Below are 72,089 nucleotides of genomic sequence, written 5' to 3' on the forward strand. Positions count from 1 at the left end.
AATTGCAAAGTACCAAGGAGCAACACCTGCAATAGACCAGCGCCCACGAAATTACCAACACACGTCATCTCGTTTCAGGCCTGGTGATCACTACCCCATACAACTGCCTCCTACTACTGCCAAGAAAAATGCTCAGAAGAGGTGTTATGTATGTACACATAACACAAAACGCCCACAAACACGCAGAGACACTCGTTTTATGTGTGAGGAGTGTGAAGTGCCCCTCTGCATATACCCATGTTTCAAAGAGTTCCACAAGCTGCAGCAGTTCTAGGAATGTGTTTAGTGACTGTACATATGTATATATATTATGGAACAATAGTAATAAACATTGTTTTGTATTGTTTGTTTGTGTAAACAAAGTGTATACACAAACTAATAGTGATAAAGTTTGTTCTGTTATTGTGTTGTAAACAATGAGTGTATATTTGAACAATGCACCTTACATTGGTCTCACAGGCCACATAAGTTACCTGGAACAGAAAAATATTGAAAAATGCAAGAAACCTTTGAATTAGAGTAAATAAAAGAATACCGGATATGCGGCAGTCGCCGCTGTTGCCGTACGCACATCACTTTCTGCAAACTTTGCGGCTCTATATCTCGGTAAGTAATGATGGCAAAAAATTTTTTTTAGGCTTAAAACACTCAGAAAAATATTCCTAACATTTTCATAAGAAAAAATATTTTTTTTTTTTCGAATATTTGGCGACATAGAATGACAGTTTCAGAGAGGGGCCTGAAACAGTCAAAGGGTTAAATGTCTTATTTTATGGTAATATAGACATTTTCATTAATCCATCTGTGATATTTTCTTCAAAATTATATATAAAACACATTACATAGCATATAAACATGCCTTTGTTACTCGTTCACTAAGAGTGTCTCTCTAGTCTTAATGCCATAGTAATAATATTAATACATAATAATAATCACTCTTGGGCACATTAAATGTCTTATTTTATGTTAATATAGACATTTTTATTAATTCATCTATGGTATTTTCTTCAAAATTATATAAGAAACGTGTTACATAGCTTGTAAACATGCAATGTTTATATGCTATGTATGTTTAATAATAATCACTCTTGGGCACATTAACCCTTTCAGGGTCCGTCCCGTAGATCTACGACTTTACGTTCAGGGTCCAAACCGTAGATCTACGCCATGAGCTCAGCTCACTCTGATAAACTGTGAGTGGTACATTTGGGCCTAGATATGAGAGAATACATCTATGTGGTATGTGTGCACCACATAAAACAGATCCTGCAGCACACTGTGTATAATGAGAGAAAAAAAATGAAATCACGATTTTTCGATTAAAACAGCAACTTTGCAGTGTTTTTTCGTATGTTTTTTATAGTTGTATTTGCGATTTCTTGGTCTCATTTGATAGAATGGAAGACATATTACAGAAATAGAGATGATTTTGATTGGTTTTAGCACTGGAAATGGCTTGAAACTGAGCTCAAAATAGCGGAAATGTTAAATTTTTGCCGATATTCAAGAGTAAACAAACGACTTCACACATCTAATACACGTCAGCTGGTGGATCTAATATACATTCACAAATATGGTGATGATATTTATACAATTATTACAGTATTGCATAACAGTAAATCTTCTAGTTTTTGGTGTGAATAAAAATTCATTATGTGAATAAAAAATCAAAATGGAATTTATTTGTAAAGCCTCAAAACATAACTAATGAACAGAGGAAATGTTAGTTTAGTGCCAGGAATGCCTACATTGTTCATTCTGGACCCTATTTTGAAATTGGAATATTTTGAACTTTGTGTTAAATTGGCCAAATTAACAATTTCCGATCACTTTATTTTGTAGTTGAAACAGTTGACTTGGCGATTTCTTGTGCTCAATCGATAGAATAGAAGTAATACTAGTGAAATAGCTAAGAATTTGGTTGATTGGAATAATGTAATTGGCCTAAAATGGGAGTCAAAGTCGGCAAAATCGCTGACACATCAAAATTCGCGAGAGCATAATTTCGTCAATTTTCCACCAAATTTCATACTTTTTGTTTTATTACCTTCACAAAAAGATTCTCTACGATTTCATAAGAAAAAATAACAAATTTTTTTTTTTAAAATTCTTGGACACTGGTGCGTGACTCCAGATTTGGGCCTTGGACCCTGAAAGGGTTAAATGTCTTATTTTTCATTAATATAGACATTTTCATTAATCCATTTATAATATTTTCTTCAAAATTATATAAGAAACATGTTACACAGCTTGTAAACATGCAATGTTTATATGCTATGGAAGAGTGGTAGTCAGTGGAGGGAAAACATTATGTTTTCTCTGGTCCAGCATTAGAGATAGCGTGTATGACTCTGCGTTGGCCCAGTCACCACCCTTAATACATAAAGCTTTTGTTTACAATTTTCAACCTAACGGCTACCTACACTGACTTCCTACTCACCTCTCACCCTACATTAACCCCTTCAGGGTCCAAGGCCAAAATCTGAAGTGGTGCTCCAGTGTCCAAGAAATTTTGAAAAAAAAAAAAAAAAAAAAAAAAAAAAAAAAAAAAAAAAAAATTATTTTTTCTTACATTATTATTATTATAATCAAGGGGGAAGCGCTAAACCCGGAGGATTATACAGCGCCTGGGGGGGATGTGGAAGGCATTCAGGCTTAATTCGGGGAACTGGAGCACAGATCCAATTCCCTAAATCAAGAGCCCCTCACCAACATCAAGGAACCTTCGTTGAGGGGTATTTTTTCTTACAGAATTAAAGAGCATATTTTTGTGAAGGTAATAAGACAAAAAAAAAATTCTGATCAGTACTTACCGAGATACAGTGCCGAGAAGTTTGTCCAAAATGACCTGGTGGCAGCAACATCGACGATTTCCACATACGCACATTACTTTATTTAGCAGTTTTTGTAGTTTTTTCTTTTCTTTTCCAATTTTTTCTTTTCCTACTAACATTTGGGGCCTGAGAGACCAATACTGTATATAATGTATATATACAAATTCACTGTATTGAGCACAATAACCACACTAAAGTTATTATCATATTATTGTTTACCACTGTTGTTTATTACAATAAACATGCACAAATCTTGTATAATACTAATGTTCTATCATATATTTACATATTTACAATCACTGGACATGGTTTTAGAACTGCTGGAGCTTGTGGAACTCCTTGAAACAAGGCACCATGCACAAAGGCACCTTACATTCCTCACACATAAACAAAGTGTCTTTGCGTCTTTGTTGCCGTCGTTTTGTTTGTGCACAGACGATGCATCTCTTCTGAGTAAATTTCTTCTGAGTTGAAGGAAGCTGTATTATGAAATGATCACCTTCCCTCCTCAAACGCTTGGGTATATCCTGAGGAGTTCGAGGACCTTGTTGTATAGCAGGTGTTGTTACCTGGTATTTCATTATGAGTTGTCTGACAACAGACAAACAAAATTCACCATACGGTGGTCTGTTGCCAGTCTTCATTTGGTACTTATTATATGCATTGATCATTGAAATGTCCATGAGATGGAAGAAAAGTTTCATGTACCACTTGTAACTTTTACGAACACAATCAACAAAGCCAATCTGCATGTCACATTTGTCAACCAAGCACATGTTTTGTGTATAATCAATCACTGTCACTGGTTTTCGAATACGTTCATTAGTCACTCGATCAACTTTGCCACTGTCTTGCATTTCATTATGGTGAATGGTTGTCAACAATGTGACATCTCGTTTATCATGCCACCGTAATGCCATGATGTCATTGGCAGTAAACACCTGCACGTCATCACCACGAGCACCTGCGTTGAGCCTGGGCATATGTTTACGATTAGAACGCACTGTGCCACACACATCTGTTTTGTTCACTCACAAGAAATCACTGAGTAATGGGTTTGTGTACCAGTTATCGGTATACTATAATGTATGCCCCTTACCAAGATAAGGTGCCATCATGCTTCTCACTACGTCACCTGACGTACCCAATAGCATCTTGGTATCTTTCAATGTTTTACTTCCCGTGTATACAACAATATCTAATACCAGGCCACTGTCACAGTCACAGAGTACAAACAGTTTTATACCAAAGCGTTTTCTCTTGCTCGGTATATACTGCTTGAATGACAGCCTACCTTTGAACAAAATCAAAGACTCGTCAATTACAAGATTCTTGAATGGATAAAAGTATATGCTGAACTTTTGTTTGAGATACATAAAAACATTTCTAATCTTGTATAACCTGTCACTTCTGTCAGGCCTGGTTTTGTCAGAGAAGTGCAACATACGTAACAGTAAGATAAACCTGTTCACTGGGATGATTTCACTGAAGACCGGGGTAGAAATTAGCCGATCTGTGGACCAGTATGCTTTTATATTATGCTTATAGACATGAGGCATAAGCATTATTGTTGCAAAAAGCAAATACATTTCTGCAACAGTCGTCTCTTTCCACCGGTGTAGTCTTGACTGTGGTGATATCATCGTATTTGCCATGGTGTACTCAAAATACTTATTACTTTCCCTGACAATAGTTTCCATCAATGGCTGGTCAAAGAATAATTCAAAGAATTCCAGTTCATTTGCAGTGCTTCCAAGGGGACAAGTTGGTAGAATTCCACTTTCAGAGTCATCAAAGTGGTGGGGCTTAGGAACAAAATTGGGATTTTGCTGCCAATCCCAGATACGGTTTGCTGGTGGATAATGATAATGGACATCATAGGCTGGTTGTGCGGGTAGTTGTGGTTGTGGTGGGCTGGTGGCTGACGCTCCGCTTTGTCCTTGAACTGCGGAGTCAGCAGCGTGGGTCCCACCTGGGCTGGTGAGTCACGCATGGCCGTGGCACTACCATCACCACTACCACCATCTAGTGATGCCTGTGGTCTATCCATGCCAAGTGTAGCCACATCATCCTCACTATCACTATCTATACCTGGTGTAGGGCCACGGGATGTACTCCGGGATGTACTCCGTCCCCTGGGCATGGCATAGGGTACACTACCCGAGCGCATGCGGCGGCGTACATACCGATGCTTCACTGGTGAATATGATTACTCACTATCACTACTCGAACGATCGTCAAGAGCAATAAAATCACAATCCACATCACTATCATCATTACTGAAGTCAGAGGCCTGGCCACGCGAAAATAATAGTTTTCTCTTGCGTTGAGGTACTACCAACCGTGACTGACGAGTGCCCACACCAGAGGTAGAAGGTTGAGGATCGTCAGGGTTTTCTGCACTATTATCGATATCCTGGTCATTCCTTTCGGTCATTAACTGATCAAAGCCAAAGAATTCATCTTCATTTCCACTTCCATCACTGTCAGAACTATCAGATAGGAACAGGAGAGTCCCAATTTTCCTTGGAGTGAGAGCTGCCTTGCGACGAGGCATGGTGAACAAGGGTAACTGAGCAGGCGTTCCCACAATGCTATGCAGGAGCCTAGATTTTTTGTTTATGGCACACACCCACCACGCAGACCCGTTCTCTCACATGTAGGCCTATGAGCGTTTTCGCGCTAAATTTGACAGTGCTAGAATTTTGGCGTAGATCTACGGTTTGGACATTCAACGTGAAGCCGTAGATCTACGGGACAGACCCTGAAAGGGTTAAGACTACAAATATTTTAAGGTAAGTAATGAATGTACTGTGTATATATTTTACTTTTTATTGTGTTTTTTAATGTCTAGTTCTATTACTAACTTAATATAAGTTAGTGTAAACTTGACAACCCTATGCCTGTTGTGGAATCTATTGTGGCTTTGGGGAAGTCCATGGGGTTGGATGTGAGTGGCCAGGATGTAGAAGAGTTGGTGGATGACCACAAGGAAGAGCTAACCACTGAAGAGCTGCAACACTATAGTTATTCTCTATAAAATGTATTTTTTGTTAATATTTTTGGGAGTCTGAAACGGATTAACTGCATTTAAATTATTTCTAATGGAAAATATTACTTTGATTTTCGTCCATTAAGGATTTTGACCGACCTTCTGGAATGGATTAAGGACGAAAACCGGGGGTCCACTGTATTAACTAGGTTCTAAGGAAAATCCACGAATTACTGAAGCCACGAATTCGGAACTGCAAATTCTCAGGGGTCCACTGTATACCTATTTATCCTCTTTTTCTTAAAATATGTTCAGAAAAGTGGGTGCAGGAGGAAAAAAAGAGTGATTGGTGGAATGATGTAAAGAGAGTAGTAAGAGAGAAAAAGTTAGCATATGAGAGGTTTTTACAAAGTAGAAGTGATGCAAGGAGGGAGGAGTATGTGGAGAGAAAACGAGAGGTTAAGAGAGTAGTGAAGCATTATAACAAGAGAGCAAATGATAGTGGGTGAGATGTTATCAACAAATTTTGTTGAAAATAAGAAAAAGTTTTGGAGTGAGATTAATAAGTTGAGAAAGCCAAGGGAACGAATGCATTTGTTAGTTAAAAATAGGAGAGGAAAGTTATTAAACAGAGAGTTAGAGGTATCGGGAAGGTAGAGGGAATATTTTGAGGAATTGTTAAATGTTAATGAAGATAGGGAAACTGTGATTTGTACTTCATGTTGTAATTTGTTTACTGTAATTTTTACCAGTGAATATGTCATTGCTAAGTTAATCTTAAGTTAATTTTAAGCCTGCCCATAATGCTCTGCATACAAGTGGCATTTGGCATGTACACAAAATCACTATATTTCTTTGTACACCTATGTATCATGTCCAAATAAAAAATAAATAAATAAATAAATAAATATAGGACAAGTAGGAATAACATCTTATAGGAGTGAGGAAGAACCAGTTGTGAGTGTGGGGGAAGTGCATAAGAACATAAGAAAGAATGAACACTGCAGCAGGCCTACTGACCCATGTGAAGCAGGTCCATGTCATCCCCTGGCTTAGACCAATGACTCACCCAGTCAGGTCAATTCCACTTAAGGAACAAGCATGGCACCAGACCTAGTAGCACAAGCTAGTCAGGTCCAACTCACACCCACCCACACCCACTCATGTATTTATCTAACCTATTTTTAAAACTAAACAATGTTTACATTTCTATGAAGGTACTCGGGAGTTTGTTCCACTCATGCACAACTCTATTACCAAACCAGTGCTTTCTTATATACTTCCTGAATCTGAATTTTTCCAACTTGAAACCATTGCTGTGAGTCCTGTCTTGGCTGGATATTTTCAGCACTCTATTTACATCCCCTTTATTTATTCCTATTTTCCATTTACACACGTCAATCATATCCCCCTAATTCTATGCCTTTCTAGAGAGTGCAGATTCTATCCTCAGAGAAGATTTCTGATACATGGGATCAATTCTGTCATCCTCCTTTGTACATTTTCCAGTGCATTTATATCCATTCTGTAATACCGTGACCAGAACTGTGCATCACAATGTAAATGAGGCCTAACCAAGGATATACAGAGTTGAAGAACAACCTGAGGACTTCTATTATTTATACTTCTTGATATGAAGCCAAGAATTCTGTTAGCTTTATTGCAAATACTAATGCACTATTGTCTTGGTTTTAGATTACTGCTAACCAGAACTCCTAAATCCTTTTCGCAATCAGTAATATTAAGATCTACATTATTTAGTTTATATGTGGCATGGTTATTTTCCTGTCCAACATTTAGAACTTTGCATTTGTCTATATGTACTAAACTGCATCTGCCACTTCTCTGGCCATTGCATCAGTCTATTCAAATCATCCCGGAGTGCTCTCATGTCCTCATTAGAATGGACGGCCTATTTTGGTGTCATCAGCAAATTTGCTTATGTAGCTATTTATTCCCTCATCTATGTCGTTTACGTAAACTGTGAACAACAATGGGCCCAACACTGACCCTTGCGGAACACCGCTTGTGACATGCCTCCATTCTGATTTCTCCCCATTTATGCAAACTCTCTGCTGCCTATTTGTCAACCATGCCTCTACCCAGGAAAAAATTTCTCCTATACCATGTGCCTTAAATTTCCTCAATAGTCTCTGATATGGAACTTTATCGAAAGCCTTACTGAAGTCCATATACACAATACAGTGGTACTCTGAGTTTCGTACAGCTCCCAACTCAAACAATTATGTAAGTGCATTATTGTAAGTGCTTGTGTAAATGTATTTTTGGGGGTTTGAAATGGACTAATCTAATTTACATTATTCCTTATGGGAACAAGTTCATTCAGTAATGGCACTCCAACAACCTTCTGGAAAGAATTATGGCTGAAACTCGGGGTACAACTGTATCATATTCATTACCATGATCTACCTCCTCAAATACCTTAGTGAGAAAAGTTAGTAAATTCGTAAGACAGGAACGCCCCTTTGTAAAACCGTGTTGAGATTCATTAATCAATTTATGCCTTTCAAGATGGCTATGAGTTGTTTCGGCAATTACTGATTCCATAAATTTTCCCACTATGAAGGTAAGGTTTATTGGTCTATAGTTCGAAGCTAAGGACCTGTCACCTGCCTTGTAAATAGGTATTACATTAGCCATTTTCCACTTATCAGTCTCTATGCCAGTTTGTAGTGATATGTTGAAGAGATTAGCCAAAGGTTTCCTAAGTTCCTCTTTACATTCCTTTAAAACTCTTGCAAACAATTCATCAGGGCCTGGGTAATTCCATGATATATTGAAAATAAGTGATTTGTGATCACTTTCCCCATGCTCATCATTAACCTCAAGATTATTAATTAGTGATTCTTTGTTTCCTCTAGTTAGTTCTGTCACAAACTGTTTTAAAAAGCAATCCTGAACTGTATCAAGAAAGTCACTAGACTCAAGATTTCCTGTCACACTGTTCCAATCAATCTGTCTAAAGTTAAAATCTCCCGTTAACACAACATTTTCATATCAAGACGCCTTATGAATTTTGTCCCATAACAGCTTACTGCACTCCCTATCAAGGTTTGGAGGCCTATAAATCATACCCAAAATTAATTTGTCACCACCTTCGAGAAACTGTAGCCAATTTCTAATCTTAAATCAATTTAAATTATCTCTGACATACATCGCCACTCCACCACCCTTCCTGTTGACCCTATCAGTGTGGAATAGTCTATGTTGCATTCAGAAGGTATTGCTCTATCTTTCAGGTTGAACCAGGTCTCTGTTATAGCAATAATATCTATATTACCTGCACTTGCAAGTAATCTTAGCTCATCTATCTTATTTCTTAGACTCCTACTATTTGTACAGTAAACCTTAAGGGAGCTAGTCACTCATTGCCCTCTACTATCTCTCTGTTTGTTGATCAATTGCTTTACCTTTACTAGCAACTTTATTTTGAGTACTGTCTTTTAACCCTTAAATGGTCCAAATGTATATATACGTTCACGTGCGTAGCGCCCCAAACGTATATATATGTTTTCTTTGTCATTCATTCAACATTGCCACGATAAGCCTGAGTCATCTAGACATGAGAGAATGGGTGTGCGCACTCACTGTGCGCCATATTAAAATAATTGGGGACGCTCTTTTTTCCTATTAAAATGGACAATTTTTTTCTCTCAAAAAATTTGGAGCGCTACGCAAGTGAACGTATATATACGTTTGGACCGTTTAAGGGTTAAACATATCCCTGGGGTACCTGGTAACATCTGCTGTTTTCAACCCTAATACTGCAGCCTGATTGTTTCCAACAAACACCCATACCTCTATAATCTATCAGTTTAAAGTCCTAGACAAGTCATCAATTACCCCCTCAATCAAATTGGCTAATGCAACCACTCCAGCCCCAGAGAGATGAACCCCATCCCTTGCATACATATCATGCTTGCCATAGAATTTGTCCCAGTTATCAATGAATGGGATTGCAAGTTCCTTGCAGTACCTGTCTAGCCAGTAATTTATACCAATTGCCCTAGACATCCATTCACTGCCCATTCCCTTTCTAGGCAAGATGCAACATATGATTGGGATCCCTCCCTTAGACCTGACTACTTCTATGGCTGACTGGCCTGTACTTATCCAGTAGCTCCTGTCTCCTGCCCTTCCCAATGTCATTACCACCAGCACTAAGACAGAAAATGGGCTTGTTCCCATTACCTGACATATTGTTATCCAACCTGCTATATCACCAACACCAGCTCCTGGGAGGCCCACCCTCTGTCTGACCTTCCTATCTCTGTTACTTAAAGCACGATCCATATATCTTACCTGAGAGTCTCCCACAATCAGAATATTCTTACCTTGATTAGCAGAAGAGTCAGTGGTACCTTTAACCTCACTAACCACTGAAGTACACTCATCCTGGAGAACAGAGAATCGATTTCCTACCTTCTTTATCTTCCTTCTTCCTGAATTGTGAACCACTTGCCACTTAAAGTGGCTGCCACTCTCATTGCTAGTGACCATTTCCTCCTTACCAGCTCCATCTATCTCAAACTCATTCCCCAACCCATCTAGGCAAAGCTTCAGCCTCCTATTTTCCTCCTGAAGTGGAACCTCCTTCTTCAACACCTTAACCTGAGATTCTAAAGCACCACAACAAGCCATGGTGCTCAGTAACACCCCACGCTAACTCTCAGACAGCATAGGAGAGGTATGACCTCACATGACCACTGAATGAAAGGGAGTAAAGCAGCTGGGATTGATGGGATAAAGAGAGAAATGTTAAAAGCAGGTGGGGATATAGTTTTAGAGTGGTTAATGTTTTTATTTAATAAATGTAAGGAAGAGGGTAAGGTACCTAGGGATTGGCAGAGAGCATACCTGGAGTTTACCTGGAGAGGGTTTCGGGGGTCAATGCCCCTGCGGCCTGGTCTGAGACCAGGCCTCATCATGCATAGTTCCATTGTATAAAGGCAAAGGGGACAAAAGAGTGTAAAAATTATAGGGAAATAAGTCTGTTGAGTATACTACCTGGTAAAGTGTATAGTAGAGTTATTATTGAAAGAATTAAAAGTAAGATGGAGAGCAGGATAGCAGATGAACAAGGAGGCTTTAGGAAGGGTAGGGAGTGTTTAGACCAAGTGTTTGCAGTGAAACATATAGGTGAACAGTATTTAGATAAAGGTAAAGAAGTTTTTGTGGCATTTATGGATTTGGAAAAGGCATATGATAGGGTGGATTGGGGGGAGGGGTAATGTGGCAGATGTTGCAAATGTATGGAATAGGAGGTAGGTTAGTGAAAGCAGTGAAGAGTCTTTATGAAGATAGTGAAGCTCAGGTTAGAGTATGTAGGTGAGAGGGGGATTATTTCCCAGTAAAAGTAGGCCTTAGACAGGGATGTGTGATGTCACCATGGTTGTTCAATATATTTATAGATGGAGTTGTAAGAGAAGTGAATGTTCAGGTGTTGGCAAGAGGTGTGAGGTTAAAAGAAAAAGAATCTAACACAAAGTGAGAGTTGTCAGTGTTGCTCTTTGCTGAAGACACTGTAGTTTTGGGAGATTCTGAAGAGAAGTTGCAGAAGTTGGTTGATGAGTTTGGTAGGGTATGTAAAAGAAGGAAATTAAAAGTGAATATAGGAAAGAGTAAGGTGATGAGGATAAAAAAAAATAGGTGATGAAAGATTGGATATCAGATTGGAAGGAGAGAGTATGGAGGAGGTGAATGTATTCAGATATCTAGGAGTGGATGTGTCAGCAGATGTTTCTATGAAAGATGAGGTGAATCATAGAACTGATGAGGGGAAAAAGGTGAGTGGTGCACTGAGGAGTCTGTGGAGACAAAGAACTTTATCCATGAAAACAAAGAGGGGAATGTATGAGAACATAGTTATACCAATGCTCTTGTATGGGTGTGAGGCTTGGGTGGTGAATGTTGCAATAGAGAGAAGGCTGGAGGCAGTGGAGATGTCATGTCTTAGGGCAATGTGTGGTGTGAATATAATGCAGAGAATCCATAGTTTGGAGATTAGGAGAAGGTGCAGGATTACCAAAACTATTATCTAGAGGACTGAGGAGGGGTTATCAAGATGGTTTGGACATGTAGAGAGGTTAGAACGAAAGATAAGATAAGATAAGATTTCGTTCGGATTTTTAACCCCGGAGGATTAGCCACCCAGGATAACCCAAGAAAGTCAGTGCATCATCGAGGACTGTCTAACTTATTTCCATTGGGGTCCTTAATCTTGTCCCCCAGGATGCGACCCACACCAGTCGACTAACACCCAGGTACCTATTTGCTGCTAGGTGAACAGGACAACAGGTGTAAGGAAACGTGTCGAAATGTTTCCACCCGCCGGGAATCGAACCCGGGCCCTCCGTGTGTGAAGCGGGAGCTTTAGCCACCAGGCCACCGGGCCACCAACGAAACAGAATGACTTCAAGTGTATAAATCTGTAGTGGAGGGAAGGTGGGGTAGGGGTCGGCCCAGGAAAGGTTGGAGGGAGGAGGTAAAAGAGGTTTTGTGTGCGAGGGGCTTGGACTTCCAGCAAGTGTGTTAGAAAGGAGCAAATGGAGACAAATGGTGTTTAGGATTTGTCATGCTGTTGGAGTGTAAGCAAGGTAACATTTATGAAGGGATTCAGGGAAACAAGCAGGCTGGACTTGATTTCTGGAGATAGGAAGTACAGTGCCAGCACTCTGAAGGAGGGGTGTTAATGTTGCAGTTTTATAACTGTAGTGTAAGCATGCCTCTGGCAAGACAGTGATGGAGTGAATGATGATGAAAGTTTTTCTTTTTCAAGCCACCCTGCCTTGGTGGGAAATGGCCAATGTGTTAATAATAAAAAATAGTACCAAACCTCTTTCAATACATAATTCAATTAAAGGCCCCCCCATTTTCATTTTCCCCTGGCACCCCAAACTTACCTATTACTCCCTCCACAACAGTTTTACCCACTTTAACATTTAGATCCCCCACCACAAGTACTCTCTCAGTTGGTTCAAAAACTCCCCACACACTCACTCAACATCTCCCAAAATCTCTCTCTCTCCTCTACACTTCTCTCTTTTCCAGGTGCATAAACACTTACTTTTTTTTTTTTTAACAAGTCGGCGGTCTCCCACCAAGGCAGGGTGACCCAAAAAAAAAAAAGAAAATCCCCCCCCCCCAAAAAAAAATACTTTTACCATCATTCACTTTCACCTCACGCACACATAATCAGTGTTTCTGCAGAGGTGCTCAGAATACAACAGTTTAGAAGCATATAGTACGTATAAAGATACACAACATATCCCTCCAAACTGTCAATATTCCAAACCCCTCCTTTAAAGTGCAGGCACTGTACTTCCCATTTCCAGAACTCAAGTCCAGCTATATAAAAATAACCGGTTTCCCTGAACCCCTTCACTAAATATTACCCTGCTCACACTCCAACAGCTCATCAGGTTCCAAAAACCATTCGTCTCCATTCACTCCTATGTAACACGCTCATGCACGCTTGCTGGAAGTCCAAGCCCCTCGCCCACAAAACCTCCTTTACCCCCTCCCTCCAACCTTTTTGAGGACGACCCCTACCCCGCCTTCCCCTACAGATTTATACACTCTCCATGTTATTCTACGTTGATCCATTCTCTCTAAATGACCAAACCACTTCAACAACCCCTCTTCAGCCCTCTGACTAATACTTTTAGTAACTCTACACCTTTTCCTAATTTCCACACTCTGAATTCTCTGCATAATATTTACACCACACATTGCCCTTAGGACATCTCCACTGCCTCCGACCGCCTCCTCGCTGCAGCATTTACAACCCAAGCTTCATACCCATATATGAGTGCTGGTACCACTATACTTTCATACATTCCCTTCTTTGCCTCCATAGATAACGTTTTTTTGCTTCCACATATCTCTCAACGCTCCACTCACTTTTTTTCCTTCATCAATTTTATGATTAACCTCATCCTTCATAAATCCATCCGCTGACACATCAACTCCCAAATATCTGAAAACATTCACTTCTTCCATATTCCTCCTCTCCAATATGATATCCAATTTTTCTTTATCTAAATCATTTGATACCCTCACCACCTTACTCTTTTCTATGTTCACTTTCAACTTTCTACCTTTACACACACTACACATTCTCTCTTTTCCTGCCATAACCGATCCAACCTTATTGCTACTCCTTCCTTAACTCTAACTCTATTTGAAACCCTGACCTAATCCCATTTATTTCTTCCCACCGAAACTCTCCTACCCCCTTCAGCTTTGTTTCATTTAGAGCCAGAACATCCAGCTTCTTTTCATTCATAACATCCATAGCACGTTAAGAGACCATACAATAAGTGTCAGGGGCCCGAGACTGTTCAACTGCCTCCCAGCACACATAAGGGGGATTACCAACAGACCCCTGGCAGTCTTCAAGCTGGCACTGGACAAGCACCTAAAGTCAGTTCCGGATCAGCCGGGCTGTGGCTCGTACGTTGGTTTGCGTGCAGCCAGCAGCAACAGCCTGGTTGATCAGGCTCTGATCCACCAGGAGGCCTGGTCACAGACCGGGCCGCGGGGGCGTTGACCCCCGGAACTCTCTCCAGGTAAACTCCAGGTATCCTCCACTGCATAAGCCTTATAGGTAAGGCTTGGAAGGGAGTGACTTCCAGGACTTTGAACTCTGCTTGGAGAAAACTGTGGCCAGATTGTGTCCATGAGAGGGATTTTGAAAAGTTTGAGGCTGACCCTGACCCTGACCCTGCCAACCCTGTGACACTGGGAAAGTCCCTGGGATTGGAGGTAAGTGGCAAGGGTGTGGAAGAGTTGGTGGAGTACCACAGGGAAGAGCTAACCACTGAAGAGCTGCAAGAGCTTCAACTTGAACAGCAACAGACTGCAGCTGAGGAACTTGCTTCAGAGGAGGGGGAAGAGAGAGTGAAGGAGGTGCCTTCTTCATTGATTAAGAACATTTGTGCAAAGTGGAATAATGTGCAAAGTTTTGTTGAGAAGTACCACCCTGACAAAGCCAAAACAAGCCATCTCTGCAACATGTTTAGTGACAAAACCCTGTCCCACTTCAGGGAAATCTGAAAGAGATGCCGGAAACAGAGCACTCTGGACAGTTATTTTGAGTGACAGGGGTCCAGTGACTCTCAAGCTGGTCCTAGTGGCATTAAAAGACAAAGAAGGGAAGTAACCCCAGAGAAGGCTTTGTTGCCTAAAGTCTTTATGGAGGGGGATTCCCCTTCCAAACACAAACTCCTCCCTCTTTCCTCCTCCCTATCTTTCAGAAGCCAGCATTAGCCTTCAATAAAGGTATATAATATTTATATAATTATAATTTTTTTTTTTTGTGAATATTTTTGTCTGGAACAGATTAATTGTATTTACATTAATTATTATGGGAAATATTATTTCGGTTTTCAGCCGACCTTCTGGAACGGATTACGGCCGATAACCGAGGGTCCACTATTTTTTTTAACACACTAGCCATCTCCTACTGAGGCAGGGTGACCCAAATAAGAAATGCTTTCACCATCACTTACACTATCAGTCTTGCTACAGATGTGCAGATACAACAGTTTAGATATCCCTCTAAACAGTAAATGTCCCAAACCCCTCCTTTAAAGTGCAGGCACTGTATTTCCCACCTTCAGGACTCAGGTCTGGCTAACCAATTATCATGAAACCCTTCAGAAAATATTACCTTGCTCACACTCCAACAGCTCATCAAGTCCCAAAAACCATTTGTCTCCAATCCTATCTAAAATACTCACACATGCTTGCTGGATGTCCAAGCCCCCTTGCACACAAAACCTCCTTCACACCTTCCCTTCATCCTTTCCCAGGACAACTCCTACACTGCCTTTCTTCCACCACAGATTTATACACATTCCAAGTCATCCAATTTTGCTCCATCTGGTTAGATGGATTTGAGTCCTGGAGGTGGGATCTATAGTGCCTGCATTCTGAAGGAAGGGTGAGGATATTTGCAGTTTTCAATTGCAAATATCCCCATCACTGTCTTGCCAATCTGGCAAGATAGTGATGGTTAAAGTGTTTCTTCTATTTTAGGTCACCGTACCTCTGTGGAAGATGGCTGGTTTGTTAAAAAAAAAATAATTATTTAGGTTATAGATTATTTTTTTAAAAGGCAAGAACATGTACACAATAAAACATATTAAATGAGTTTACGAATCTCCTACAGCTCATCTGAAGCTGGACACGAGCCAAGAATAAAGCAGGTATCTCCCCCTCTGGACGGACACACTAAGATGCTGGAACATGGTAAGTGTAACAAATACCTTTTAATGTTGAAGGGAACATTAAATGTAAGCAAAAAAAAAGAAAAAATGCAATGAAACTAACTATATATTTCAACTACCACCTGGGGTCCTCATCAGCAGTATATACATTAGAGGAAGGAGGGCAATTTATACAGGGGTGACATGTCCAGTGAAAAGCTACAATAGGACTACTGGGCACACCACTGGATCATTTATGAAGCTAAAATTTTGAGAAGTCTATAAAAAAAGTTGAACAAATATAAAGTTGAGAGGGTTACATTTGAGAAGTACCTGCAAAACATGGGCCAGTAGGCATAATGCATTGCTCTTACACAATGCATTTGTCAACATATAACAATGGTCAGCATAATGCATTGCTCTTACATAATGCATTGGTCAGCATAATGCATTGCTTACATAATGCATTGGTCAGCATAATACATTCCTTTTACATAATGCATTGGTCAGCATAATACATTCCTCTTACATAATGCATTGCTTGAGTATTTCTGCTTTATGATACATACTGTACAGCCTATGCACAACACAGAATGAGTAAGCCAACTGCTATTTCTGGGAGATAATAAGGAAAATGTAGGTAGTAGGTTGGTAGACAGCAACCGCCCAGGGAGGTCCTACCGTCCTGCCAGGTGAGTGTAAAACGAAAGCCTGTAATTGTTTTACATGATGGTAGGATTGCTGGTGTCTTTTTTTCCGTTTCATAAACATACAAGATTTCAGGTACATCTTGCTACTTCTACTTACACTTAGGTCACTCTACACATACATGTACAAGCATATATATACATACTCCTCTGGGTTTTCTTCTATTTTCTTTCTAGTTCTTGTTCTTGTCTATTTCCTCTTATCTCCATGGGGAAGTGGAGCAGAATTCTTCCTCCTTAAGCCATGCGTGTTGTAAGAGGCGACTAAAATGCCGGGAGCAAGGGGCTAGTAACCCCTTCTCCTGTATATATAACTAAATTTAAAAGGCGAAACTTTCGTTTTTCCTTTTGGGCCACCCTACCTCAGTGGGATATGGCTGGTGCATTGAAAGAAAGAAGAATAAGGAAAATAATACACTTATTGTGGTCACTCAGCTAGCTGGATCATGTCATGTGCATGGCTAAACATAAACAAAGATGCTTATCTACTGATGGCATTGTCAGGTCATACTATGTAACCTAACTAAATGTAACTTAACCTAACCAAACCAAACATAACAATCTTACCTAACCAATAATAACTCAAAAGAATGCCACAGTAAGAATTATCATGGAATCCAATGCAAGACAAAACACACCCCCACTCTTCAAAGACCTTAACCTACTCAACGTACAGAACATCCATACTTACTACTGTGCAACCTACATTTACAGAACCATAAATTCTAATATTAACCATGAACTGAAATGCTTTCTTGACGGTTGCAACAGGACACACAGACAATACCAGACACAAAAGTCTCTATGACATTCCCCGTGTCTGGCTAAACTTCTACAAAATTTCAATGTACATAAAAGGGGCCTAAAATCTGGAACTCCCTGCCTGAAAACTCTAGAACCATAGACTCAACCACCATTTTTAAAACCCCTGTTAAAAAACATATCTCCCTAACACACCCCATCATCAGCTAACCAAATGAAAACCACCTAATTTTCTTTTTGTATCACGAATACATCCAAAACAATATAGTCTTACTTTCGTTATCTATAATTCCCCCCTAATTTACACTTACACCCACCTAAATGACTGTAAACATAAAATTCCTAATATAGCCATTGCCTATTAAATCTTAAGTTAGTCCTAAGTTTGCCTAAGATAATTAGGTATGTATCTAATTATGTATGTATCTAATAATATATGTTCAAACATACTGCGTGTTTGATAGGAGTGAATGGAGACAAATGGTTTTTATTACTTGACGTGCTGTTGGAGTGTGAGCAAAGTAACATTTATGAAGGGGTTCAAGGAAACTGGCAGGCCGGACTTGAGTCCTGGAGATGGGAAGTACAGTGCCTGCACTCTGAAGGAGGGGTGTTAATGTTGCAGTTTAAAAACTGTAGTGTAAAGCACCTTCTGGCAAGACAGTGATGGAGTGAATGATGGTGAAAGTTTTTCTTTTTCGGACCACCCTGCCTTGGTGGGAATCGGCCAGTGTGTTAATAAAATAAAAATAATTAGAAATGCCTAGGCATGCTAGTGGCCTTCTTTGTAATTAATATTTTATAACATGTAAACCACACATTGTAAGCTTTACAAGGAAATAAAGCATCTGATTTTATTTTATTTTGACATTCAGCTGGCGTATGACACAATTCAGCACATACTAAGCATTAATTGGTCAAGACATGCTGTGCAACCAAACTAAATGTACTATTTTTGCTAATATCTCCCAAAATAACAATCTGCACAAGAGATATTTACTAATTCCATGATGTACATAGGCTGTATGAACAGGCTTTTAAAAAGCTTTTAAAATTCTGGACAAAATCCACTGGTTAAACTATACTTTTAACCTCTTTATTTTCAATGTTTATTGCATCATATCTGTAAATTGTGTGTGCAGTACTACATTAGCTATATACTAGATTAATTTAGTGCAATTTTTGCTATTTTTTTAACATTCTTACATAACAGACATACTGACAATCCCCCTTTTAATCCATTACATCAAGGGTTTGCTGTATTATAAATTGTAAACTATAAAGAATAAAAAGGCACAAAACTATGATTGGAGCAATACACAAATAACCCACACATATGAGAAAGAAACTAATGATGAGTTTTTGCCCCTATGTGTGGGTTGAGTAAATTGTAAAATAATGCTCAAATTCCAAGTATTAGTCAGTAACCATGGCCATTTTATTTGCTAGTGATACAGAGGCAATTTCTTTCTCATCTAGACATAATTATACTATATGTATTGGAAACGAATAATAAAATCAAAGTTGTTTAGTAATTTTAGTACACATATTTTCTATTTTACAAATAGAAAATAAATTTTGGTGCTGAAAATTTATCTTAGTAGATAGTACACTGTATTAACTAATTTGTTTACCTACATTGCCAATATATTTTAATTATTTTACTATTTAAGTGATGCCTTTACAATGCCTAGCATCATAGCAATGACAGTAAAGCCCTGTGCAAAAACACGGAATCTCATCATATTCTGGGAAGTTTTGCGTTGACCTGAACTAAAACTCCACAGACCATAGCAAAGGGCTGCTGTTGTTAATCCACATCCTGTAAAAAAAAGTTATTAACAGAGAAAATTATACAAACTCCCAAAATGTAATCTACCAGACATTTTAATGAGAATTATAAAAAAATTTACATCTAGAAAAACAAAATATTGTACAGTAGAACCTCGGCTTATGAATTTAATCCATTCTATGACCTTGTTCATATCCTGATTTGTTCGTATGCCGAGTCAATTTTCCTCATTTAAATTAATTGAAATGCAATTAATCCGTTCCAGCCTCTCAGGAGGCATGACAAAATAATGCTAATATCAACTCTACAGCTTAGTTATCTATCACAATTCATCTAATGTGACATAATAAATAATATTAATAAAATAGAAACATGATATATACTCTAGAATGCATAAAATAGGCCATAATATGGCAAGTGATGGCGACGCTGGCAGCGGCAGAAAGCATCTGCCGTTTACCCTCCCACTCTAGTATCTTCCCAGTCCATAACCCGACACCTAGCTTGTGTTTATCTATGATTAGTGGTGAGGTTGTCACATATGTAACCGCAGGTGTGGTCAAGATAGATGTATATATAGGTGAAGACATGATCACTATGGCCACAGTGGTGGTGGTGGTGGCGGCAGCGGCCAGCTGCCTCACCCTATGCTAGTGCCTTCTTCATTTCTCTAGCTTTTTTCATAGTTTCTCATCACTTCCTGAGCTTCTTGCTGATTGTATGCAAATACTGTCTCTTTGGGCGAGGCATCGTGTAAGAAATTTGTACAATAGTATAAGACAAATTTATGCATCCCAAGGGTCTGCTACGGTCACTCAGAGCGGCACACCTCTTCTTTTTGACCCTTGGTTGGCACTGCGATAGCAATGGTCTAGCAGTACCTACAGCCACCCAGAGGGTTACCAATTTGTATTTTGAAGCATTCGGCACAAAAATATGAAAAAAATAACGAAAAATGTCTAAAAATGACAACATATTATTATTATTATTACTATTATATTGTATGTATTTTTATTATTATTATTATTATTATTATTATTATTATTATTATTATTATTAATACATACATATAATTATTATTAATGCATAATTATAATTACTATTATTATCATTAATTTAGGGAACTGGAGCACAGATCCAATTCCCTAGATCAAGAGCCCATCACCATGTACATACCAATAATAATAATTATTATAACAACAACAACAATAATAATAATAATGATTATAATAATACAATAATAATAATAATAATAACAACAGTAAGGAGAAACTTTAAAAGGCTGCCAGTAGTTGGTGCCACCATCAGCAAAACATTGGTAGCCACTACTAGTACACTTTTCACCTGTCTAGACTTAGTAGTCTATTAGTATTAGGTTAAGTCTGCCCAAAATGCCTCGAGCATGATAGAGGCTTTCTTTGCTCCAATCATATTATGATATGTAAACACACACTGTAACCTTTGCAAATAAATAAATATTTTATTATTTATTTATTTAACCCTTTCAGGGTCCAAGGCCAAAATCAGAAGGGGTGCCCCAGTGTCCAAGAAATTTTGAAAAAAAAAAAAAAAAAAAAATTATTTTTTTTCTTACAGAATTAAAGAGTATATTTTTGTGAAGGTAATAAAACAAAAAAAAAATTCTGATCAGTACTTACCAAGATACAGTGCCGAGAAGTTGACCCAAAATGACCAGGTGGTGGCAACATTGATGATTTCCACGTACGCGCATTACTTTATTTTACGTTTTTTATAGTTTTTTCTTTTCTTTTCTAATTTTTTTCTTTTCCTACTAACATTTAGGGCCTGAGTAACCAATACTGTATATAATGTACACCTACCATCCAACATACGACCTGCTCGACTTACGACCACTCGACTTACGACCGTGTTTTTTATGCCAAATTTCTGGGAAATAAACAACTATTTGTGTTGTACACAGCGTTTATCCTAAACCTTACAGTATAAAATACAGTACTAACAGCATAAAAAGTAAAGTAAAACATGAAATACCAAAATAAAACAATAAAATAAAGTCATTACAAAAATGTGATGTTGATATTCAGTAGTAAAATTCGACTTACGTCCATTTCGACTTACGACTGGTTTCTCGGAATGGAACTCAGTCGTAAGTCGGATGGTAGGTGTATATATATATAAACTTGCTGTAATGAACACAATAACCGCACTAAAGTTATTATCATATTATTGTTTACCACTTTTGTTTATTACAATAAACATGCACAAATCTTGTATAATACTAATGTTCTATCATATATTTACATATTTACAATCACTGGACATGTTTTTAGAACTGCTGGAGCTTGTGGAACTCCTTGAAACAAGGCACCATGCACAGAGGTACCGTACATTCCTCGCACATAAACCGAGTGTCTTTGCGTCTTTGTTGCCGTCGTTTTGTTTGTGCACAGACAATGCATCTCTTCTGAGCAAATTTCGTCTTGGTTGCAGGAAGCTGTATTATGAAATGATCACCTTCCCTCCTCAAACGCTTGGGTATATCCTGAGGAGTTCGAGGACGGTTTTGTATAGCAGGTGTTGTTACCTGGTATTTCATTATGAGTTGTCTGACAACAGACAAACAAAATTCACCATATGGTGGTCTGTTGCCAGTCTTCACTTGGAACATATTATATGCATTGAGCATTGAAATGTCCATGAGATGGAAGAAAAGTTTCATGTACCACTTGTAACTTTTACAAACACAATCAACAAAGCCAATCTGCATATCACATTTGTCAACCAAGCGCATGTTTTGTGTAAAATCAATCACTGTCACTGGTTTTCGAATACGTTCATTAGTCATTCTATCAACTTTGCCACTGTCTTGCATTTTGTTACGGTGAATGGTCGTCAACAATGTGACATCTCGTTTGTCATGCCACCGTAATGCCATGATGTCATTGGCAGTAAACGCCTGCACCTCATCACCATGAGCACCTGCATTGAACCTGGGCATATATTTACGATTAGAACGCACTGTGCCACACACATCTGTCTTATTCACTCGCAAGCAATCACTGAGTAAAGGACTTGTGTACCAGTTATCGGTATATAATGTATGCCCCTTACCAAGATAAGGTGCCATCATGCTTCTCACTATGTCAACTGAGATACCCAAAAACATCCTGGTATCTTTTAATGTTTTACTTCCCGTGTATACAACAATATCCAATACCAGGCCACTGTCACAGTCACAGAGTACAAACAGCTTTATACCAAAGCGTTTCCTCTTGCTCGGTATATACTGCTTGAATGACAGTCTACCTTTGAACAAAATAAAAAATTCATCAAGTACAAGATTCTTGAATGGATAAAAGTACATGCTGAACTTTTCTTTCAGATACATAAAAACATTTCTAATCTTGTATAACCTGTCACTTCTGTCAGGCCTGATTTTGTCAGAGAAGTGCAACATATGTAACAGTAAGATAAACCTGTTCACTGGGATGATTTCACTGAAGACCGGGGTAGAAATTAGCCGATCTGTGGACCAGTATGCTTTTATATTATGCTTATAGACATGAGGCATAAGCATTATTGTTGCAAAAAGCAAATACATTTCTGCAACAGTCGTCTCTTTCCACTGGTGTAGTCTTGACTGTGGTGATATCATCGTATTTGCCATGGTGTACTCAAAATACTTGTTACTTTCCCTGACAATAGTTTCCATCAAGGGCTGGTCAAAGAACAGTTCAAAAAATTCCAGTTCATTGGCAGTGGTTCCAAGGGGACAAGTAGGTAGAATTCCACTTTCAGAGTCATCAAAGTGGTGGGGCTTGGGAACAAAATTGGGATTTTGCTGCCAATCCCACATACGGTTTGCTGGTGGATACTGAACATCATAGACTGGTTGTGCTGGTAGTTGTGGTTGTGGTGGGCTGGTGGCTGATGCTCCGCTTTGTCCTTGAACTGAGGAGTCAGCAGCGTGATTCCCAGCCTGGGCTGATGAGTCATGCATGGCCGTGGCACTACCATCACCACTACCACCACCTACTGATGCCTGTGGTCTATCCATGCCAAGTGTAGCCACATCATCCTCACTTTCAGTCTGTTCCTGGTGTAGGGCCATGGGATGTACTCTGGGATGTACTCCAGGATGTACTCTGGGATGTACTCCGGGATGTACTCCGTCCCCTGGGCACTGCATAGGGAACACTACCCGAGCGCAAGTGGCGGCGTATATACCGACGCTTCACTGGTGAATATGCTGCCTCGCTATCACTACTCAAATGATCGTCAAGAGCAATAAAATCACAATCCACTTCACTATCATCATCATTACTGAAGTCACAGGCCTGGCCACGCGAAAATAATAGTTTTCTCTTGCAATGAGGTACAACTGACCATAACTGAGGAGTGCCCAAACCAGAGGCAGAAGGTTGAGGATCGTCAGGGTTTTCTGAACTATTATCGATATCCTGGTCATTCCTTTCGGTCACTAACTGATCAAAGCCAAAGAATTCGTCTTCATTTCCACTTCCATCAGAGTCAGAACTATCAGATAGGAAGAGGAGAGTCCCAATTTTCCTTGGAGTGAGAGCTGCCTTGCGACGAGGCATGGTGAACAAAGGTAACTGAGCCGGCGTTCCCACAAAGCTATGCGGGAGCCTAGAATTTTTGTTTACGGCATACACACACCACGCAGACCCATTATCTCACATGTAGGCCTACCAGCGTTTTTACACTAAATTTGACGGTGCTAGAATTTTGGCGTAGATCTATGGTTTGGACCCTGAACGTAAAGCCGTAGATCTACAGCACGGACCCTGAAAGGGTTAAGGAACCTCCCTTGAGGGGGAAATTCACATCCTGAAATTTTGTCCGTGTGTAGAAGCAAAAAATCAACCAAATGACAGTTCGTATCCTGAAAAATTTGCATGGCGGAGCACTCGTAAGCCGAGATTCCACTGTATCTGTACATTTTAAGGATATTTATTGTACAACAACAGAAAGACATTTTTTTCCCAGTAAGGAGACACACATCAGTTATATGGTATCTTGATTAAGAATTTTTGGCCAATCATTAATAAAGATTACATATACAGTAACTAATATGGGCATTCTCTTAACAAAGCACTATTATGTACCCCAAACATCCCTGCTCACTCTGTACTACTCTCTAATCTTTACCTACCACAATTCTATTGTTACTCTGCAGAAATCTGCTGAGCGTATGACTTGTTCAGAAATTCAGTGTAAATAATAGGATAAGAAATATGGAACTTGTTGATTGAAAATACCAAAAGTTCCCTATCTGTAAACAGCTTTAACAACATTGTTAAAAAGCACCTGTTAAATCTTACTTAAATGTTATATCTAGTAACCGATCATGAATACTCAGGCATTATCATCACCATTATAATTCTATCACTCCATAAATGAACATCAATGAGCCACTATAAATTTAATGTAAATTGTCTGTAATTATCCAACACATCATTTGCAAGATGTCACATCATACTTATGACTTGAATGAATTACTCATACTGTCACACAATGTTTATAATTATATGCTAGGAATAGAATTAAGTAGAGCCTTTCCTCACTTAGCAACGTAGTACTCGTCTACTGACACCTCGGACTTATCACGGGCTCTCTGACCAGCATTCATACCTAAATGTATATTAGAGCTGATTTCCTCTATTCTGTTTATCTTAATATACAGTACACTACTGTATAAACATTTAAAAATATACCAGAAATGTTATAAATGGTGCAAAGGTGATATTAAAACAATATCAAAGATGGTTGACACAAACTCACTACCATTATAGTATGCTCCTCACTTAGCGATGAATTTGTTTAACGATGTGGTCTCAGAAATGGAACTCTGTCATTAAGTGAGGAGAGGCTGTACTATGTAAATTTTAGGATTAATTTACTTGAAATGCTCTGCATAATAAGTGGCTGTTGGAGTGTGAGCAAAGTAACATTTATGAAGGGGTTCAGGGAAACCAGCAGGCCGGACTTGAGTCCTGGAGATGGGAAGTACAGTGCCTGCACTCTGAAGGAGGGGTGTTAATGTTGCAGTTTAAAAACTGTAGTGTAAAGCACCCTTCTGGCAAGACAGTGATGGAGTGAATGATGGTGAAAATTTTTCTTTTTCAGGCCACCCTGCCTTGGTGGGAATCGGCCAGTGTGATAATAAATAAAAATAATAAGTGGCTATCTATAGAACATACAACTGTTTCAAACTGTATTTGTATTATAACTGGATGAAAACAGTAACCAAATGAACTGTATATGTAATTACTGTAACTTCTATTTGTGTTTGTAGGAAATAAAGATTTTATTTTATTTTAAGTGCCACTACAGTAGCCATATACTACAGATATTACAGTAACTATATACAGATATTACAGTATATGATCTTAAGACATAGGTGCACCATATTTAAAGCAAGAGGCGTGGAGTTAAAAGATAAAGAATCACACATAAAGTGGGAGTTGTCACAGTTGCTCTTTGCTGATGACACTGTGCTCTTGGGAGATTCTGAAGAGAAGTTGCAGAGATTGGTGGATGAATTTGGTAGGGTGTGCAAAAGAAGAAAATTAAAAGTGAATACAGGAAAGAGTAAGGTTATGAGGAGAACAAAAAGATTAGGTGATGAAAGATTGGATATCAGATTGGAGGGAGAGAGTATAGAGGAGGTGAATGTATTCAGATATTTGGGAGTGGACGTGTCAGCGGATGGGTCTATGAAAGATGAGGTGAATCATAGAATTGATGAGGGGAAAAGGGTGAGTGGTGCACTTAGGAGTCTGTGGAGACAAAGAACTTTGCCCTTGGAGGCAAAGAGGGGAATGTATGAGAGTACAGTTTTACCAACGCTCTTATATGGGTGTGAAGCATGGGTGATGAATGTTGCAGCGAGGAGAAGGCTGGAGGCAGTGGAGATGTCATGTCTGAGGGCAATGTGTGGTGTGAATATAATGCAGAGAATTCGTAGTTTGGAAGTTAGGAGGAGGTGCAGGATTACAAAAACTGTTGTCCAGAGTACTGAGGAAGGGTTGTTGAGGTGGTTCGGACATGCAGAGAGAATGGAGCGAAACAGAGTGACTTCAAGAGTGTATCAGTCTGTAGTGGAAGGAAGGCGGGGTAGGGGTCGGCCTAGGAAAGGTTGGAGGGGGGGGTAGAGGAGGTTCTGTGTGCGAGGGGCTTGGACTTCCAGCAGGCATGCGTGAGCGTGTTTGATAGGAGTGAATGGAGACAATTGGTTTTTAATACTTGGCGTGCTGTTGGAGTGTGAGCAAAGTAACATTTATGAAGGGGTTCAGGGAAACCGGCAGGCCGGACTTGAGTCCTGGAGATGGGAAGTACAGTGCCTGCACTCTGAAGGAGGGGTGTTAATGTTGCAGTTTAAAAACTGTAGTGTAAAGCACCCTTCTGGCAAGACAGTGATGGAGTGAATGATGGTGAAAGTTTTTCTTTTTCAGGCCACCCTGCCTTGGTGGGAATCGGCCAGTGTGAAAAAAAAAAAAAAAAATAACGTTGTTGAGATACAGTGGACCCCCAGTTTTCATCCTTAATCCGTTCCAGAAAGGTCAAAATCCGAAATGGATGAAAACTGAAGTAATATTTCCCATAAGAAATAATTTAAATCCAATTAATCCGTTCCACACACCCAAAAATATTAACCAAAAATAAATTTTATGGATAATAACTATAGTGCTGCATCTCTTCAGTGCTTAGCTCTTCCCTGTGGTCATCCACCAACTCTTCCACATCCTGGCCACTCACATCCAACTCCATGGACTTCCCCAAATCTACAATAGATTCCACAACAGGTGTAGGGTTGTCAAGTTTACATTAACTTATATTAAGTTAGTAATAGAACTAGGCATTAAGAAACAATAAAAAGTAAAATACATACACAGTACATTCATTACTTACCTTAAAATATTTGTAGTCTTATTGTAGGGCGAGAAGTGAGTAGTACTTATTTGTAGGAAGTCAGTGTAGGTAGCCAGTAGGTAGCCTGGGCTACACCAACCGGCTACCTACACTGCAGCCCAGAGCCATATTATTACCATCGACATACCATGTTCACTAAGTTTAATCATTTCTAATAACTACCTTTAGATGCCATCATAAACAAAGGGAGAAGTAATGAATAATTCATGCCGAGAATTGTAAACAAAAGTGTTACGTATTAAGGGCAGTGACTGGGCCAATGCAGATTCATACACGTTTTCTCTAATGCTGGACCAGACAAAACGTAATGTTTTCCCTCCACCGACTACCACCCCTCCATAGCATATAAACATTGCATGTCATGTTTATATGTTATGTAATGGGTTTCTTATATAATTTTGAAGAAAATATCATAGATGAATTAATGAAAATGTCTATATTAACATAAAATAAAGCATTTAATGTGCCCAAAAGTGATTATTTTAAAACATACATAGCATATAAACATTGCACGTTTATATGCTATGTAACGTGTTTCTTATATAATTTTGAAGAAAATATTAAAGATGGATTAATGAAAATGTCTATATTAACGTAAAATAAGACATTTAATGTGCCAAACAGTGATTATTATTATGGATTAGTACGTATTATTACTTTGGCGTTAAGACTAGAGGGACACTCTTAGTGAATGAGTAACAAAGGCATGTTTATATGCTATGTAATGTGTTTCTTATATAATTTTGAAGAAAATATCATAGATGGATTAATGAAAATGTCTATATTAACGTAAAATAAGACATTTAATGTGCCAAACAGTGATTATTATTATGGATTAGTACGTATTATTACTTTGGCGTTAAGACTAGAGGGACACTCTTAGTGAATGAGTAACAAAGGCATGTTTATATGCTATGTAATGTGTTTCTTATATAATTTTGAAGAAAATATCATAGATGGATTAATGAAAATGTCTATATTAACGTAAAATAAGACATTTAATGTGCTCAAGAGTAAGTCACAAAAGTATGAGCGGCCCAGGCGGACATGTCTGGTACAGATGATTTCCGAAGACGTACGAAACCCAGGGTAAAAATTTCACCGAAGAAAGTGGTCGAAATCCAAATTGTACGATTTCCGCACCGGACGAAATCCGGGTGTCCACTGTACTGTATTTACTAGCAAATAACAGCTATCATAATTTTTTTAAATATAATGCCTAATAAAAAAAGTCAGCTTGACATATATCAGCACAGTACTCAGATTTACAGTACAGTGGACCCTTGACCAACGATGGCATCGTATAATGTTAAATCTGACTAGTGATACATTTTAAAGCAAAAATTTTGCCTTGACTAGCGCTAAAAAACTTGACCAATGCATCATTTGTTCCATTCGAGACGTGTCCACTTGCGGCCTGAGCGCTCCTCACTTGTCCCATGGGCGCCAGTGTTTACAAGCAGCCAGCCACCGCGGGCGCATCCAAACATATACATGTAATTGGAACATTTCATATTATCACAACGTTTTAAGTGATTGTACCTGCAAAATAAGTCACCATGGGCCCCAAGAAAGCTTCTAGTGCCAACCCTGTGGTAAAAAGGGTGAGAAATACTATCGTACCACAGTCAGCTGCTGCTGCACCATGGTCAGCTGTTGCTGGACCAGTCAGCTGTTGCTGGATCAGTCAGCTGTTGCTGCACCACGGTCAGCTGTTGCTGGATCAGTCAGCTGTTGCTGCACCATGGTCAGCTGTTGCTGGACCAGTCAGCTGTTGCTGCACCATGGTCAGCTGTTGCTGGACCAGTCAGCTGTTGCTGGACCAGTCAGCTGTTGCTGCACCAGTCAGCTGTTGCTGCACCAGTCAGCTGTTGCTGCACCACAGTCAGCTGTTTCTGGACCAGTCAGCTGTTTTTGGACCAGTCAGCTGTTGCTGCACCACGGTCAGCTGTTGCTGGACCAGTCAGCTGTTGCTGCACCACGGTCAGCTGTTGCTGCATCACGGTCAGCTGTTGCTGGATCAGTCAGCTGTTGCTGCACCATGGTCAGCTGTTGCTGCACCACAGTCAGCTGTTGCTTTACCAGTCAGCTGTTGCTGCACCATGGTCAGCTGTTGCTTCACCACGGTCAGCTGTTGCTGGACCAGTCAGCTGTTGCTGGACCAGTCAGCTGTTGCTGCACCATGATCAGCTGTTGCTGGACCAGTCAGATGTTGCTGGTTCAGTCAGCTGTCACTGCACCACGGTCAGCTGTTGCTGGACCAGTCAGCTGTTGCTGGACCAGTCAGCTGTTGCTGCACCACGGTTTCTATAATATATATACACATATATAGTCACTAGATACTTTCATATAACTGCTATTATCTTCATTCAGCAAGCTTGTCTTGTGTGCTAGTGTGTGGCTTATAACTGTTTTGAGTCAGGAGTCGGCGGCTGTCAAAATGACATACTGTCTCATTACTCACTCCCCCTACCGCCTGTCAAAACAATGGGGCCGGATGCTGCTTCCCCTCCATTCTATCTTATTATCTTTCTCCCTCATTCTATCTCTTTCAATCTGTCTCTCTCTTTCTATCTGTCTATCTCTGTCTCACAGGTACACATAAATACAAGTATACATAGTGTAAATTACCTAGGATAACCCAAAAAATCCAGACAAAGTGCTATACTCTGCTTGAAGATGTAACTAAACGTGATGATGCAGTCTTGTGGCTCTCTCTGAGACAGAGAGCTAGACAGATAGACAGGGAGCTTGACAGACAGACAAATAGACAGACAGAAATGTTTGTGTACCAGCAAAAACAAAGGGAGGGCGATGATCATCTAATCTTTTCTTATCAGCTGCACCCTCCCCCACCCTCGTTTACACTCATCAAACGTCAGCTCTTATCAGATGTTATCTCCCCTTATCTTGTCACTGTCATGGGGTGGACTTTTTTTTTCTTGCTTCAAGGGAACAATATTATTACATCTTCTTCTTATTCCTCTTCCTCCTCCTCCTCCTGCTCCTCTTCCTCCTCCTCCTCCAATGCTTTTGGTCTCAAACTCCTCAAAATCATGAAATTGATCTTCAATGACACTTCCATCTGTGTTAGAGCATCACTTGGGAAGAGAAGAATCCCAGATTTGCTGGGGAGTCACATATATCTTACCGCTAAGCATGCTGAAAAAGGACGACTGAAATGCCATTCCCACAATGCACCACTGGCTCCCCGATTTTTTTTATATGGTGCACACTGACCATGGAGACCCATTCTCTCACATGTGGGCCTACCAACTTTCTCCTGTTTGATTTGAAGCTGCTAGAATTTATGCGTAAACAGTCAAAGGGTTAATCTTGTCCCCCAGGATGCGACCCACGACAGTTGACTAACACATAGGTGAACAAGAAAAAATGCCTGGAACTAGTGCTCATATTGGTGAATTTAAGGCCAGCAAAGGTTGGTTTTATTTATTTATTTATTTTATTTATTTAAAAATTTGAGCACACATACAGAGGTACAACAAATACAGGTAAGAGCAGTATGCCAAAGCCACTTATACTATGCATAGCATTACGGGCTGGCTTAAAATTAACTTAAGATTAACTAAGCAATGATGAAATCAGTGATAAAACATTAATGTAAACAGGTTACTATAAAGCACAAGTGAGTATTACAAAGACAGGTCATATGGTTGTATGCATTGTTGTACATTCAGTAGAATGGAGTATTCTGTTAGGTAGTGTATTTAAAAAATAATAAAGTTAGATTGGGTTTTAGGTTTAACATTTATGTGATATAATTGTGAGAAACATTTAAGATATACAATTTATAAGGTTCAGTTATTCAGTATTTATTTGGTTTTGGGTGAGTAAGTGATCTTTGAGAAGAGACTTGAATTTATAAACAGGTAGTGTTTCTTTTATATTTACAGGTAATGAATTCCAGATTTTAGGGCCTTTTATGTGCATTGAGTTTTTACATAGTGTGAGATGGACACGAGGAACATCAAAGAGTGATCTGTGCCTTGTGTTATGGTCATGTGTTCTGTTGAGGTTGGCAAGGAGATGTTTGAGGGGAGGGTTAATATCAGAGTTAAGTGTTCTATGTATGTAATAGGTGCAGTAGTAAGTATGGATGTTTTGTATGGTGAGGAGGTTTAGTGTATTGAATATTGGTGGAGTGTGCTGCCTATAGTGAGAATTTGTAGTGGCATACACAGTGTGATAAGGCATGGTGAAGCTGAAAAATTCCAACCCCAACAAGTGTTCAATTGTGACGAAACAGGCCTGTTCTGGAAGACAATGCCAAACAGGACCTACATTACTCAGGAGGAAAAGGCACTCCCAGGACATAAGCTATTAGGACTTGACACCTCAAGTCCTAATGGAAGGGGATTCCCCTTCTAAACACTAACACCATCCACACTCTCTCCTCCTCCCATCCCATCAATCATCACCAGATCTTCAATAAAGGTAAGTGTCATGTAATTGTACATGTCTTCTTCAGTTTGTGTGTATTAAAATTAATATTTCATGTGGTAAAAAATTTTTTTTTTTCATACTTTGGGGTGTCTTGCACGGATTAATTTGATTTCCATTATTTCTTATGGGGAAAATTAACTTGACTAACGATAATTTTGACTAACGATGAGCTCTCAGGAACGGATTAATATCGTTGGTCGAGGGTCCACTGCATTGGTTTAAGATGAGACTGGCACACCCAAATGTGGCCACACTATAAAGAGTTCTGCACCTCTTGATTCAGTCTACATGGTCACTGATCTGATTTCTTACTTTAGCCAGTTTAAGACAAATTATCTCACATAGACAAACCCATAAAATACTGAGGTTACTTGTCTGGTAGCCAAGTGGATGAACATAAACATACCAAACCACGTTGCTGGAAGTACCCCACATTTTGTCTATTTCTGAATTACAGTGGACCCCCGCATAACAATATTAATCCGTTCCTGAGAGCTCATTGTTATGCGAAATTATCGTTATGCGAATGAATTTTCCCCACAAGAAATAATGGAAATCAAATTAATCCGTGCAAGACACCCAAAAGTATGAAAAAAAAATTTTTACCACATGAAATATACATTTTCCTATACACAAAGAGAAGGATGCATGTACAATAGTAGAGTAGTACATGCACAATATATATTGTGCATGTACTACTCTACTAAATGAAGAATAAATGACGCCTTTATTGAAGATGCAGCAATGACTGATGAGACACTGTGTCCTGGGAGTGCCTTTTCCTCCTGAGTACTGTAGATCCTGTTTGGCATTTTCTTCCAGAACAGGCCTCATCACACTGTGTATGCCACTACGATTCTTAAATCTCTCAAACCAACCTTTGCTGGCTTTAAATTCACCAATATGAGCACTAGTTCCAGGCGCTTTTCCCTGTTCACCTGGGTGTTAGTCGACTGGTGTGGGTTGCATCCTGGGAGACAAGATTAAGGACCCCAATGGAAATAAGTTAGACAGTCTTCAATGACAATAACTTTTTTGGGTTATCCTGGGTAGCTAACCCTCTGGGGTTAATTGTTTCTTGGTATTCTCAATAAGCCACACCAGCATCGGTACTACAGCAGCAGCAGCAGCAGCAGCTGACAGTGCTACAGCAGCAGCTGACAGTGCTACAGCAGCAGCAGACGGTGCTACAGCAGCAGCAGACGGTACTACAGCAGCAGTAGACGGTACTACAGCAGCAGCTGATGGTGGTACAGCAGCAGCAGCAGCTGACAGTGCTACAGCAGCAGCAGCAGCTGACAGTGCTACAGCAGCAGCAGCTGACAGTGCAGCAGCAGCTCACAGTGCTACAGCAGCAGCAGATGATGCTACAGCAGCAGCAGACGGTACTACAGCAGCAGCAGCTGACAGTGGTACAGCAGCAGCAGCAGCTGATGGTGCTACAGCAGCAGCAGCTGACAGTGCTACAGCAGCAGCAGCAGCTGACAGTGCTACAGCAGCAGCAGCAGCTGACAGTGCAGCAGCAGCTGACAGTGCTACAGCAGCAGCAGCAGACGGTACTACAGCAGCAGCAGCTGACGGTGGTACAGCAGCAGCAGCAGCTGATGGTGCTACAGCAGCAGCAGCAGCAGCAGCAGCTGACAGTGCAGCAGCAGCAGCTGACAGTGCAGCAGCAGCAGCTAACAGTGCAGCAGCAGCAGCTGACAGTGCTACAGCAGCAGCAGACGATGCTACAGCAGCAGCAGACGATGCTACAGCAGCAGCAGACGATGCTACAGCAGCAGCAGACGATGCTACAGCAGCAGCAGATGGTACTACAGCAGCAGCAGCAGCAGCAGACGGTACTACAGCAGCAGCAGCAGCAGCAGCAGACGGTACTACAGCAGCAGCAGCAGCTGACGGTGGTACAGCAGCAGCTGACGGTGCTACAGCAGCAGCAGAAGCAGCAGCTGACAGTGCTACAGCAGCAGCAGCAGCAGCTGACAGTGCTACCGCAGCAGCAGACGATGCTACAGCAGCAGCAGACGGTACTACAGCAGCAGCAGACGGTACTACAGCAGCAGTAGACGGTACTACAGCAGCAGCAGCAGCTGATGGTGGTACAGCAGCAGCAGCAGTAGCTGACAGTGCTACAACAGCAGCAGCAGCAGCAGCAGCAGCTGGCAGTGCAGCAGCAGCTGACAGTGCTACAGCAGCAGCAGACGATGCTACAGCAGCAGCAGATGGTACTACAGCAGCAGCAGCTGATGGTGATACAGCAGCAGCAGCAGCTGATGGTGCTACAGCAGCAGCAGCAGCTGACGGTGCTACAGCAGCAGCAGCAGCTGACAGTGCTACAGCAGCAGCAGCAGCTGACAGTGCAGCAGCAGCAGCAGCTGACAGTGCTACAGCAGCAGCAGACGATGCTACAGCAGCAGCAGACGATGCTACAGCAGCAGCAGATGGTACTACAGCAGCAGCAGCAGCAGCAGCTGACGGTGGTACAGCAGCAGCAGCAGCTGACGGTGCTACAGCAGCAGCAGCTGACAGTGCTACAGCAGCAGCAGCAGCAGCAGCTGACAGTGCTACAGCAGCAGCTGACAGTGCAGCAGCAGCTGACAGTGCTACAGCAGCAGCTGACAGTGCTACAGCAGCAGCAGACGATGCTACAGCAGCAGCAGACGGTACTACAGCAGCAGCAGCAGCAGCTGACGGTGGTACAGCAGCAGCAGCTGATGGTGCTACAGCAGCAGCAGCTGACAGTGCTACAGCAGCAGCAGCATCAGCAGTTGACCATGGTACCACAGTATTTTGATAATATTTCTCACCCTTTTTACCACAGGGTTGGCACTAGAAGCTTTCTTGGGGCCCATGGTCACTTATTTTGCAGATAAAATCACCAAAAACACTGTAATAATACAAAATATTACGATTGTATGCTTGGATGTTACCGCGGAGGCTGGCTTGTAAACAATGTTACCGGCGGAACATGTGAGGCCGGCTCAGGCTGCACATTAGATGCGTCTCGGACGAATAGTGTTGAGCGGGATTTTTAGCGGTATGCGAGGCAAAATCTTAGCGATAAAATGTATCGGTATGCGGATTTAACGTTATGTGATGCCAATGGTATGCGGGAGTCCACTGTACATATTTGTACATTTCTATAAGTTTGTGTAACTTCACAGCAATCAGCTCAATAGCTGTGGATTTTCAGGCACCCAGTTACCTGTTTAATAGCCTTGGTGTGGAGTTAATAAAAGTATTAGTTAGAGGGCTGAAGAGGGTTTGTTGAGGTGGTTTGGTCGTTTAGAGAGAATGGATCAAAGTAGAATGACATGGAGAGTGTATAAATCTGTAGGGAAAGGAAGGCGGGGTAGGGGTCGTCCTCGAAATGGTTGGAGGGAGGGGGTAAAGGAGGTGTTGTGGGCGATGGGTTTGGATTTCCAGCAAGCATGCGTGAGCATGTTAGATAAGAGTGAATGGAGACAAATGGTATTTGGGACCTGACGATCTGTTGGAGTGTGAGCAGGGTAATATTTAGTGAAGGGATTCAGGGAAACCGGTTATTTTTATATAGCCGGACTTGAGTCCTGGAATTGGGAAGTACAATGCCTGCACCCTAAAGGAAGGGTTTCGGGATATTAGCAGTTTTGAGGGATATGTTGTGTATCTTTATACGTATATGCTTCCAAACTGTTGTGTTCTGAGGACCTCTGCAAAAACAGTGATTATGTGTGAGTGAGGTGAAAGTGTTGAATGATGATGAAAGTATTTTCTTTTTGGGGATTTTTCTTTCTTTTTTGGGTCACCCTGCCTCGGTGGGAGACTGCCGACTTGTTGAAAAAAAAAAATGATATATATATACATGTATGTTGTGCCGAATATGTAAAACTGGTCAATTAGCAAGAACTCATTTAAAATTAAGTCCTTTCTAAAAATTTCTCTTATACGTTTAAAGATACATTTTTTTTCATTAATGTTAACGTAAATTTTTTTAATTTTGCACCAAAAGAATCTTAGAAAACTTACCTAACCTTATTATAACAAGAACAATTTATTTTAGCCTAACCCAACTATATATATTTTAGATTTGTTTACAGTAATTTAATACTAAACAAACACAGTGAAATACATTTTTTTTGTTAGGTTAAGAATGATTTTGGCGAAATTATTGCATACACAAATTTTCACTTGTCCTATATGGCAAGATGAGCGTTGCTATTTAAGCCAAGATCGCAAGTTCTGCCTATTCGGCACGACACACACACACACACACACACACACACACACACACACACACATATATAAATATATATATATATATATATATATATATATATATATATATATATATATCTATATATATATATATATATATATATATATATATATATATGGATTTGTCACTTAAAAACAGAGTAGGGGAGTTAGTAGATGGGGAGTGGGAGGTATTAGGTAGATGGCGAGAATATTTTGAGGAACTTTTAAATGTTAAGGAAGAAAGGGAGGCGGTAATTTCATGCACTGGCCAGGGAGGTATACCATCTTTTAGGAGTGAAGAAGAGCAGAATGTAAGTGTGGTGGAGGTATGTGAGGCATTACGTAGAATGAAAGGGGGTAAAGCAGCTGGAACTGATGGGATCATGACAGAAATGTTAAAAGCAGGGGGGGATATAGTGTTGGAGTGGTTGGTACTTTTGTTTAATAAATGTATGAAAGAGGGGAAGGTACCTAGGGATTGGCGGAGAGCATGTATAGTCCCTTTATATAAAGGGAAAGGGGACAAAAGAGATTGTAAAAATTATAGAGGAATAAGTTTACTGAGTATACCAGGAAAAGTATACGGTAGGGTTATAATTGAAAGAATTAGAGGTAAGACAGAATGTAGAATTGCGGACGAGCAAGGAGGCTTCAGAGTGGGTAGGGGATGTGTAGATCAAGTGTTTACATTGAAGCATATATGTGAACAGTATTTAGATAAAGGTAGGGAAGTTTTTATTGCATTTATGGATTTAGAAAAGGCATATGATAGAGTGGATAGAGGAGCAATGTGGCAGATGTTGCAAGTATATGGAATAGGTGGTAAGTTACTAAATGCTATAAAGAGCTTTTATGAGGATAGTGAGGCTCAGGTTAGGGTGTGTAGAAGAGAGGGAGAATACTTCCCGGTAAAAGTAGGTCTTAGACAGGGATGTGTAATGTCACCATGGTTGTTTAATATATTTATAGATGGGGTTGTAAAAGAAGTAAATGCTAGGGTGTTCGGGAGAGGGGTGGGATTAAATTATGGGGAATCAAATTCAAAATGGGAATTGACACAGTTACTTTTTGCTGATGATACTGTGCTTATGGGAGATTCTAAAGAAAAATTGCAAAGGTTAGTGGATGAGTTTGAGAATGTGTGTAAAGGTAGAAAGTTGAAAGTGAACATAGAAAAGAGTAAGGTGATGAGGGTATCAAATGATTTAGATAAAGAAAAATTGGATATCAAATTGGGGAGGAGGAGTATGGAAGAAGTGAATGTTTTCAGATACTTGGGAGTTGACGTGTCGGCGGATGGATTTATGAAGGATGAGGTTAATCATAGAATTGATGAGGGAAAAAAGGTGAGTGGTGCGTTGAGGTATATGTGGAGTCAAAAAACGTTATCTATGGAGACAAAGAAGGGAATGTATGAAAGTATAGTAGTACCAACACTCTTATATGGATGTGAAGCTTGGGTGGTAAATGCAGCAGCGAGGAGACGGTTGGAGGCAGTGGAGATGTCCTGTCTAAGGGCAATGTGTGGTGTAAATATTATGCAGAAAATTCGGAGTGTGGAAATTAGGAGAAGGTGTGGAGTTAATAAAAGCATTAGTCAGAGGGCAGAAGAGGGGTTGTTGAGGTGGTTTGGTCATTTAGAGAGAATGGATCAAAGTAGAATGACATGGAAAGCATATAAATCTATAGGGGAAGGAAAGAGGGGTAGGGGTCGTCCTCGAAAGGGTTGGAAAGAGGGGGTAAAGGAGGTTTTGTGGGCGAGGAGCTTGGACTTCCAGCAAGCGTGCATGAGCGTGTTAGATAGGAGTGAATGGAGACGAATGATACTTGGGACCTGACGATCTGTTGGAGTGTGAGCAGGGTAATATTTAGTGAAGGGATTCAGGGAAACCGGTTATTTTCATATAGCCGGACTTGAGTCCTGGAATTGGGAAGTACAATGCCTGCACTCTAAAGGAAGGGTTTCGGGATATTAGCAGTTTTGAGGGATATGTTGTGTATCTTTATACGTATATGCTTCCAAACTGTTGTGTTCTGAGGACCTCTGCAAAAACAGTGATTATGTGTGAGTGAGGTGAAAGTGTTGAATGATGATGAAAGTATTTTCTTTTTGGGGATTTTTCTTTCTTTTTTGGGTCACCCTGCCTCGGTGGGAGACTGCCGACTTGTTGAAAAAAAAAAAATGATATATATATACATGTATGTTGTGCCGAATATGTAAAACTGGTCAATTAGCAAGAACTCATTTAAAATTAAGTCCTTTCTAAAAATTTCTCTTATACGTTTAAAGATACATTTTTTTTCATTAATGTTAACGTAAAATTTTTTAATTTTGCACCAAAAGAATCTTAGAAAACTTACCTAACCTTATTATAACAAGAACAATTTATTTTAGCCTAACCCAACTATATATATTTTAGAATTGTTTACAGTAATTTAATACTAAACAAACACAGTGAAATACATTTTTTTTGTTAGGTTAAGAATGATTTTGGCGAAATTATTGCATACACAAATTTTCACTTGTCCTATATGGCAAGATGAGCGTTGCTATTTAAGCCAAGATCGCAAGTTCTGCCTATTCGGCACGACACACACACACACATATATATATATATATATATATATATATATATATATATATATATATATATATATATATATATATTATATACATACTATTCATGTAAAAAGTGTTAACACATAGGAGGCATGCAACACTGGACAACACAAAAGCATTAGTTTTTTAAAGAGCATCAGAAATTCAACACATAAAGTATCAGTAAAAGCCAGTGTAATCTTACACAAAAACCATTAATTGTACATAAAGTATTAAGAAAAAAAGCAGCTTATATTTATTTTTGGGGCTAGTCTGATCCCCTCTCTTCATGCATAATGGAAATTACCAAAAAACTCTCTAACCATCTTCAAGGGAGAACTGGATAAGTTCAAGTCAGTTCCTGATTAGTCTGGCTGTCATGCATATGTTGGACTGTGTGCGGCTAGCACTAGCAACCTAATTAACCAAGCCATCCACCTGGTCTAGTCTGGGACTGGGCTGCAAGGGATTTGACCCGTTAAACACACTCCAGTTGATCCCAGGTGCTACAGGTAGGTAGTCCTTTATTTCATTTTATTTTAAAATACACTAATGTACTAGCCATAAAAAATACTTTTATGAGGGGAAAAATATGTTAGGTGATTGATATAGGTTGCATTCAGGGAAAATGGATTAAAAGACCCCCAGTGACAATCAGACTACAATTTTTTATTCCAAATTACTGCATACACAAAATAATCCAAATTTTTTATTCCAAATTACTGCATACACAAAATAATCCAAAGGCCCATAAGATGCACAACCCTCAATGAAATCCTGACTTTATTAGGTCATCCTGAGTTAATAATCCAAAGAAAATCTTAATACTTCTTTAAGAGCACCTCTCCACAAAAAAAAAAAAAAAAGAGTTCTACTCACCAACTGGTACAAATGGATTTTCTTGAAACTTCCTCTTGAACTTATCACCAGACAATTCTTGTGGGTGCTCGGAACCAATATCCTTCTTCAGCGTGATCCAGTCCAGGTCACTCAACATTTCCTGTGATGCAGCAGCAGACACATCGTTTGTCTTGTCATCTACCATCCTCACGCTAGAAGCAAAACAATTTCCTGTGTAAGCTATACCACATACACACTTTTCCTGAGAAACTATACCACATACACACTTCCCTGTGTCAACTGTACCACATACACCCTTCCCTGTGTCAACTGTACCACATACACCCTTCCCTGTGTCAACTGTACCACATACACCCTTCCCTGTGTAAACTGTACCATATACACCCTTCCCTGTGTAAACTGAACCATATACACCCTTTCCTGTGCAAACTATACCACATACACACTTTCCTGTGCAAACTAGATCACATACATACTTCCTCAGTGTAAACTATACCACATACACACTTTAAAGAATATGAAATTATACCACATACACCTTTCCCTGTGTAAACTGTACCACATACACCCTTTCCTGTGCAAACTATACCTCATACACTTTCCTGTGCAAACTAGACCACATACACACTTCCCTGTGTAAATTGTACAACATACACCTTTCCCTGTGTCAATTGTACAACATACACCTTTCCCTGTGTCAATTGTACAACATACACCTTTCCCTGTGTCAATTGTACAACATACACCTTTCCCTGTGTCAGTTGTACCACATACACCCTTCCCTGTGTCAACTGCACCATGTACACCCTTCCCTGTGTCAACTGCACCATGTACACCCTTCCCTGTGTAAAGTGTACCACATATACACTTCCCTGTGTAAACTGTACCACATAAACACACTTTAAAGAATATGAAATTATACCATGTACACCCTTCCCTGTGTCAACTGTACCAGATACACACTTCCCTGTGTAAATTGTACTACATACACACACTTTAAAGAATATGAAATTATATATGATAAAGCACAAGTATTCTATGTATGCAGTTAAGTTATATAGTTGCTTTCATTTTCAAGGTCATAACTGCGAGTGATTTCTACTGTACTTTATAGCTGGGCTTTTAATATTTCCATATTTATTTCCATATTACAAAGATCTCAATGAAAATAAGTCACTGGCTTTTAATAATAAGATAATACAAAGATCCCAATGAAAGTAAGTCAAAACATTTTTGAGTTATCTTAGATAATTTACATGTTACTATGCCTGCTAATTGTAATTCACGTAAATTTATTTAACTGTACTTTTGTGTAACTGTGGCCTGGCTTGCAAGGCTCTCGCTTCACATGCCGAGGTCCTGGGTTCAATTCCTAGCAAGGTAGAAGCATTTCAATGCATTTCCTTACACCTGTTGTCCTGTTCACCTAGCAGCAAATAGGTACTTGGGTGTTAGTCGACTGGTGTGGGTCGCATCCTGGGGGACAAGATTGAGGACCCCAATATAATATAATATCTTTATTCACTACAAGTACATGTACAAGGTATACAGTCCTAGCTGACATCAATGACATACTACTATATAGAAAGCTGCTTGTTATGCTGAGCATTTCAGGCAAATTAGGTCCGTGTCCCAGGATGCGACCCAAACCAGTCGACTAACACTCAAGTACCCATTTTACTGATGGGTGAACATAGACAACAGGGGTAAAGAAACGCGCACAATGCTTCTACCCTGCCTGAGAATCGAACCTAAACCCTCGCCGTGTGAAGCGAGAGCTTTTATCACCAGGCCACTGCCTTTCTTGGGTTAAATAACAAGAAGGCACAATACCGTGACTGGAACGATACACAAATAACCCGCACATAAAAGAGAGAAGCTTACGACGACGTTTCGCTCCGACTTGGACTTTGTCAATGGTCCAAGTCGGACCGAAACGTCGTCGTAAGCTTCTCTCTTTTATGTGCGGGTTATTTGTGTATTTCTAGGGTTATCCTGGGTGGCTAACCCTCCTGAGTTAAAAATCCGAACGAAATCTTATCTTATCTTACTTAACGACGGTGATAATTTGAGTTTATTTTCTTCTTCTGTTGGGTTTCAGGGCCACTGCCAGCATACGCCGTAATTTGAGTTGATCTTTTTCTTCTTATTATTGTTGGGGTTTATAGAGCCACTAACAGTGTACGCCGTACCGAGCCTTCCTTCCAGGGTCCGCTATTGAAACTTTGACCAAAGCAGAAGTTGACTAGTGGCAGTAAGTATTATATGTCTTCAGTGCGCCCCGAGGTCAGTAAGAAGGTGCAAGTACTGGCCAGGATCTCCTGAGGATCTAGAGAGTCAAACATTTTCTCAGGTTGATGTTGTCATTGTTGGCATTCATCTTGTGGAGTTTGGAAGGGTCCTTAAAGGCTTAAACTGTTTCGTGCTCTATAATAAAAATAATAATAAGATAAGATTTCGTTCAGATTTTTAACCCCTGAGGGTTAGCCACCCAGGATAACCCAAGAAAGTCAGTGCGTCATCTCTCAGTAGTACCAGTTACCAGTAACCAGTTACCAGTAGATGACTCACTACCAACCGTCTGTGTGAATCACTGACTGTTATTCACGTTGCTGCTGACCATAGCATGTTTTTAAACACCGCTCACCCTCTAGGCACTGGTGGGGCAGTCTGAGATAGGGAACAGAGAGAGGCGGAGTCATCCACTCCACCGAATTTGTTCATTCCTCCAATAAGAACGAACAGATCCCATGTGGTCTGGTGTGATTCGATTCCTGCTCCAGGAAGATCTTATTCTGACTGTGAAGCCACCGGCACCCATCAGTGACTTTGTCATGAACCAAGAATTACTGTATCGAACAGCCGAGTTGGGTACTCCAGCAGAAGAGTATACCAGTTAGTAATTCCACTGTCACTAGTGAATGTAGCCTTACAGCTAGTTCACGATGTACCAGGTGTTGCGCACCCTGGTATGGATCGTTCAGTAAAACAAGCCAAATTGAAATACTTTTGGCCTCGTATGGCAACTGATATTTCTGAGTATGTTAAGAAATGTAGTGTCTGCATGCAACATAAAGGTAATGCTAATGGTCCTAATCCAATCCAAGTGTATCCAACTACTAGCGAACCGTGGGAAAGAGTTGCGCTAGATTTGTTAACTAATTTCCAATGTTTCCTCCAGGGCAACAAACATCTGTGTGCTATGGTAGACCATTTTACCAGATATTGTGAGTTAGTTCCTATTGCAGATAAGACTACAGAGACAGTAGCTAAAGCGTTTAAAGAACGCATTATCTGCAGGCATACCACCCCTAAGTCCCTAGTAACAGATAATGGAGGTGAATTCTGTAATAAGATTCTTGAAAATTTGTGTACCTTGTACAAGATCTCTAAATCCACCATTGTTCCTCATCATCCTGCCAGCAATGGGTTAGCGGAACGAACCAATAAGAAAGTACTTGATGTCTTAAGAGCCACTATCAATCCCAACAGTGAAACTTGGGATGAAGTTATACCTGATGTGCAGTGTGCTATAAATTCTGCTTACAGTGTTTCTATAGGTGACACTCCACATTATGCATTGTACGGTGTAGATAAACGTTTGCCTTATGAGTTGCTATATTCTAATTCAAAACCAAATTACAACCCTGATGATTTCATAGCAACTCGTACCAGCTTAGCTCAAAGCGTCTTTAGAGGAATCCGTGAAACACTTCATAAATCAACAGCAGAATTTACAAGAGTCGCAAACACTAGAGCAAAGCCGTCCAAAATCAAGGTTCGAGAGTTATGTTGACTAATTTTAACAAAACGTCTGCAATGCCAAAGCTTGATCAAAAGTTTGTTGGACCTTATCGAGTAGTTGAACATATCACTGGTAATAAGTATAAGGTTAGAGAAATTAGTACTGGTCAGTATAAAGAATCGCATTTAGATCATATGAAGTTAGTATGTGATGATAATGATGTTCCAACCCAGACTAATGTGACAGACTCTGACAATCCTCCTGATCCTGTACTCTCTACCTCTGATACTCAGTCAGACGATCAACCTGAATGTCGTTATTCCCTACGTACACGACAGGTATTGAGAAATCCTCAAGTATCATTTGTAACTACCAAATCAAATTTGCCTCAAATACAGCATGAGTTAGCCAGTGCAACAGAGTTTGATCCTCACAGAGATGACACCCATTCTGCATATGTCAATCTCACCCTAGCAGAGTTGGGGTTAAATGTAAATAATCTGTATAGATGAATAATTACAGTATCAATTTATTAACATTCAAGAATTTTTTTTTTTGTGTTCACGTTCTCTCCGAATTCTGAGATTTAACAGCCTGGATTTGAGTGCACCGAATCTGCCTTTCTGTTAAACACTTCTTTCTTTGTATATGTGGAAAATTACATTTATCTGAATGTATCATTATGTACATAACAGTAAATGAACAAAGATAATTATTATTTATCAGTTAGACAAGTAGGAATTTGGGACACCTAGGTCGCAAAAAATGTCCCCCTTCGATACCTACCACTGTCATATCCACAAGTTGCTCTGGACCTATTAATTATAAATGAAATATACATACACCAGGAATGCTGGTAATATATAAATTTTGTGGACTGTATATTAAATTAAAAAAATTATTATATATAAACACATATACGTAACAGAAGGAGAATATCAATATCACTCACCAATTTGACTGGAGATTAATGTGTCATGTACAGGAACCCCCCCCCCCTTTTGCCTACATTTATGAAAAATTTACTTGCCAGAATTTAAACATAAATTAGACAGCTTATCTGAGGTTCCTGGAGTTGTCCTGTCCTGTTGCCTGATACTCAAGTTATGCAGGAATGCACATCCAACAATTTCGCCTCCTATTTGAGAGGTGTCAGCCAAATTTTAAACTATAGAGCACGAAAATTCTTCACGTTAATCATTAACGTTCTGTTCAATTCAAACAATAATGGCGAGTGTCTTCTGCACAGGTGCAGCTCAGTTTCCCATTTTTCAAACATAATTTTTATTAAATACAATATAGGCCATCTATTTGCCTATAAGTTACCGTATTTCTGGAAAATATATACAGTATTTTCCACAGTATATATTTCTTCCTCAGAATCCGTAGATCACGTGAATACAGATCGATCGATCAATTTTTTTTTATCACTTCTATTGTGTAATCCCAATGTTGAGTCTCATTCTATGAGTTGTGCTATATCATACCTTGTAATTCATTACAGTTTCATTACAGAAAGTTTCATTATAGTCAATTATGTAAGCTTCTGTTCCAATATTCTCCTTATGTTATAATGTTCAATTGTTGTGTGCTTTGACATTGTATAGAATCAGCCCAAGCCGTACACCTGCCGTCTCTGGTTTGTATTAGCTGTATATCGGGACGACATACATTAGCGTCGTCGAGATCTCAGTAGTACCAGTTACCAGTAACCAGTTACCAGTAGATGACTCACTACCAACCGTCTGTGTGAATCACTGACTGTTATTCACGTTGCTGCTGACCATAGCATGTTTTTAAACACTTCTCACCCTCTAGGCACTGGTGGGGCGGTCTGAGATAGGGAGCAGAGAGAGGCAGGGTGGCTGATGGTGCTTCCCATACTTTCCATTATAATTATACGTACTAACCAGCCTACGTGAGTGTTTTTACCCCATCCATGTTATCGAACCCACATGACACATCAAGGACTGTCTAACTTATTTTCATTGGGGTCCTCAGTTTTGTCCCCCAGGATACCACCCACACCAGTCAACTAACACCCAGATACCTATTTGCTGCTAGGTGAACAGGACAACAGGTGTAAGGAAAGGCGTCAAAATGTTTCCACCCACCGGAATCGAACCCGGGCCATCCGTGTGTGAAGCGGGAGCTTTAGCCACCAGGCTACAGTATTTCTACAAGTACATGTACAAGGTATACAGACTTAACTAACATTAATGACATACTACTGTATAGAAAGCCCCTGGTGACAAAAGCTCTTGATTCACACGGTGAGGTGTCCAAGTTCGATTCCCGGGGAGGATAAAAACATTGAGCGTGTTTCCTTACACCGGCTGTCCATGTTCACCCATTAGTAAAAAGGGTACCTGGATATTAATCGACTGATGTGGGTCGCATCCTGGGACAAAAATTGACCTATTTTGCCCGAAATGCTCTGCATAACAAGCGGCTTTCTATATAGTAGTATGTCATTGATGTCAGCTAGGCAGTTTTGTTCTAGATTTGCTGGTATAATCGCCCAGTCTGGGCCTTTTCCAAGAGGTGGCCAGGCTTTGGCTCCCTGTCGAGGGAGTGTCTCAGACCAATGTCTGCCATGGGAGGAGGTACAAGTACATCCTCGTTTTCTGGGATCATCTGTCCCAAGTCCTAGCCCCATTCCCCGCCGCCACGTGGCTCGGAGGGAAAGCTAGGCACCTTTTGCTGCCACAAACTCCTCCCACACTGGGCTCGAAGGGTGTGGCAGCTATATAGCAGCAGACGATGTCAGAAGGTGCAAAGGCAACAAGCGCTACAGGATCCTTTTTGAGCCACACCCCAGCTTTGTGCCGAGGCCCGAGCGCTGGGGAAGTTCAAGAATGCCTCTTGCTGTGTGTGTTGCTGTTGCTGCTACTACACTTGGCCGTTGCACTCTCCTGTACCTTGTACATGTACTCGTAGAAATAAAAATATTATTATTATTATTATTATTATTATTATTATTATTATTATTATTATTATTCTGTATAGCCCTTGTGGCTTAGTGCTTCTTTTTGATTATAACAATAATAATAATAATATTACTATTATTATTATTATACAGAGCATTTCGGGAAAATTAGGTCAAATTTGTCCTAGGATGCGACCTACACCAGTTAACTAACACCCACGTACCAATTTTACTATTAGGTGAACAGACACAGGAAGTGATGTTGCCCTTTGTAAATAAAAACAGAAATTAGAAGCTCCTAAATAGAACACGTGGACCTATCTTGCCAAGCCTCAGAAGAGCGAGACGCCCACACCCTCACCTGAGTTTAGTAACCGGCTTCTCAGTGAAACCGTTAAAGAATTTTCCGCAGAATGGAAAAAAAAAAAGCCGGCTAGAATTGAGCCAATGAAAGGTGCCCTCCATGTAACGTGCTCAGTGGGCAGAGTAAGATGAGGACAAACGTCCCAGAGGGAACGAGAGAAATTTGTCAATAAAGCTCAGGCCATAGCGAGAAATCCACATTCAACGAATGATAATGTATAAATCCGTTGTTGTTGTGGTTGTTAAGGGACACCACAGAGTGAGCAAAAGTGACCTTTACATTACACAAATGCTGTGGAATCTCGAGTCCTAGGATTTTTTTTTTTTTTTAGATTTTGCCACCGAAGTGGCTAGTTTATTGTGCACCCCATATCCATCCTGTGGACGGTAGCGCAAGAGCATATGGATACACAAAAGGCCTAGGAACAAGGCCCCAAAGGGGTTAACAGGTGTACACATGGATTTATATCTGCATATCTACAGTTCACTTATCTGTTACAAGCAAATTTAGGAAACTTGCTTAGTATATCTGGTATCTTATTTTCATTAATAAGATATCTTGACATGTCACATGGGTTATTATAGTGTCTACCTCTGTATTCCTCAATAAGTGAACAATTAAGCACATAGTGTTCAAGAGAGTGACCATATGCCTGATCACACAATTTGCATTTAGTTTGATCATCATCTGTTTCTCTCAAACTGCCAGAAGTACTTGTAACCAAACCTAAGCCTAACCACTACAACATCAGTCAGTCTGTTCACATTGCAACTTGCTCCATAGTATGCTAAGACGGCAAAACGAAACCTATGAAAAACTCATTGGGGACCTAGAGCGCTCTCTATATACCCAAAAACACGAGAATTAAAGACCTCGAATGCCATCTTACGACACAAAACTCAAAGATTATTGAACTAGAAAACAAAATGACATCATTAATAAACTCGTCTAAAGAACATACAAACCTGCACTCAACTATAGACACACATACTAAACAAATAAATTCCCTCACCATCAAGCTGTCAGAAGGTACACAAGATTGGAAGTTAAACATGGAATCCCAGTGGAATACATGCTTCCAGTATCAAAGGGATATGATTGAACAAGACATGCTCCTAGACTCTGTCATTTTAACCAGCTCTACCTTACCACCAGATACAAACAATGAGAATTGCACCATCAAAGCACTCCAACTAATAAAGGATGAGATAAAAGTTAACATTAAAACAAGTGTTATCAAGGAGGCCCGACTGCTAGGCAGGCCGTGTCAAAAACAAAGTGTTAGGTTAAAATTCAATTCCATTGATGTAAAAAATGATCTAATAAGTTCCTCCATCAAGAAAAGGAATAATGTGTATGTAAATGAGTGCCTAACTAAAAACGTCAGAACCTACTATACAGACTTCGAAAACTTAAGCGTGATAATGCATCAATAAAACAGTGCTCTACTCGTGATGGCATTATCATGGTAAAATTATCAGACACGGGTCGTAGGTTTGAAATAACAAATGATCAAGAACTAGCATGTTTCCTCTCATTCACTGGTGTGACTGAATCTTGTTAAGCCATATCTCAACACATTATCAATCATGTTCAGTGTTGTAGTATAGTAGAACTTACTTAAGTGTTTTATTCTCTGTTTTATTTTATGCTCGAAACCATTACTTTTAACTTTGAAATAATCAAGGTGCTAAAGTGTTTTATTTTAATATTCAGTAGCTCCATTATTTTTAGATTTAAAATAATTATCTTAAATTAGACACATGTGCAACTCTTGGGTATCTTTATTGAGGAAACGTTTCGCCACACAGTGGCTTCATCAGTCCATACATAGGAGAAACTTGAAGAACAGGAGGAGAATGAGGTAATCAGTCCCTCAACCTTGAGTCGATGTGTTCAGTCCATCACATCGACTCAAGGTTGAGGGACTGATTACCTCATTCTCCTCCTGTTCTTCAAGTTTCTCCTATGTATGGACTGATGAAGCCACTGTGTGGCGAAACGTTTCCTCAATAAAGATACCCAAGAGTTGCACATGTGTCTAATTTATCAACATGTCGGTTCTCTGAACCATTCATCTACATAATTATCTTAGTTCATAAGTTCATAATTGTTAATGGTTTAACATCATTTTCTTTTATCTTTTTGTTTTTTAATAATTATAACAGCTATTTCTCTACGTACCACTTATGAATGCAATTACCGATCCTGATATCAACCTTTTATTGAACTTCACACATAATCCTAACAGTAATTGTCATTACTACACTGCTAGTCAGGCTACTACCCTTCTCAGTGTCAGCAAGAACATTGCACTACTTAAGTCTCTAAATGCTATTATAACTTTCATTATACTTACTGAAACCTGGCTCAGACAAGATTTGACAGACATATTTACCATACCTGGTTACACAACCATACGTAACTGCAGGCCTGACCAATCAGGAGGAGGCACTGCCATCTATTACTCTGATGAACTAGAATGTATGAAATCAACTAATGTACGGGGCAAAAACGGTGAATATATAATAGCTAAAGTCACATCAAGAACACTTAAGAAACCTGTAATAGGTTGGGGCAATCTACAGAAAACCACACTCAAATACTTACACTTTTAGCAGTAACCTTAGAAACATGATAATTAAATCAGAGTTGAATAAACACTATCTGATACTAGCACGAGATTTCAACATCAACCTTATCCAAGCAACTGACCCTCCAGTAGTTGATTTCAAAAATGCTATGAACAACAGTTTGTTGCTACCCTCTATAACAAAGCTAACAAGAATCTCTGAGACAAGTGTCTCGTCACTTGACCATATCTGGACCAACAGGGTATCCCCACTGTAAGCAGGAATAATCGCAGACAACACCACAGACCACTACTCTACCTTTCTCATAACCAACTTATCTAAACTGCCTCAAGAAATAAGAAAGATCTCATTTCACCTGCATGATAAGACATCGATAAACAACCTAAAACTAGCTCTAGGTGCTATTGATTAGCAGAGAGAGCTACCTGGAGTTTACCTGGAGAGAGTTCCGGGGGTCAACGCCCCCGCGGCCCGGTCTGTGACCAGGCCTCCTGGTGGATCAGAGCCTGATCAACCAGGCTGTTGCTGCTGGCTGCACGCAAACCAACGTACGAGCCACAGCCCGGCTGGTCAGGAACCGACTTTAGGTGCTTGTCCAGTGCCAGCTTGAAGACTGCCAGGGGTCTGTTGGTAATCCCCCTTATGTATGCTGGGAGGCAGTTGAACAGTCTCGGGCCCCTGACACTCATTGTATGGTCTCTTAACGTGCTAGTGACACCTCTGCTTTTCATTGGGGGGATGTTGCATCGTCTGCCAAGTCTTTTGCTTTCGTAGTGAGTGATTTTCGTGTGCAAGTTCGGTACTAGTCCCTCTAGGATTTTCCAGGTGTATATAATCATGCATCTCTCCCGCCTGCATTCCAGGGAATACAGTTTTAGGAACCTCAAGGGCTCCCAGTAATTGAGGTGTTTTATCTCCGTTATGCACGCCGTGAAGGTTCTCTGTACATTTTCTAGGTCAGCAATTTCACCTGCCTTGAAAGGCGTTGTTAGTGTGCAGCAATATTCAAGCCTAGATAGAACAAGTGACCTGAAGAGTGTCATCATGGGCTTGGCATCCCTAGTTTTGAAGGTTCTCATTATCCATCCTGTCATTTTTCTAGCAGATGCGATTGATACAATGTTTTGGTCCTTGAAGGTGAGATCCTCCGACATGATCATTCCCAGGTCTTTGACGTTAGTGTTTCGCTCTATTTTGTGGCCAGAATTTGTTTTGTACTCTGATGAAGATTTAATTTCCTCGTGTTTACCATATCTAAGTAATTGAAATTTCTCATCGTTGAACTTCATATTGTTTTCTGCAGCCCACTGAAAGATTTGGTTGATGTCCGCCTGGAGCCTTGCAGTGTCTGCAATGGAAGACACTGTCATGCAAATTCGGATGTCATCTGCAAAGGAAGACACGGTGCTGTGGCTGACATCCTTTTCTATGCTGATATGTATGGTAATTTATATAACTGTATTTATACCTGGAGTTTACCTGGAGAGAGTTCCAGGGGTCACTTGTTCTATCTAGGCTTGAATATTGCTGCACACTAACAACGCCTTTCAAGGCAGGTGAAATTGCTGACCTAGAAAATGTACAGAGAACCTTCACGGCACGCATAACGGAGATAAAACACCTCAATTACTGGGAGCGCTTGAGGTTCCTGAACCTCTATTCCCTGGAACGCAGGCGGGAGAGATACATGATTATATACACTTGGAAAATCCTAGAGGGACTAGTACCGAACTTGCACACGAAAATCACTCACTATGAAGCAAAAGACTTGGCAGACGATGCAACATCCCCCCAATGAAAAGCAGGGGTGTCACTAGCACGTTAGGAGACCATACAATAAGTGTCAGGAGCCCGAGACTGTTCAACTGCCTCCCAGCATACATAAGGGGGATTACCAACAGACCCCTGGCAGTCTTCAAGCTGGCACTGGACTAGCACCTAAAGTCGGTTCCTGGCCAGCCGGGCTGCAGCTCGTACGTTGGTTTGCGTGCAGCCAGCAGTAACAGCCTGGTTGATCAGGCTCTGATCCACCAGGAGGCCTGGTCACAGACCGGGCCGCGGGGACACTGACCCCCGGATCTCTCTCCAGGTAAACTCCAGGCATAAATGCAGTTATATAAATTACCATACATATCAGCATAGACAAGGATGTCAGCCACAGCACCGTGTCTTCCTCTGCAGATGACACCCGAATCTGCATGGCAGTGTCTTCCATTGCAGACACTGCAAGGCTCCAGGCGGACATCAACCAAATCCCTAGTTTTGATGGTTCTCATTATCCATCCTGTCATTTTTCTAGCAGATGTGATTGATACAATGTTATGGTCCTTGAAGGTGAGATCCTCCGACATGATCATTCCCAGGTCTTTGACGTTAGTGTTTCGCTCTATTTTGTGGCCAGAATTTGTTTTGTACTCTGATGAAGATTTAATTTCCTCGTGTTTACCATATCTAAGTAATTGAAATTTCTCATCGTTGAACTTCATATTGTTTTCTGCAGCCCACTGAAAGATTTGGTTGAGGTCCGCTTGGACATCCTTGTCTATGTCCATTATGAGGATGAGGAACAAGATGGGAGTGAGTACTGTGCCTTGTGGAACAGAGCTTTTCACCGTAGCTGCCTCGGACTTTACTCTGTTGACTACTACTCTCTGTTCTGTTAGTGAGGAAATTATAGATCCATCGACCGACTTTTCCTCTTATTCCTTTAGCACACATTTTGTGCGCTATTACGCCATGGTCACACTTGTCGAAGGCTTTTGCAAAGTCTGTATATATTACATCTGCATTCTTTTTTGTCTTCTAGTGCATCTAAGACCTTGTCGTAGTGATCCAATAGTTGAGACAGACAGGAGCGACCTGTTCTAAACCCATGTTGCCCTGGGTTGTGTAATTGATGGGTTTCTAGATGGGTACCTGTACCTGAATAAACTTACAGGCTTTAATTGTTAGCCTCACACACTGGAGGATGTTCAACAGACTTTCAAAACTCTCCGAGAGTTAGGTCAGTGTCAGAAGTAACAGGGCTTTCGTGTAAAGTTTTTTTTTTTTTACAACTGAATTGTAAAAAAGTCAGCGTGTTCGGACCCCAGAAAAACGTTCAAAGACCGGGTCAATTTTTTTCTGAATAAAATTGTTCGGACCCTGGTTTGTTTGAGGTCCGGTAAGTTCGAACACCGAGATTTCACTGTACAACAAAATTAAAAAAAAAAATGAGTGATTACAGCTGCCTTACATAGTAACAAATATGTAAATTACCTAGGATAACCTCAAAAGTCAAAGTAAATTATGGCCATTGGATTATCCTAGGTAAACTGCACATATGTTTATTCAGGTACAAGCACACATAAATAGTCACATAAATTATCATACATAGCAGCATATGTGTAATTATCTAGGATAACCCAAAAAAAGTCAGACACAGTGATCTATTTCCATTGTTTAATTGCTCTTATGTGTAACTGTACCTAAATGAACTTACTTATGTTAATAATTAGTTATTGTTAATGGGGAGGAAGGGGTTGAAGACAAACAAATCTTGTGCTGTATTAAATTCTTCCCGAGTCAGGGAAAAAAAATATTACCTGAAGTTGGGCATTAATGAGTAAGGAAACAAGGTTTCCTATGGAAAGGGAAATAATTATTCCCACAATTATTCCACCGGGATCAGTCCCTGGCATGGGTGAAATGTTGGGCATGTTTTCAGCCCTAATCACACTATACTATTCACTCATCTATCCCTACCCCACATATGCCATTTGTACTTGGGGATCAATAGCAGCAACACACCTAAAACCAATAATAACCCAACAAAAAGCCGCAGTAAGAATTATCAAGCAATTCATTGCAAGACAACACCCCCCCCACTCTTTAAAGACCTAAACTTACTCACTGTACAGAACATCCACACTTACTACTGTGCAACCTACATTTACAGAACCATAAATTCCAGTATTAACCCTGAACTAAAATTCTTTCTTGATAGTTGTGACAGGACCCATAGGCACAATACCAGACACAAAAATTGTGGAAATTTATTTGGTCCCTAAAGTTCCACAGGACAGATCTGGCGTACAAAGGGGGTGCCAGCATGGCCGTAATGGAACGGCTGAGCTGGGTGGCCCTTAAACCCACCCAAACAAAAAGTGTTTTCCCCGAACATAAACACATTTCTCTCCCCGAGTTGGCGTGGATGAAGGTACTATTTAATTTATAGATTTACCCTTCAGGGAAGGAGTAGGTAGTTTTACTGTTAGTATATTAATATTAGGTTTACTAAGGCAACTGTAGATAATAATAATGTAGACCTAAGACCTTAACATAGGTAGTAATAGGCCGATAATGTAGGCAAACACTAGGTTAAGTTAGCTAGGGAGAACTGGCAGCCCTAGCTTGAATGACAAGATGCGGGTCTCAAAGACACAATAGCGTCCTTCTTAAGACAGACACCAATTGGACAAGACGTGCCGTAATCAGCAGACGGTGCACCCCCCACATGTCTTCACATTCGAGACCTGGGGAAATCTGGTAGAGGCACCTTGATGTACCGTAGATGACCTCCTCCGTCAGGCCCATACAGTAAGACAAGACCTCCACTTTATCTCGTAGATTTCTGGCCAGTGTCTGGGCAGAATTGTGAGTGAGTTGATCTGTGGGCCTGTGTTGCAGCTGGCAGTGCATGCCCAGTACGTATCAGTGTCTCTTGTCTATGTAGAAGCTAGTGTACGTGTCTGCATAGTTGTACTAGGGGATACACACCCCCTTGGATATAGGAATTTCTGAGGTGCAGGCAGGTCACTAATAACGATTGAATATTGCAGGAATTCAGGTTCCCGGTTGCACATGGTTTCTGAGGGAAAGTCCAAAGGGGCTAAGGCTAAGCTTAGGGAAGTTGAAGATCAGGATATATGCTGCAACACCAAGTAAGTTAGTCCTTTATACGTGCATGCAGCGAGTTTCTTGCAACATCAATCATTTGTGAAAACCTGTCCTATAAGCCACTTGTGAGGCTGAGGTACCCACCTCAGAGCTCGGTGTCAGCAGAGTTTGCCAGGGTAGGCGACTCACTTGGAGGCAGTCCACACAAATTTTCACAAAAATCTTTATGACATTCCCTGTATCCGGCTAAATCTATACAAACATTCAATGTACATAAAAGAGCCTAAAATCTGGAACTCCCTGTCCGAAAACTCGAACTGCAGATTCAACCACCTTTTCCAAAATTACAGTTAAAAAAATCTTATCTCCTTAACAAACCTCAGCATCAGCTATCTACATGAAAACCACCTATACTATTACTTGTATCATGTACATATCCAAAACAAAATAGACTTACTCTCGATATCTGTAATTACCCCTAATTTACTCTTACACATCCAGATGACTGTAAACATAAAATTCCGAATATACCTATTGCCTAATAAATTTTAAGCTAGTCATAAGTTTACCTGAGATATACCCCAATATAGCAGCTTTAATAGAAACTGTGTATCATGCCAAGACAAAACCATTCTCATTACTAAATTTAAAAATTGTAATATTCTTAAATGTTTTGAACTACCCCACTATTGTAAATCTAATCACTACAGTTACCTAACTTCAATATCAGTATGCTCCATAACCTGTGTCAGTATAGAATAAGAATTAGTATTAGTCTGCCCGAAATGCCTAGGCATGCTAGTGGCCTTCTTTGTTATTCATATTTTATAATATGTAAACTAAAAATTGTAAATAATATACAGTGGAACCCTGGATTTCGTACTTAATCCGTTCCAGAAGGTCGTTCTCAATCCGAAATGTGCGAAAACCGAAGTAATATTTCCCATAAGAAATAATGTAAATACAATTAATCCGTTCAAGACACCCAAAAACTCATTCCACTTTGCACATGTCCTTAATCACTGAAGAAGGCACATTCTCTCCTCTCTCTTCCTCCTCCTCTGAAGCAATTTCCTCAGCTGCAATCTGTTACTGTTCCAGTTGAAGGTCTTGCAGCTCTTCAGTGGTCAGCTCTTCCCTGTGGTCCTCCACCAACTTTTCCACATCCTGGCCACTCACATTCAACTCCATGGACTTCCCCAAAGACACAATACATTCCACACAATACATTTCATTAACATATTCACCCCTTTTGCAACTTTAGCTTCCTTGATTTCTACTTTCTTTGCCAGGATGGAAAAGATTGTTGATTTCGACTTCCCATACATCATGGCAAGTTCAGCTAAACGTACTCCACTTTCACATTTTTCTACAATCTCTTTCTTTAATTCTATCATGTTTCTCAATTTCTTTACCAAAGAACTTTCTTTGGGCCCATGGTGGCTTATTTTGCAGTCACAATCAATAAACAAGCACAAAAATTGCAAAACGTTTCAGATGAATGCTCACTCAACCAGTGACAGAGCTAGATTGAAGTGGCGTCCCAGCGGGTGGATGCGTCTGATACGTGCAATTCCTATGACAAGGTCTGAAATTCGAAGCAAAATTTTGCACAAAAAGTGTCTGAATTCCAAAAAGTCCGATATCCAGTGCGTGCGAAATCACGGGTTCCACTGTACTATAATATGTAAACACCACATTGCCATCTTTACAGAGAAATAAACACTTCACTTTCAATGGCAGCCTGTGCCATAATATTTTCTTAGACCTGTTGTCCTTGGTCACCTAGCAGTAAATAAATATCTGGGTGTTAGTTGATTGGTGTGGGTTGCATCCTAGGAGACAAGATTAAAATACCATAATGAAAATCAGACAGTCCTTGATAATGCACGGACTCTCATAGGTTATCCTGTGTGGCTAATCCTCTGGATTAAATATCTGAACAAAATTTTATCTTACTGTTGTACTAGAGAGACTTTTGTGGATTTTTTTTACATAATTTCCTAAATGTAGAACACATAAATAATATAATAACTGTATATTAAAATGTGATGCTATTTGGACCCTTTGAGAAATTCTGAGTAGGCAGAACAGCCGGAGGAGGGACTTGGGAGAAGAGACGCCATATTGAATTTAATATGCAAGCACTGGACTGAGTTGTGCAATGTGATCGAGCATTCTCGAAGGTCAGTTGGGTTTTTTCAGCCTGAATTTGTAATTAGGAACCCATGTTAATGTCTCCTGCTGAAGAATTGGGACAGGAAATTTTCAGGACCTCAGGAATTGCATGTGGATTGAAGGATATCACTCACAGGGAAGTGCACCATTAGTCCTTGCATTTAGATCTCTAGCTGGCCAGTGTAGGGTCTAGGTGTTAGGCAGGTGTTGTGGAATAATCCATCAACAGTAATTAAATGGTAAGTGTTAATATCGGAAGATCTCACCTTCAAGGACCATAACATTGTATCAATTGCATCTGCTAGAAAAATGACAGGATGGATAATGAGAACCTTCAAAACTAGGGATGCCAAGCCCATGATGACACTCTTCAGATCACTTGTTCTATCTAGGCTGGAATATTGCTGCACACTAACAGCACCTTTCAATGCAGGAGAAATTCCTGACCTAGAAAATGTACAGAGAACCTTCACGGCGCGCATAACTGAGATAAAACACCTCAATTACTGGGAGCGCTTGAAGTTCCTGAACCTGTACTCCCTGGAAAGCAGGCGGGAGAGACACATGATTATATACACCTGGAAAATCCTAGAGGGACTAGTACCGAACTTGCACAAGAAAATCACTCACTACAAAAGCAAAAGACTCGGCAGACGATGCAACATCCCCCCAATGAAAAGCAGGGGTGTCACTAGCACGTTAAGAGACCATACAATAAGTGTCAGGGGCCCAAGACTGTTCAGCTGCCTCCCAGCATACATAAGGAGGATTACTAATAGACCCCTGGCAGTCTTCAAGCAGACACTGGACAAGCACCTAAAGTCGGTACCTGGCTGTGGTTCGTACGTTGGATTGCGTGCAGCCAGCAGGAACAGCCTGGTTAATCAGGCCCTGATCCACCATGAGGCCTGGTCACAGACCGGGCTGCGGGGGCATTGACCCCGGAACTCTCTCCAGGTAAACTCCAGGTAATACCAATTATATTTTCTATACCCAGCAAACCTAATCCTATACAGTCCACAACTTTAATTTAACAGAGTACCTGGTTTTAGTATTATAATTATTAATTTAATGCCAGGTCTAGCCTTTTGTAAGAGTGGTAAGGAGTGGGCTGTGAGGGAGTGACAGTTTGGCAACCTGCTGTGACTATGTCCCACCTACCTCACCCAAATTACTTGCACGTAATAATTCGGGTAATTCCTTGTAAGCCTCCTGCAGGTGATTTACTCACATAATAATAATAATAATAATAATAATAATAATAATAATAATAATAATAATAATAATAATAATAATAATAATAATAATAATAATAATAATAATAATAATAATTCGCAATAACCTTTTACATATTGTTCGGGAAAAGGCTTATAATGCTCAACTGTATGCAAAAAAAATATATGTACATAGAAAGGTAAGATGAAGGAGCATCAATATAAATTCCATCAATATAACAACATTTATCTTTGCAAACATACAGGGTCTAAAGCCGTCAACAATAAAATTCCGTACATCAAGGGACTGCTGACGGAGTCTAATGCAATGTTTGCAGCTTTCGCAGAGACCCACATAAAGGATCATTTTGACAACGAAATATGGATCAAAGGTTATAACCTATCCAGATGCGACAGACTAAACAGGCAACAAGGGCAGGTTGACTTGTACGTCACAGAGCTGCTCATTTTCTCAGAACTACTAAGCACCTCAAATGATGTAGTTGAAGTTTAGGCAGTAAAGATTGAAAACCAAAACCTTGCCATTGAGGTTGTATACAAGCCTCCAGATGCAACTTCCCAGCAATTCCAGGAACAACTTTTGAAAATTGACCACTGTCTGGAAATCTCCCAACTCCTGCCCTAGACATCTTGCTGCTGGGAGATTTCAACTTGAGACACCTAAAATGGAGGAGTGTAACAAATAATAGTTAAGTAGAGATCGCCCCAGGAGGCAGCTCAGATGAAAATTCACACACACACATGAGCTATTAAATCTCTGCACCAAATTCGCTTTAAACCAGCAAATATTAGAGCCTACAAGACTTGAAAACACACCGGACCTCATCTTCACTAACAACGACAATCTGATACGTAATAACCGTATCAAAGACAATACACTCAGATCACAACATAATAGAGGTACAGACATGTATGCACAGGGCTTCTGACCAGTAAAATATGATCAGTCATGAGGGTGTCTTCACAAAATTCAACTTCAGTAACAAAAACATAAAATGGGAACAATTCAACCATGTCCTAAATGAAACAAGCTGGGAAGATATCCTAAACATATGTACAGTTCAGGACATTTACTAGAGGAAACGTTTCGCCACGAGTGGCTTTTTCAGTCCTAATTAGGACTGAAGAAGCCACTCGTGGCGAAACGTTTCCTCTAATAAATGTCCTGAACTGTACATAAGTGTCTTTTTCCACACATATCCTAAACAACACGGATCCGAACCTTTGCCTAGAAAAAATTAACTCTGTGGTTCTTGAGGTCTGTTCAAGGCATCGAGAAAAACAGAGATGTAAACTAGAGAGTAAGTAAGTTTTTTCAGGTACGTGTATATACAAATACAGTTGCATAGATTATCATACATAGCAGCATATGTGTATATAACCTAGGATAACCCCCAAAAAAGTCAGACAAAGTGACTTATTTCCATTGGAGTCCTTTAGAGAGACGCTCCCTATACAGAAGGCGAAGAATCACAGCTGCTGAGAGAGACCAATATATCTGAAATACGAAGGGAGGCACTGGTCAGAGAAATAGCAAATATCGAACTTAAGCTTATGAAATCTTACAGGAGACAAGAATCTCAGGAAGGACTAAAAGCCATAAAGGAAATCGAAAAAAAATATACTTCTTCTCTTATGCCAAATCTAAGGGTAAAACAACATCCAGTATTGGGCCACTGCTTAGGCGAGATGGGACATACACAGATGACAGCAAAGAAATGAGATACTAAAGTCCCAATACGACTCAGTATTCAGCGAGTCGCTGCCCAGACTAAGGGTCGACAATCTAAATGAATTCTTTATGAACGAGACCCAAAATTTGGTCATCTCAAAAATCTCTGATAATATCCTTACATCATAAGACTTTGAAAAGGCAATAAATGACATGGCTATGCACTCTGGCCCAGGCCCAGACTCACGGAACTCAGTGTTCATCAAGAACTGCAAGAAGCTCCTGTCACGTGCCTTCAGCATTCTATGGAGAGGGAGCATGGACACAGGTCATCCCACACTCATTAAACACAACAGACATAGCCCCACTCTACAAAGGTGGCAGTAGAGCAATTGCAAAGAACTACAGACCAATAGCACAAACATCTCAAATCATAAAAATCTTTGAAAGGGTTATAAGAAGCAAGATCACCACCCACCTAGATACCCATCAATTGTATTACAATTACTACTACTTGTCGCCTTTTTAAACCATTTACATCGCATTCTTTTTATTATTATTATTATTATTATTATTATTATTATTATTATTATTATTATTATTATTAAAACGAAGCAGTGTGTTTATTTCCATTTAAGTCTATTATAGGTTCTCCCTCACGATGCGACCTAAAATAGTTAACTAAAGACCAATATTGAGTTCAGGTCCTAGTCTTAGTTGATCCATATTTTTTTTTTCTTAAAATTAGGTAGATTATGTTGGAACGCAGGAGGGAGAGATATATCATAATCTACACTTGGAAAATCTTGGAAGGAATGGTCCCAAATCTGCACACAGAAATCACTCCCTACGAAGGTAAAAGACTGGGCAGGCGATGCAAAATGCCCCCAATAAAAAGTAGAGGCGCCATTGGTACACTAAGGGAAAACACCATAAGTGTCCGGGGCCCAAGACTGTTCAACAGCTTCCCATCAAGCATTAGGGGAATTACCAATAAACCCCTGGCTGCCTTCAAGAGAGAGCTGGACAGATACCTAAAGTCAGTGCCGGATCAGCCGGGCTGTGGCTCGTACGTTGGACTGCGTGCGGCCAGCAGTAACAGCTTAGTAGATGAATGGTTCAGAGAACCGACATGTTGATAAATTAGACACGTGTGCAACTCTTGGGTATCTTTTATTGAGGAAACGTTTCGCCACACAGTGGCTTCATCAGTCCATACAAAGGAGAATCTTGAAGAACAGGAGGAGAATGAGGTAATCAGTCCCTACTTCAATCAGACCTACTTCAACATTGAACAAATGTTACACGACCTATGACTGCTTCACCTCTCCTGCCAACGGTTTATAAGCTCCTTCTCAGCACGTATGCCGTATTCTATTCAAGATTGATGGACTGACCACATCGACTCTAGGTTGAGGGACTGATTACCTCATTCTCCTCCTGTTCTTCAAGATTCTCCTTTGTATGGACTGATGAAGCCACTGTGTGGCGAAACGTTTCCTCAATAAAAGATACCCAAGAGTTGCACACGTGTCTAATTTATCAGTAACAGCTTAGTTGATCAGGCCCTGATCCATCGGGAGGCCTGGTCACGGACCGGGCCGCGGGGGCGTTGATCCCCGGAATAATCTCCAGGTAACCTCTAGGTAGGCAGGTTTGTTTTGTTGAAATGGTAAGAAACGTAGCCCAACCCAAAGAAACCCAACCTAAAATAACCTGAAGCAACTTTACCTTACTCCGCTAGCTGTAGATATGGGTCTAGAGCGCCTTTATTTACTTTACGATGCGTCTTTATTTGCGCAGAAGTGGCTGCTACTGACGTGCTGTTCATGGTAAAATAAATATATTTTTTATCACATCTCTCAAAATAAAATTATATACAAGACTTAACAGTTGTTGCCAGGGTATAAGTAACATGATTGTATTTTGTAATAATAAATTATACGTGAGTTTCAGACCAAGACTTAAACTTGACTAATTGCTAGTTATCTACTGCTAACAGGGGTCAACTGGTGCTAATTATAGGGAACTTGTTCACAAGTCTCGCCTCTTCCAATGGTACTATGGGTTGTGAGTCCAGCGCGCTACCACTGAGCTATATGGTACTCTACTTCCGGTGAACGTCTGAAGGTGTTGGGTTTATGGGTTGCAGCAGGTGAAGGAGCAGCATGAACCTTACCGCCTATTACCTCCACAGATAGCTCAAGGAGCCGTACCAGTAAGAACGAATCAACGTCTCTTATGTAGTTCGGTTGAAAGAGTATGGCAGTTCTAAGAATCATGGAGGAGCTGCTTTGAACTTATTCTCTTAACTTGGATTGACCCTGATTGCCCCCATTTTTGAGTCTATGAATGTCTTATGGATTTAGCGCTTCTTCTTGATTAAAAAGTGAACCCTATTACCGGTCAGATGAATCTTCTGTGGTGAGACAATTAGCAGCATCCTGACTGTCAGATGGAGCCGCGATCAGCGGACGGAGGAGCAAGCCTCCAACACAGCTTGCACTGAACGGCCCACTGTGGGTGTAACCTTTAATGACATATAATTCAGTCTTGTGCGGTGTTGTTGCTCATATGTTTAAAGATTAAAAAATGGATCGAAGAATCGTATAATCCTTACCGCCAGAATATCAGTGTACAGAAAAAAAAACTTATTGCTTTCTTTGCAAGTTTGTTTTGGTTACACTAAGAAGATAAACCCATCACAGGTAGCGGTTTACAACTGACATTATTCAGGACTCCCGGTAATGAGTGAGGTTCAGTACACACAAAAAAGGCTGAGAGCAGCTACATGACTCCTCTGAGATGTGATATATCGCGACGGTGTCCAGCAAATTATGGGAGAAGACCAAGTCAGGAGGAGAGACTTGAGACACAAACAGAAGGTAAGGGAGATGTCATCTATAACGGCACATAATTCTTGAGTGTCATTGACTTCAAGGCCCAGGGACACTGTACTCTGTAACACACTCTGGAGATTAGTGTGAGTTCACTTGAGAGTGTCTGCACTACCAAGTGCGTCAACTACATAGCTCGGATAATACACACTTGAAACAGAAGACATGTCTGACAGGATGCTGAAGAGGGTGACTCAGCACTGAACTCTAGCTTCTGACAGGGTGCTGAAGAGGGTGACTCAGCACTGAACTCTGGCTTCTGACAGGGTGCTGAAGAGGGTGACTCAGCACTGAACTCTGGCTTCTGACAGGGTGCTGAAGAGGGTGACTCAGCACTGAACTCTGGCTTCTGACAGGGTGCTGAAGAGGGTGACTCAGCACTGAACTCTGGCTTCTGACAGGGTGCTGAAGAGGGTGACTCAGCACTGAACTCTGGCTTCTGACAGGATGCTGAAGAGCGTGACTCAGCACTGAACTCTGGCTTCTGACAGGGTGCTGAAGAGGGTGACTCAGCACTGAACTCTGGCTTCTGACAGGGTGCTGAAGAGTGTGACTCAGCACTGAACTCTGGCTTCTGACAGGGTGCTGAAGAGGGTGACTCAGCACCGAACTCTGGCTTCTGACAAGGTGCTGAAGAGTGTGACTCAGCACTGAACTCTGGCTTCTGACAGGATGCTGAAGAGGGTGACTCAGCACCGAACTCTGGCTTCTGACAGGGTGCTGAAGAGGGCGACTCAGCACCGAACTCTGGCTTCTGACAGGGTGCTGAAGAGCGTGACTCAGCACTGAACTCTGGCTTCTGACAGGGTGCTGAAGAGCGTGACTCAGCACTGAACTCTGGCTTCTGATAGGGTGCTGAAGAGTGTGACTCAGCACTGAACTCTGGCTTCTGACAGGGTGCTGAAGAGTGTGACTCAGCACTGAACTCTGGCTTCTGACATGGTGCTGAAGAGTGTGACTCAGCACTGAACTCTGGCTTCTGACAGGGTGCTGAAGAGTGTGACTCAGCACTGAACTCTGGCTTCTGACAGGGTGCTGTAGAGGGTGACTCAGCACTGAACTCTGGCTTCTGACAGGGTGCTGAAGAGCGTGACTCAGCACTGAACTCTGGCTTCTGACAGGGTGCTGAAGAGGGTGACTCAGCACTGAACTTTGGCTTCTGACAGGGTGCTGAAGAGGGTGACTCAGCACTGAACTCTGGCTTCTGACAGGGTGCTGAAGAGGGTGACTCAGCACTGAACTCTGGCTTCTGACAGGGTGCTGAAGAGGGTGACTCAGCACTGAACTCGGCTTCTGACAGGGTGCTGAAGAGGGTGACTCAGCACTGAACTCTGGCTTCTGACAGGGTGCTGAAGAGGGTGACTCAGCACTGAACTCTGGCTTCTGACAGGGTGCTGAAGAGGGTGACTCAGCACTGAACTCTGGCTTCTGACAGGGTGCTGAAGAGGGTGACTCAGCACTGAACTCTGGCTTCTGACAGGGTGCTGAAGAGGGTGACTCAGCACTGAACTCTGGCTTCTGACAGGGTGCTGAAGAGGGTGACTCAGCACTGAACTCTGGCTTCTGACAGGGTGCTGAAGAGGGTGACTCAGCACTGAACTCTGGCTTCTGACAGGGTGCTGAAGAGGGTGACTCAGCACTGAACTCGGCTTCTGACAGGGTGCTGAAGAGGGTGACTCAGCACTGAACTCTGGCTTCTGACAGGGTGCTGTAGAGGGTGACTCAGCACTGAACTCGGCTTCTGACAGGGTGCTGAAGAGGGTGACTCAGCACCGAACTCTGGCTTCTGACAGGGTGCTGAAGAGTGTGACTCAGCACTGAACTCTGGCTTCTGACAGGGTGCTGAAGAGTGTGACTCAGCACTGAACTCTGGCTTCTGACAGGGTGCTGAAGAGTGTGACTCAGCACTGAACTCTGGCTTCTGACAGGATGCTGAAGAGTGTGACTCAGCACTGAACTCTGGCTTCTGACAGGATGCTGAAGAGTGTGACTCAGCACTGAACTCTGGCTTCTGACAGGATGCTGAAGAGTGTGACTCAGCACTGAACTCTGGCTTCTGACAGGGTGCTGAAGAGTGTGACTCAGCACTGAACTCTGGGTCATCACCTGGAAATCGCTCCATCCAGAACTCACATGGAATTTTTTTGTAAAGATTTATCACGTCAAGTCGAGTCATTTCTTTGCTAACCAGCTATGTAGTTTAAAGGTTTATTCTGCTTATTTTTAGTAGATCCTCTATAAACACACAGCGTTTATTCACAAGATTTCATCAATAAATAAAGTATCTGTAGCTGTTCGAGGGTTATTGGAAGCGCCACTGACTCACAACTGAATGACCGGGATTCGATCCTGGGGCGGGTTGAGGGGTGAATCCTGTTTCCTGGCACATGTTGCCTCTGTTCACCTAGCAGTAACAACGTACCTAGGTGTTAACTGACTTGTGAGCGTCATCCTGGGGGACGGTGGTAGATATTAGACAAGACTGAACGTTGAATGACCTGAAGAAGAACAACAGCTCTTAACTTGTAATTTCAATTATGTTAAAACTTAAATGTTGAACTTTAATGTTGATTCATTCTTCATAACATTCCCTGTTAAGGAAACGAAATTTCTCGGAAAATAAAGACTGATGCAACAACAGAATGATCAGTCTTTTCCTGTGACCAAAAATCATTTTTCCAAGTTATATTATGTATAATTTCACTGATATATACTTTCCTTAGAAAAATAGAATGTGGGCGTCGTTATCTCAGTGATAATCTCCAACATTCATATAGAATGTTTAGAAAGTGGTAGTGTACATTACTAACAATCAAGGCTCAGTTTCAGTATACGAGAAAGTGAGCTTCAGCCTGATGCTGTCACCAGTCTCCCCTGAGCTTACGTCTTCCTGCCCTTTACTCATGCTACGTATATATACACATGCTATGTATATATACACATGCTATGTATATATACACATGCTATGTATATATACACATGCTATGTATATATACTCATGCTATGTATATATACACATGCTATGTATATATACACATGCTATGTATATATACACATGCTATGTATATATACTCATGCTATGTATATATACACATGCTATGTATATATACACATGCTATGTATATATACTCATGCTATGTATATATACACATGCTATGTATATATACACATGCTATGTATATATACACATGCTATGTATATATACTCACGCTATGTATATAAGCCGGGATACGGAGTGCTCACCATATTTTTAAACACACATCAAATTATTTTTGACCTGACCTCACATAGCTTTGTCGCCTTACCAAAAGTCAGGTTTATAGATGAGGTGAATTTTTTCCAGATATATAAGCCACTAAACCAGCGAGTTAAGGCAGCGTTTGCCGTGTCCCTGGCACAGTGCCGCCACAGTGTCCCTGGCACAGTGCCGCCAGTGTCCCTGGCACAGTGCCGCCACAGTGTCCCTGGCACAGTGCCGCCACAGTGTCCCTGTCACAGTGCCGCCAGTGTCCCTGGCACAGTGCCGCCACAGTGTCCCTGGCACAGTGCCGCCACAGTGTCCCTGTCACAGTGCCGCCAGTGTCCCTGGCACAGTGCCGCCACAGTGTCCCTGGCACAGTGCCGCCACAGTGTCCCTGGCACAGTGCCGCCACAGTGTCCCTGTCACAGTGCCGCCACAGTGTTGCTTGATGGTGTTTATCCAATATAACTTGTGGGTAAACCACTAACATGTACAGTAACAAGTGAGGTTACAACACACTGTGTGGCAACTTGCAGTAACTAATATTATCAATAACTCATTTCCTTCACTGTCTTACCTGATAACGTGACTCATATATCACCCATCACTTTGAATTTGTTTCTGTTTTTAATATAAATGCACATCAAGGATAAAAAATAAACAAGTATTTGAGCTAAGTGAGTGAGAGCGGCAGCGGATGTTTCCTGGGAAACACGACACGAGGTTCACTGGCCAGACATGATGCTACGCTTACTCTAAGTTATCCGTATGTAACCACCATACATCTTAATTTTCATTTGCCATTTAACCTGCCAATATTATTATGACAATGTGCCTTCTGTTATACGAATAAATATACTAAAGAAAGGTAATCACTGAGTGGAGAGAAGATGGTGTTGTGTTAACATCATAATATTTTTAACATTAATAGTTGGCAACTCATAAGGTGGTGAGTGTACTTAAGGAAGTCTGGGTTGCATCTTCAACACTGCAGTAGTGTTGCTTGCTAGTGTAACACCTCGGTGTGTCTGGTGCTGCTCTTCCTGCCATATATACATTGATTACACAGCGTCTCCGTGGGTTTATAAAATGAAGGAATTGGTAAGTAAAAACAAAAACATTGCGAGTGAATTTGTTGCAAGTGTCGTTGTTTTGCCTCAGTTAGCAGCGTGTGTTTCAGTGTGGCAACCAGAGGGAAATATTGCCATGAAGGTGAAAAACCAGTTTTGAAAGAGCTGTTAGAAGATGAACTCACAGAACAAGAATTTCCGGTCAGCTGTTTGGTGAGGCAGTCAGCTGATCATTGTTTACCAGGCGTTGAAATCACCTGCTCTAATTAATTACTTAACAGTACAAAATTATTAGCGGGACTTGAAACAGTTTTTTACTTATATATATATATATATATATATATATATATATATATATATATATATATATATATATATATATATATATATATATATATATATATATATATATATATATATATATATATATATATATATATATATATATATATGCATTGTTTATGCCATTGAAGAAAAGGTATTATTAAATTTCAGTATACAAAGGTGTGTTTGTACATACAAGGTGTGTCTGTGTACACACAAGGTAATTGTGTACACAAACTACTCAGAAGTGCTAACTATGTATGAAAGTGTAAATCACGTGTAAGTGTGAATTCTTGGTCAAGAAAGTTACACTTGCTGGTGTTGATAGACACTGACGGTGTTACCTTTACCTCTCATATTTGCCCACAACATTTAATACATCATACACCATAACTGGTAAACTAATAAAGACAAACAGACGTAAACCAACACATTCTTCCCTGATTTTTTCTTGATAGTTGAATAGTTTTAAATCTGGACATTTTTTTACTCCATATAAACTTGCAAGTTTAACTCATAAAAAAGGTACCTTTTTTATGTATTTTAACCCAACTTAATAAAAATTTAATGTTATTTTCTGGCAACACAACCTTTTTTTCGACACAGTTCAATTTAGAGGCTACGAGTTATCTTAAATTAACCCATTTCAAAGGTCAGCCCTGTCTATGGTATTTTACTCCCAACACCCGGGATGCGACCCACACCAATCGACTAACACCCAGGTACTTACTTACTGCTAGGTGAACAGGGACAAAAGGTGTCTTAAGGAAACATACCCAACGTTTCCTCCCGTGCCGGGCATCGAACTATGGCCCCTCAGTATGGTTTTAAAAATCTTAGCTGTATAAACCCTTCAGGTACACCTCACAGGGGACCTCCCTCATCCCCTGACACACACACAGTGTACACCTGCCTCACACACACAGTGTACACATGCCTCACACACACAGTGTACACCTGCCTCACACACACAGTGTACACCTGCCTCACACACACAGTGTACACCTGCCTCACACACACAGTGTACACCTGCCTCACACACACAGTGTACACCTGCCTCACACACACAGTGTACACCTGCCTCACACACACAGTGTACACCTGCCTCACACACACAGTGTACACCTGCCTCACACACACAGTGTACACCTGCCTCACACACACAGTGTACACCTGCCTCACACACACAGTGTACACCTGCCTCACACACACAGTGTACACCTGCCTCACACACACAGTGTACACCTGCCTCACACACACAGTGTACACCTGCCTCACACACACAGTGTACACCTGCCTCACACACACAGTGTACACCTGCCTCACCTTACACCCTCAACCATAAACAATAACACGACGCAAAGGAAAAACGCAAATGATTAAACAAAGTCTGGAAGACACCTGTGGGAGTGGGACACACCTGTGAGAGACACTTGTGGGAGGGAGTGGGACACACCTGTGAGAGACACTTGTGGATGGGAGTGGGACACACCTGTGAGAGACACTTGTGGGTGGGAGTGGGACACACCTGTGAGAGACACTTGTGGGTGGGAGTGGGACACACCTGTGAGAGACACTTGTGGGTGGGAGTGGGACACACCTGTGAGAGACACTTGTGGATGGGAGTGGGACACACCTGTGAAAGACACTTGTGGGTGGGAGTGGGACACACCTGTGAGAGACACTTGTGGGTGGGAGTGGGACACACCTGTGAGAGACACTTGTGGGTGGGAGTGGGACACACCTGTGAAAGACACTTGTGGGTGGGAGTGGGACACACCTGTGAGAGACACTTGTGGGTGGGAGTGGGACACACCTGTGAGAGACACTTGTGGATGGGAGTGGGACACACCTGTGAAAGACACTTGTGGGTGGGAGTGGGACACACCTGTGAGAGACACTTGTGGGTGGGAGTGGGACACACCTGTGAGAGACACTTGTGGGTGGGAGTGGGACACACCTGTGAAAGACACTTGTGGGTGGGAGTGGGACACACCTGTGAGAGACACTTGTGGGTGGGAGTGGGACACACCTGTGAGAGACACTTGTGGATGGGAGTGGGACACACCTGTGAAAGACACTTGTGGGTGGGAGTGGGACACACCTGTGAGAGACACTTGTGGGTGGGAGTGGGACACACCTGTGAGAGACACTTGTGGATGGGAGTGGGACACACCTGTGAGAGACACTTGTGGGTGGGAGTGGGACACACCTGTGAAAGACACTTGTGGGTGGGAGTGGGACACACACTGTGAGAGACACTTGTGGGTGGGAGTGGGACACACCTGTGAAAGACACTTGTGGGTGGGAGTGGGACACACCTGTGAGAGACACTTGTGGGAGGGAGTGGGACACACCTGTGAGAGACACTTGTGGGTGGGAGTGGGACACACCTGTGAGAGACACTTGTGGGTGGGAGTGGGACACACCTGTGAAAGACACTTGTGGGTGGGAGTGGGACACACCTGTGAAAGACACTTGTGGGAGGGAGTGGGACACACCTGTGAGAGACACTTGTGGGTGGGAGTGGGACACACCTGTGAAAGACACTTGTGGGTGGGAGTGGGACACACCTGTGAAAGACACTTGTGGGTGGGAGTGGGACACCCCTGTGAGAGACACTTGTGGGTGGGAGTGGGACACACCTGTGAAAGACACTTGTGGGTGGGAGTGGGACACACCTGTGAGAGACACTTGTGGGAGGGAGTGGGACACACCTGTGAGAGACACTTGTGGGTGGGAGTGGGACACACCTGTGAGAGACACTTGTGGGTGGGAGTGGGACACACCTGTGAAAGACACTTGTGGATGGGAGTGGGACACACCTGTGAAAGACACTTGTGGGTGGGAGTGGGACACACCTGTGAGAGACACTTGTGGGTGGGAGTGGGACACACCTGTGAGAGACACTTGTGGGTGGGAGTGGGACACACCTGTGAGAGACACTTGTGGGTGGGAGTGGGACACACCTGTGAAAGACACTTGTGGGTGGGAGTGGGACACACCTGTGAAAGACACTTGTGGATGGGAGTGGGACACACCTGTGAAAGACACTTGTGGGTGGGAGTGGGACACACCTGTGAGAGACACTTGTGGGTGGGAGTGGGACACACCTGTGAGAGACACTTGTGGGTGGGAGTGGGACACACCTGTGAGAGACACTTGTGGGTGGGAGTGGGACACACCTGTGAGAGACACTTGTGGGTGGGAGTGGGACACACCTGTGAGAGACACTTGTGGGTGGGAGTGGGACACACCTGTGAAAGACACTTGTGGGTGGGAGTGGGACACACCTGTGAGAGACACTTGTGGGTGGGAGTGGGACACACCTGTGAGAGACACTTGTGGATGGGAGTGGGACACACCTGTGAGAGACACTTGTGGGTGGGAGTGGGACACACCTGTGAAAGACACTTGTGGGTGGGAGTGGGACACACCTGTGAGAGACACTTGTGGGTGGGAGTGGGACACACCTGTGAGAGACACTTGTGGGTGGGAGTGGGACACACCTGTGAGAGACACTTGTGGGTGGGAGTGGGACACACCTGTGAAAGACACTTGTGGGTGGGAGTGGGACACACCTGTGAGAGACACTTGTGGTGACGTAACCTTAGTTTGTAAGTTAAAGATAACCCTCATCTTCCTCTCTCTCTCTCTCTCTCTCTCTCTCTCTCTCTCTCTCTCTCTCTCTCTCTCTCTCTCTCTCTCTCTCTCTCTCTCTCTCTCTCTCTCTCTCTCTCTCTCTCTCTCTCTCTCTCTCTCTCTCTCTCTCTCTCTCTCTCTCTCTCTCTCTCTCTCTTCTTCCCCCTATATCTCCAAATATTATTTCTTCGCCTGTTGTGCTTCCTACCTCACCATCAAGGTCGCCATCATCATCCTCGTCAACACCTCAAATATTGATCACAGGAACTGAAATAATAATCTAGCTTTCCTTCCTTTTTTTACTGCCTTTCTACAATGCTTTTTTCCCTGTCATTTCCCTGAAGTTTCACCCTCATTATCTCTTACTGTATGTTTCCTAGTTCTTGTTCCGTTTTCTCATTCTTTTTTAAAATTTCTCCTTCTTTTAGCGATATTTTTCTTCTCTTATATTTTCCTGGGCATCATCATCCTTCTCCCGTCCCCCTTCCTCTCTCCCGCCTCCCTCCCTCTCTCCCTCCTCCCTCTCTCCCTCCTCCCTCTCTCCCTCCTCCCTCTCTCCCTCCTCCCTCTCTCCCTCCTCCCTCTCTCCCTCCTCCCTCTCTCCCTCCCAGCCTACCAGAAAGTCGTGCATTGAAATACTGATGAGAGAAGACCGTAATGTGTATAGATTCCAGCACCACACGTGATCCCACGAAGGTAGTGATACCTAGAGAAAGAGAGAGAGAGAGAGATAAGATAAGATTTCGTTCGGATTTTTAACCCCGGAGGGTTAGCCACCCAGGATAACCCAAGAAAGTCAGTGCGTCATCGAGGACTGTCTAACTTATTTCCATTGGGGTCCTTAATCTTGTCCCCCAGGATGCGACCCACACCAGTCGACTAACACCCAGGTACCTATTTGCTGCTAGGTGAACAGGACAACAGGTGTAAGGAAACGTGTCGGAATTTCCACCCGCCGGGAATCGAACCAGGGCCCTCCGTGTGTGAAGCGGGAGCTTTAGCCACCAGACCACCGGGCCACCGGTGAGAGCGTACATGATATAGACAGTAGACTTTATATCGAGGCTACATAGCAAGGAAGGCTAAATACGGCTTCTACTTATTTCACTCTACTACTACTACGCCCTTGTTGAGCCAAGGTAACTGGTCATCCTGGGTGGTTCTTGAATCACCATCAACTATGGTGACCACAACATGGTTCACTGGTCATCCTGGGTGGTTCTTGAATCACCATCAGTTATGGTGACCACAACATGGTTCACTGGTCATCCTGGGTGGTTCTTGAATCACCATCAGTTATGGTGACCACAACATGGTTCACTGGTCATCCTGGGTGGTTCTTGAATCACCATCAGTTATGGTGACCACAACATGGTTCACTGGTCATCCTGGGTGGTTCTAGAATCACCATCAGTTATGGTGACCACAACATGGCTCACTACTCATCTTGGGTGGTTCTTGAATCACCATCAGAGTCACAATAACTTCAACTACCTCCTGCCTTATATCTAGTTGAATCTAATATTTATGAAATTCCTGACAAACTGGTTCTTAAAGATCTATTTTTTTCTGAACTTACAGCTGCAGTGAGCAGTCTGTTCTATTGTTATGTGACTCTCCGAAGAAACAACGTTGCTCACATTTGTGTTGCTCTTCTTGCTCCGAAGTTCATGCCATTGCTACGCATCGTTGAACCGCTTTTGTTCTTCAGCCAGCTCTTCGTCATTGTCTCTCATATTAGTGTAAGATCTTAAAGGTCTCAATTAAATTTCTTATCCCCATTTTCTGGAGTTCCTGGAGCTTGTCTTTATAAGACTGTTTCTTAAGATAACTATAAGCTATTTTTTTTACTTTCAACAACGTATAATTCATCTTGTTTTATGGAATGTGGCGATCATAA

General features: G+C 41.2%; 2 protein-coding genes across 3 annotated transcripts in view; one reads left to right on the forward strand and one right to left on the reverse strand.

Annotated features, from left to right (window-relative positions):
* Positions 1-16,167: 16,167 nt before the first annotated feature.
* LOC128687428 (HIG1 domain family member 2A, mitochondrial) lies at positions 16,168-41,631 on the reverse strand. 2 transcript variants are annotated; one of them, XM_053774902.2, is made up of 3 exons: positions 41,472-41,631; positions 39,439-39,611; positions 16,168-19,349 (listed from the first exon to the last, which is right to left on the reverse strand). In XM_053774902.2, the coding sequence occupies exons 2-3, from the start codon at positions 39,602-39,604 to the stop codon at positions 19,192-19,194; spliced, it is 324 nt and encodes a 107-aa protein (XP_053630877.1). In that variant the 5' UTR covers positions 39,605-39,611; positions 41,472-41,631; the 3' UTR covers positions 16,168-19,191. The 2 variants fall into 2 exon arrangements, with proteins under 2 accessions (XP_053630877.1, XP_053630878.1); XM_053774903.2 differs by lacking the exon at positions 41,472-41,631 and adding an exon at positions 40,727-40,933.
* A 24,497-nt stretch (positions 41,632-66,128) lies between these two features.
* Positions 66,129-72,089, forward strand: part of LOC138853799 (mucin-22-like) — a 276,359-nt gene continuing 270,398 nt past the window's right edge. Inside the window, exon 1 of the mRNA XM_070092708.1 lies at positions 66,129-66,254. Within this exon, the coding sequence (XP_069948809.1) occupies positions 66,243-66,254 (12 nt within the window). The 5' untranslated portion in view covers positions 66,129-66,242. The remainder of the gene's footprint in view (positions 66,255-72,089) is intronic.

This window comes from Cherax quadricarinatus, chromosome 40 (assembly GCF_038502225.1).
Source record: "Cherax quadricarinatus isolate ZL_2023a chromosome 40, ASM3850222v1, whole genome shotgun sequence".
In the NCBI taxonomy this organism is placed as follows: domain Eukaryota; kingdom Metazoa; phylum Arthropoda; class Malacostraca; order Decapoda; family Parastacidae; genus Cherax; species Cherax quadricarinatus.

Bases quoted from the DNA above. Each gene is read 5' to 3' on its own strand.
- LOC128687428 (XM_053774902.2), bottom strand. From the start codon at position 39,604: ATGGTAGATGACAAGACAAACGATGTGTCTGCTGCTGCATCACAGGAA. The intron at 19,350-39,438 runs GTGAGTAGAACT...TTTTTTTTACAG, and splicing joins AAATCCATTTGTACCAGTTG to GATGTGGATTAACAACAGCA.